This window comes from Lissotriton helveticus, chromosome 3_1, assembly GCF_964261635.1.
Source record: "Lissotriton helveticus chromosome 3_1, aLisHel1.1, whole genome shotgun sequence".
NCBI classification, from domain to species: Eukaryota; Metazoa; Chordata; class Amphibia; order Caudata; family Salamandridae; genus Lissotriton; species Lissotriton helveticus.
In genome coordinates this window covers 696,563,574-696,635,662 of record NC_136061.1, presented here as the reverse complement: position 1 = coordinate 696,635,662, position 72,089 = coordinate 696,563,574, and the positions used below count along the sequence as shown (strand labels likewise).

Below are 72,089 nucleotides of genomic sequence, written 5' to 3'. Positions count from 1 at the left end.
TTCCACTAACTACTTCAGCCTCGCATCTACCTAGACACAACATGGCTGCCAACACTTCCTGGTTTCAAATGTTAAAAACCCACTTGGCAGCCAATTAGCATTCAGCGCGCGATCGGGACGGTGCGCTTAGGGTGTGCTCAGAATTCGCAGATCCTGTGAGGCCATAGATATATATATATACTTTTAAATGAACTAAGGACTACCTCTTTGCCAAATTTGGTGTAATTCCGTTCAGCAGTTCAAGCTGTAGCCGCGTTGAAAGGTTCCCATGGAAAATTGCATGGTGAAAACATGTTTTGGGACCCCCTTTTTTCTCAGTCCCCGCTTGATGAATCACTCTGAGTCTTTCAGGATAGGAGCGGACCGGAGTGCCCCACAAGGTTTTTAAATTTCGCGAAGATTTGTCAACCGGCGCCAAAGTTATTACAAATAGAATGTTGCGGTTTTCCTATGGAAAATAGGTCCTAACTATACCTACCTGATGGCGACCGCCAGTAGGTAATATGTATATATATATATATGTATATATATATTACCTACTGGCGGTCGCCAGTAGGTATATATAGTTAGGATTTTTTCTCTATGGGATTTTTGAAAATTCTATGTCTAATAACTTTGGCGTTTGTGGACGGAATTGGCTGAAATTTTCAGGAAAATGGCACATTTTGTTTCTGAGCAGCCCTTGAAAATTTGGGGGGGGTTCGTCAAGGGGGGGCCGAGAAAAAAGGGGGGTCCCAAAACGTGTTTTTAACATTGAGTTTTCCATAGGGCGGTTGGCCTCACTTTTAGCCCGAACGGCTGAATGGATTTGCACGAAACTTGGCAAAATTGTAGGGACTGGTAGCCCGATGTGCCTTTTGTAGGACTCAATATATGTGCTCCAGTGGATTTTGAGAAATTAACGTTTAAAAAAAGATATATATCTGTAACAGCGGACCAGGCAGCGTCCCAGGACGCGTACTTTTCGCGCAACGGAGCTTTGTGAAGCGAAGCTGATTGGTTCTCCGGCGTCTGTCAACATTCCAAACAGTCCGTAGCGGCCGCCATCTTGTCTCTCGGTAGGATCGAGAGACAAGAGGAGGCCAAAGCGAAGGGGCAAATGACCATAAGGGGGAATAGTAGATCCTCGCTGACCCCCTAGGTTTGATGTGGAGGTTTTAAAAGGGCCCCGCGGGGCAAAAAAAAAAAATAATAATAATAATCGAACGGCTGAATGGATTTGCACGAAACTTGGCAAAATTGTAGGGACTGGTAGCCCGATGTGCCTTTGCTAGGTCTCAATATATGTGCTTCAGTGGATTTTGAGAAATTAACGTTCAAAAAAAGATATATATCTGTAACAGCGCACCGCTTCGCGTACTTTTCGCGTTACGGAGCTTTGCGAAGCGAAGCTGATTGGCTCTCCGGTGTCTGTAAACATTCCAAACAGTACGTAGCGGCCGCCATCTTGTCTCTCGGTAGGATCGAGAGACAAGAGGAGGCCAAAGCGAAGGGGCAAATGACCATAAGGGGGCATAGTAGATCCTCGCTGACCCCCTAGGTTTGATGTGGAGGTTTAAAAAGGGCCCCGCGGGGCAAAAAAAAAAATAATAATAATAATCGAACGGCTGAATGGATTTGCACGAAACTTGGTAAAATATTAGGGACTGGTAGCCCGATGTGCCTTTGCTAGGTCTCAATATATGTGCTTCAGTGCATTTTGAGAAATTAACGTTCAAAAACAAGATATATATCTGTAACAGCGCTCCGCTTCGCGGAGATAACATTATATCTGTATTACCTAGCTGTTGCTAACACCAGTTAGCGACGGCTAGTAGGAGATAGCGACCATCTTGGGCCCCACTTTGCATGTGAGTGATATTTATCACTAATGACATGCAAAGTGGGCATGCCAAGATGTTAGCGACTGGAAACAGTCGCTAACATCGCTATCTCCTATTATCAACTTTTGGAAATATTCGAGATAAGCGCGAATATCTCCAAAAAGTAACAGCTGCCCTGAGCAGTTCTTAGCCATGTTATGCAATGGGAGGTGGATAACATGGCTAAGAGTATTAGCTCGGTAATGCATGAATATCGCTGAGTTTTCAGCGATATTAATGCATTGCGGTCGTTTTTTATCGTATTTGCGATAAACCTTGATAATAGCAAGGTTTATCTGCGATAATTTCTGACGGTAAAAAAATCTTTGCAATGCATCGTTAGGGATAAATATCGCTTAACTTTGGTAATATGCCCCAACGTCTGTTAACGTTCGATTCGAAGGAAATCAGGAAGTGTTGAAAAACATTGTCTGCGCCATCTTGTCTTTTTTCAAATGCCACACTTTTGTCGTGCACGGCAGCCATTTTAGATGCCTTGACCAGACCCACTCTGTGCACGCTGTCGATCCTTAGCATGGCTCCCCACCCTCGCAAGCATCTCACCCAGGCAGTGGTCACCCCCGCTCTCTGTATTATGCATGGGTAATAAACCTCCCCCCATCTGCGCTGCTCTTCCCTGAGAATCACACCCTGTGCCCGCCCGACACCTCCCTTTCGCCCTATTCACTACCGCACCCTCTGACACTCCTTTTCCTCTGTGTCCGATTGTCCAGGCCGGTCCTAGGCTATCAGCTAGCCCTGCAGATGTAGTTTATGGCCACAGCTGTAAAGAATCACCCCTCTTCAAAGGAGTTATAGTAGATCAAGGCCCACACTCGATGAGATCCGTCACAGCAGAAGCGTTGGTATTATCTGAAAACCATCCTGTATTGTGATTGGGGAGGGGACCGAGCGTGAAGCGGAAGATTCCAGGGATGACTCTTTGTACATCAAAGTTTTTACAATTATGTGTCACATTAAAAATATATAGCACTCCGACAAAGTAGTAAGATTATAAAACTTTAATAATTTATAAATATATACAAGAAAACAAAAATAGTAATAACATATAAACATTTTTAGGGAAAAACAACGAAGTAGCGGTCGGCTGTGCGAATAGTCCCAATGCAGCACAACGTCCAGATTTCCGGCGTGCGGCGTCGCGGGGGGTGGGTCATCAGTAGCAAACTGTTGTGCGAATAGTTCCAAGGCAGCAGAACGCGCCGAAATCTAGATGACACGAAAGTGATGTCTAGTAAGTTGCCACCCAGCAAATAACGGCGTGGGGCGTCGCGGGGGGTGGGTCATCAGTAGCAAACTGTTGTGCGAATAGTTCCAAGGCAGCAGAACGATGGCACCAAGGTGATGTCCAGTAAGTTGCCGCACTGGTTTTGGTATCCTACAATGCTGCTCCGAATAACGGCGTGGGGTGCCCCGGGGGAGGCGGCGTGAACGGGCCTCTCCAGGTGGAGTGTCATCTGTTGTAGTGGGGCGCCCCTTTACCGTTTCAGTTGCCAATCCGTCCGTTTTTGGTCCACTGTGTCAAAAGCCGCAATTCAGCTGAGTTGCGCCCACTCTTGCGGTGCAGCGATAGGCGGCTGTCACAGGACTCTCAAAATGGCGGCAGGCTCTTTCCTTTTTGGGCCTGGTCCACTGAAATGGCCCTGGGACACCTTGGAAATCGGACGCTTGTCTGCTAGGTCTTGGACCCCATTCTCGAAAGCGTCCCCTCCGCCTTGAGAATTCATCAAAAGTTTTGGGGGCCCCGACTCCTGCAGGCTTCTGGTGGGGAGCGGCTGCCATGATTGCTCGCGGAATGACCACGACGGAGCTACGAGATGGTGGTGCTCTCATGCTGACGCCAGTTTAGTCTGAAACATCCAGAAACAAGGTGGGGCTTTCATCGTTTGGGAAAAAAAAAAAGTTTTCATCCAATGAAAAGTGTTGTTTTTAGGTCATATGATCAAGCCTTCCATCATTAGGAAACCAAAAGTAAAATGAACCAATGAAAAGTTTTATAAACAAGTCACATGACCTGTTATGCGGCATAGGGTATAAAATGCGGAGAAAATACGTTGGCACGTGAGGCGGCGTCAGTAGCGGACCGATGTGCGAATAGGCCGAAGGCAATACAACGCGCCAAGATCCGGATGGCACCGAGGTGGTGTCCAGCAAGTTGCAGCACTGGTGTGGCCATCCTACAATGCTGAAAGTCGGCGTGGGGCGCCCCGTTGGCCTGTGAGTTTGCGTCAGTAGCGGACCGATGTGCGAATAGGCCGAAGGCAGCACAACGCGCCAAGATCCGGATGGCACCGAGGTGGTGTCTAGTAAGTTGTCGCACTTCTGTGGCCATCCTACAATGTTGAAAGTCGGCGTGGGGCGCCCCGTTGGCCTGTGAGATGGCGTCAGTAGCGGACCGATGTGCGAATGGGGCCAAAGGCAGCGCAACAATATTTTCTGACTGACACCACAAGGCGCTGAGATGCCAAGATCCGGATGGCACCGAGGTGATGTCTAAGTTGCGGACTGATGTGCGAATGGGGCCAAAGGCAGCGTAACAATATTTTTTGTATGGAAGATACCACTAGGCGTTGAGATGCCAAGATTCGGATGGCACCGAGGTGATGTCTAGCAAGTTGCTGTACTGGTGTGGTCATCCTACAATGCTGAAACTCGGCGTGGGTCGCCCCATTAGCCTGTGAGATGGCGTCAGTAGCGGACCGATGTGCGAATAGGCCGAAGGCAGCACAACGCGCCAAGATCCGGATGTCACCGTGGTGGTTTCATAGTTGAGAGGCACTTCATCTGCAGTGGGGCGCCGAGATCCGGATGGCACCGAGGTGATGTCTAGCAAGTTGCTGTACTGGTGTGGTCATTCTACAATGCTGAAAGTCGGCGTGGGGCGCCCCATTAGCCTGTGAGATGGCGTCAGTAGCGGACTGATGTGCGAATGGGGCCACAGGCAGCGCAACAATATTTTCTGAAGAGAAGACACCAAAAGGTGCTGAGATTCCAAGATCCGGATGGCACCGAGGTGGTGTCTAGCAAGCTATGCAGTTGAGTTGTGTGCGCACTTGCGGCGAATAGGTCGAAGGCAGCATAACAATGTTTTTTGAATAGAAGACACCACAAGGCGTTGAGATTCGGTTACCACCGAGGTGATGTCTAGCAAGTTGCCGCACTGGTGTGGCCATCCTACAATACTGCTCCGAATAACGGCGTGGGGTGCCCGAAGGGGGGGGGAGCCGGCGTGAATGGGCCTTCCTAGGTGGAGGCTCGTCTGCTGTAGTAGGGGGCCCCTTTACCGTTTCAGTTGCCATTCAGCTGAGTTTTGGCTGCTCTTGATGCTACAGCGACAGGCGGCTGCAAGAGGACTCTCAAAATGGCGGCCTGTTCTTTGGATTTGGGCCTGGTCCACTAAAATGGCCCTGGGACACCTTAGAACTCGGACGCTCGATTTTTTTTACCTTTCCTGTACATGCAAAAAAAGGTAAATGCCCGGTACGTTACACGCTTCATCTGCCACGATGAACTCTCCAGAGGAACCGAAAAAAAATATAGTTGTGGTAACTATACCATGCATCGTCATATGGAGAGGTGGCACCAATTAATTATAGTGCTGCATAAAAGAGAGATTTGGAGGAGAACCCCTGACCTGCTAGTACATTCATCAAAGAAGTGGCACTGAGAGCTTCAGAGGCAAGGGAAACGGTCCCAAATATTTAGAAGAACTTTGGAAAGATTAAAATGACATGTTTAGATTGTGGCAAATTAATTTCATGTGGACAGATGAGTGTTACTCTAATAAATACAGCATATAAACATCATCATAGTCGATGGTTGGTAGAGACATTTTGACTATATCCTGGACCTGCCCGTCCTCGCCCAAAATGGCGCCGGAATAAATGGGACTCGTAACTCCTTGTTGTGTACTGGTTGCAGAACCTTGAAATCACGAGATACGTATGCAGTTTTGAAGCACATGGCGGGCGGGGACGAGAATTGATTGACTATTTCGACATCCCTATTGATATTAAGTTCTGATGTGTTATTGATTACTGTACTGTTGAAAGTTCGAATTAACGTCACCCATGGTACTTGCCCGCAAATGTATATCTAGATAATTTTATTGTAACTGGCCCTGTCGTATTTTAATTATAAAATGTACGTCCACCGATTCCGTAACTGTTAGACACCTTAGTTCTTGCAACCTAATGGCCCGCCCGTTACGTTCCTCTACAGTGTAAATGTCTATTCATCATATACGATTACAGTTTGCTCTGTGGCAGGCCCACGTGGTTATAGGCTCGTATTTGTATAATGACATTTTCACAATAAAGGTTTTTAAAAGAAAACATGGTAGTAGTATATACATTGGTAAAGTTTTTAATAATAGTGACTGTTTTAGAATCATTAAAAGGCAAGTGAAATAAAGCAGACCAATTACATGAAGGGTAAAAGGTATAATACGAAGGAACGCAGTAAAGATAAATGGTCAAGGGCTGTTGTGTTTTCTATTCCTGCAACATAAAGTGATCGATAAGAATCTCATATTCAGGCGTATCGGCGACTAAGACAGCAGGTCGACCCTCTTTTGCTCAACGGCTCCGTCATGGGACGAAGAAACGCTCTTTTTCTCGAAAAAATAATATATTTTACTTGCAGGACAGTTGTAAAATTTCCGGGAAAGTACATTAGCCTGGAACATTATAACATATATTTAAGAAAAAATAATGTTCGGAAGTAATGAAAAGCGTAATTTTTAGGTCATATGACCAAGCCTTTCATCATTACAATAAGAAAAGTAAAATGAACCAATGAAAAGTTTTATTAACAAGTCACATGACTTGTTATGCTTACGTTACGCGCTGCGCGCCCCGGATGACTTCCGGATGCGCTAACGCGGCGCGTCATATGACGCATTACGCGACAACGCAGGTCCAGAATATAGTCAAAATGTCTCCACCAACCAGCGGTCGGAACACAACCCCTTTCAGCAGGCTAAATAGTTCTGTTAAATGACAACAGAAGGGACAGGCAACAAGAACCATCAGTCAAAGAGGGGAGGGCTAGTTCTTCTCTACCGGGTTACATTGGGGCGCTACCGGAACTGATCGAATTGGTAGTCTACAGTGTTTCTGGATGTTTCAGACTGAAGCTGGGGTTAGCATGAGAGCAGCACCATTTCGTAGCTCCGTCGTGGTCATTCCGCAACCAATCATGGCAGCCGTTCTTTATCGTTATTTTGGGCGGGGTGGGTGGCGGAGCCGAGCTGTTTTGCAGCCATCATTGTGTGGAGTTCAGTTCATCTCACTAGTTTTGTATTTGTCATGAGGGGTTGTTCCTAATGTTTCTATTTTAGCGAGGTCAAAAAGAGATCCCATTAGTGGCCTACTGATTTTGCTCGATTCCTTTTCTTTTTTTTTACACGATTTTTCGTTATCTGCAAAGACTAAACAGAGTATTGCGACTCTGTGTTTGTTTGTAAATAGAGAATGAACCAAAGAGAACTAATTCTAAAACAGTAAATACTTGGATAACAATCAATCAAATGGAGAGAGAAGCAGGCACGACGGATTACAACGGGGGCAAAGGCCTGCGTTAACTACCTTTCACTATCTGCAAAGAGAGAGTACTCCTAATAGAAATGAGGGGGGGGGCACCATTCAAAGCAGATCAGTGTGCATAAACACGAAAATGTTTTCACTTACCACGTACTTGACATTCGACAGCTTATGATATTTGCTATTAAAAAACCATTGAAATTCACTGAAAAAACCATAGGTTATAGACCATATATAGTTAGGAATTAGCATTTACAAAACCTTGAAAATTCACTGAAAAAACCATAGGTTATAGACCATATATAGTTAGGAATTAGCATTTACAAAACCTTGAAAATTCACTGAAAAAACCATAGGTTATAGACCATATATAGTTAGGAATTAGCATTTAAAAAACCTTATTTTACTCACACAAAACCATTGAAATTCCATATATAGTTAGTTGCACTAACTATATATTGCGCACCCGCAATCCACTGCTGATCATGTCACATATTACATCATTCATGACATGGTCAGTGACATCACTGATGACATCACTGATGGCATCTCAAATGACATCACTGATGACATCACTGATGACATCTCATTTGACATCATTCTTGTGCTAATACGATAAACCTCTTCAGACTCTAATATAACCTTAGATACACTCAGTGTATACAGACACTCACACACTGCCACTCATCCATGGAGTTACTCACACACCCAGTCAGTCATGCAAAGAAACAATCTCACCTCCATTTCTTCAACTATACAGTTAAACACACCTTACTTATTGAAACATATACTAACACATATTTACTCTCTTATACAATCCCTGATACAAGTTCACAATGATCGATACAACCACTCACTCATTCAGTGGCTCTCATGCACAGTTATTTATATATGCCAACTCTCACATGTACTGTGTTTTACATATGTACTTACTATGACATGTAGCATTGAGATATCCATTCACTCATCAATACACTCATGCACACAGTCAACTGCCCATGTAGCTGTTTCCACATGCACTCTTGAACTCATACACCTAGTGAATAAACTGCTCACACATCTATGCATAGAGTCACACACCTTCCAGCCACCCCCACACAAACTCAATCTCCCATAGAAATACTTGGGCAACCAATTAATAACACATATAGCCTCTCGTATAGCTAATGATCAACACATGCAGCAGTTTACAGAACAACAGACATAATGATGCACAAATTAAGACAGTTTAGTCACTAACCCATGCATTCAGTGAGACACATTTAATCACTCACTCATACAGTCAGTCACGCACCTACTAAATCCTTCATCCAGACACTTATACATCCACTCATTCTTCAATATGTAAGACATATTTTAACTTTACAGAAACATACAGTCACTGGATGTTGTCATCAGTGATGTCATCAGTGATGTCATTTGAGATGTCAGTGTGTGAGTGTCTGTATACACTGAGTGTATCTAAGGTTATATTAGAGTCTGAAGAGGTTTATCGTATTAGCACAAGAATGATGTCAAATGAGATGTCATCAGTGATGTCATCAGTGATGTCATTTGAGATGTCATCAGTGATGTCATCAGTGATGTCACTGACCATGTCATGAATGATGTAATATGTGACATCATCAGCAGTGGATTGCGGGTGCGCAATATATATTTAGTGCAACTAACTATATATGGAATTTCAATGGTTTTGTGTGAGTAAAATAAGGTTTTTTAAATGCTAATTCCTAACTATATATGGTCTATAACCTATGGTTTTTTCAGTGAATATATATATATATTCACTGAAAAAACCATAGGTTATAGACCATATATAGTTAGGAATTAGCATTTAAAAAACCTTATTTTACTCACACAAAACCACTGTATGTTTCTGTAAAGTTAAAATATGTCTTACATATTGAAGAATGAGTAGATGTATAAGTGTCTGGACGAAGGATTTAGTAGGTGCATGACTGAATGTATGAGTGAGTGATTAAATGTGTCTCACTGAGTGCATGGGTTAGTGACTAAACTGTCTTAATTTGTGCATCATTATGTCTTTTGTTCTGTAAACTGCTGCATGTGTTGATCAGTAGCTATATGAGTAACTATATGGGTTATTGATTGATTGCCCAAGTCTTTGTATGGGAGACTGAGTGTGTGTGTGGCTGGCTGGGAGGTGTGTGACTCTGTGCAGATCAATGTGTACTTGTATCAATGATTGTATAAGAGAGTAAGTATGTGTTAGTATATGTTTGAAAATGTAAGGTGCTCTATGTTTAACTGTATAGATTAGAAAATGGAAGTGTGATTGATTCTTTACAGGACTGACTAGGTGTGTGAGTAACTCCATGGATGAGTGGCAGAGTGTGAGTGTCTGTATAGGTGTATGAGTGCATATGATACTGTTGTAAAGATGAGTGATTGTATGTATGAATGATTGTATGGGTGAATGAGTGAGTGTTTGTGTAAACATAGGAATCAGTGAGTGCGTATGTAGTAACTAGTATTGGTGTGTCAATGGTTTAAAAAATTATACTCTGTATTTAACACTGGGTGTAACAGAGGTTATATGAAAGTGTGAGGAGATGCATTGTATTGTCACATGAATGATATCATCAGTGATGTGACCAATGATGTCAAATGAGATGTCATCAGTGATGTCATCAGTGATGTCATTTGAGATGTCATCAGTGATGTCATTTGAGATGTTATCAGTGATGTCATTTGAGATGTCATCAGTGATGTAACCAGTGATGTCATTTGAGATGTCATCAGTGATGTCATCAGTGATGTCATTTGAGATGTCATCAGTGATGTCATCAGTGATGTCACTGACCATGTCATGAATGATGTAATATGTGACATCATCAGCAGTGAATTGCGGGTGCGCGATATATAGTTAGTGCAACTAACTATATATGAAATTTCAATGGTTTTGTGTGAGTAAAATAAGGTTTTTTAAATGCTAATTCCTAACTATATATGGTCTATAACCTATGGTTTTTTCAGTGAATTTTCAAGGTTTTTTAAATGCTAATTCCTAACTATATATGGTATCTAACCTATGGTTTTTTCAGTGAATTTCAATGGTTTTTTAATACTTTTTGCCTTTTGGTGACTCTTCCATTCTTGACCTTGTCCCACAATCCGTTTCACCTAAAGACACGCTGTAGTGGGGCGCCCCTTTACCGTTTCAGTTGACATTCCGCCCGCTTTTGCTACACTGTGCCTCTTCCGCTATTCAGCTGTTTACCGCCCGCTCTTTCGACTACAGCGTCTCGCTCACCATGTAGTTGAGTTGCTCCCGCTATTGCGGTGCAGCGATAGGCGGCTGCCACAGGACTCTCAAAATGGCGGCCGGCTCTTCAGATTTGGGCATGGTCCACTAAAATGGCCCTGCGACACCTTGGAACTCGGACGCTTGTCTGCTAGGGCTTGGGCTCCATTCTCGAAAGCGTCCCCTCAGCCTTGAAGATTCTACAAAAGTCTTGGGGGCCCCCGACTCCCGCAGGCTTCTGGTGGGGAGCGGCTGCCATGATTGCTCGTGGAATGGCCACGACGGAGCTACGAGATGGTGGTGCTCTCATGCTGACGCCAGCTTCAGTCTGAAACATCCAGAAACACTGTAGACTACCAATTCGATCAGTTCCGGTAGCGCCCCAACGTGACCCGGTAGAGAAGAACTTGCCCTCCCCTCTTTGACGGATGGTTCTTGTTGCCTGTCCCTTCTGTTGTCATTTAACAGAACTATTTAGCCTGCTGAAAGGGGTTGTGTTCCGACCGCTGGTTGGTGGAGACATTTTGACTATATTCTGGACCTGCGTTGTCGCGTAATGCGTCATATGACGCGCCGCGTTAGCGCATCCGGAAGTGCTCCGGTGCGCGAAGCGCAGCTTCCCGGAAGCGATCCGGGGCGCGGCGCGCAGCGCGTAACGTAAGCATAACAGGTCATGTGACTTGTTAATAAAACTTTTCACTGGTTCATTTACTTTTCTTATTCTAATGATGAAAGGCTTGGTCATATGACCTAAAAATTACGCTTTTTATTACTTTCGAACATTATTTTTTCTTAAACATATGTTATAATGTTCCAGGCTAATGTACTTTCCAGCAAAATTTACAACTGTTCTGCAAGTAAAATATATTCCTTTTTCGAGAAAAAGGGCGTTTCTTCGTCCCATGACGGAGCCGTTGAGCAAAAGAGGCTCGGCCTGCTGTCTTAGTCGCCGATACGCCTGAATATCAGATTCTTATCGATCACTTTATGTTGCAGGAGTAGAAAACACAACAGCCCTTGACCATTTATCTTTACTGCGTTCCTGCGTATTATACCTTTTACCCTTCATGTAATTGGACTGCTTTATTTCACTTGCCTTTTACTGATTCTAAAACAGTGACTATTATTAAAAACGTTACCAATGTAAATACTACTACCATGTTTTCTTTTAAAAACCTTTATTGTGAAAATGTCAGTATACAAATACGGGCCTATAACCACGTGGGCCGGCCACGGAGCAAACTGTAATCGTATATGATGAGTAGACATTTATACTGTAGAGGAACGTAACGGGCGGGCCATTAGGTTGCAAGAACTAAGGTGTCTAACAGTTGCGGAATCGGTGGACGTACATTTTATAATTAAAATACTACAGGGCCAGTTACAATAAAATTATCTAGATATACATTTGCGGGCAAGTAATTCGAACTTTCAATAGTACAGTAATCAATAACACATCAGAACTTAATATCAATAGGGATGTCGAAATATTCAATCAATTCTCGTCCCCGCCCGCCATGTGCTTCAAAACTGCATACGTATCTCGTGATATCAAGGTTGTGCAACCTGTACACAACAAGGAGTTACGAGTCCCATTTATTCCGGCGCCATTTTGGGCGAGGACGGGCAGGTCCAGGATATAGTCAAAATGTCTCCACCAACCATCGACTATGATGAGGTTCATATGCTGTATTTATTAGAGTAACACTCATCTGTCCACATGAAATTAATTTGCCACAATCTAAACATGTCATTTTAATCTTTCCAAAGTTCTTCTAAATATTTGGGACCGTTTCCCTTGCCTCTGATGCTGTCAGTGCCACTTCTTTGGTGAATGTACTGGCAGATCGGGGGTTCTCCTCCAAATCTCTCTTTTGTGCAGCACTATAATTAATCGGTGCCACCTCTCCATATGACGATGCATGGTATAATTACCATAACTATATTTTTTTTCGGTTCCTCTGGAGAGTACATCGTGGCAGATGAGGCAGGTAACGTACCGGGCATTTACCTTTTTTGCATGTAGAGGAAAGGAAAAAAAATTCGAGCGTCCGAGTTCTAAGGTGTCCCAGGGCCATTTTAGTGGACCAGGCCCAAATCCAAAGAACAGGCCGCCATTTTGAGAGTCCTGTTGCAGCCGCCTGTCGCTGTAGCATCAAGAGCGGCCGAAACTCAGCTGAATGGCAACTGAAACGGTAAAGGGGCGCCCCACTACAGCAGACGAGCCTCCACCTGGGGAGGCCCGTTCACGCCGCCTCCCCACCCCCTTCGGGCACCCCACGCCGTTATTCGGAGCAGCATTGTAGGATGGCCATACCAGTGCGGCAACTTGCTAGACACCACCTCGGTGCCAACCGAATCTCAGCGCCTTGTGGTGTCTTCCATTCCGAAAATATTCTTGTGCTGCCTTCGGCCTATTCGCCGCAAGTGCGCACGCAACTCAGCTGCATAGCGAGTGAAACACCAAGGGGCGCCCCACTGCAGCCGAGGAACCTTCATCTTGGGGGCGACGCACAGCATCACATTGCTTTCCAATGCAGTCAGATCCTCAAACAGCCCCCACTGACTGACGCCGCCTCACAGGCCAACGGGGCGCCCCACGCCGACTTTTGGCGCAGCATTGTAGGATGGCCACACCAGTGCGGCAACTTGCTGGACCCCACCTCGGTGCCATCCGGATCTTGGCGCGTTGCGCTGCCTTTGGCCCTATTCGCACATCGGTCCGCTACTGACGCCACCTCACAGGCCAACGGGGCGCCCCACGCCGACTTTCGGCGCAGCATTGTAGGATGGCCACACCAGTGCGGCAACTTGCTGGACACCACCTCGGTGCCATCCGGATCTTGGCGCGTTGTGCTGCCTTCGGCCTATTCGCACATCGGTCCGCTACTGACGCCGCCTCACAGGCCAACGGGGCACCCCACGCCGACTTTCGGCACAGCATTGTAGGATGGCCACACCAGTGCGGCAACTTGCTGGACCCCACCTCGGTGCCATCCGGATCTTGGCGCGTTGTGCTGCCTTCGGCCTATTCGCACATCGGTCCACTACTGACGCCATCTCACATGCCAACGGGGCACCCCACGCCGACTTTCGGCGCAGCATTGTAGGATGGCCAAACCAGTGCGGCAACTTGGTGGACACCACCTCGGTGCCATCCGGATCTTGGCGCGTTGTGCTGCCTTCGGCCTATTCGCACATCGGTCCGCTACTGACGCCGCCTCACGTGCCAACGGATTTTCTACGCTTTTTATACCCTATGTCGCATAACAGGTCATGTGACTTGTTTATAAAACTTTTCATTGGTTCATTTTACTTTTGGTTTCCTAATGATGGAAGGCTTGATCATATGACCTAAAAATAACACTTTTCATTGGATGAAAACTTTTTTTTTCCCAAACGATGAAAGCCCCACCTTGTTTCTGGATGTTTCAGACTGAAGCTGGCATCAGCATGAAAGCACCACCATCTCGTGGCTCCGTCGTGGTCATTCCGCGAGCAATCATGGCAGCCGCTCCCCACCGGAAGCCTGCAGGAGTCGGGGGCCCCCAAGACTTTTGTAGAATCTTCAAGGCTGAGGGGACGCTTTCGAGAATGGGGTCCAAGACCTAGCAGACAAGCGTCCGATTTCCAAGGTGTCCCAGGGCCATTTCAGTGGACCAGGCCCAAAAAGGAAAGAGCCTGCCGCCATTTTGAGAGTCCTGTGGCAGCCGCCTATCGCTGCACCGCAAGAGTGGGCGCAACTCATCTGAATGGCGGATTTTGGCACAGTGTACCAAAAGCGGGCGGAATGGCAACTGAAACGGTAAAGGGGCGCCCCACTACAGCAGACGAGCCTCCACCTGGGAGGCCCGTTCATGCCGCCTCACCCCCCCCCCCCGGGCGCCCCACGCCGTTATTCGGAGCAGCATTGTAGGATACCAAAACCAGTGCGGCAACTTACTTGACATCACCTGGGTGCCATCCACATCTCAGCGCGTTCTGCTGCCTTGGGACTATTCGCACAACAGACCGCTACTGACGAGCCACCCCCCGGGACGCCCCACGCCGTTATTCGGAGCAGCATTGTAGGATACCAAAACCAGTGCGGCAACTTACTGGATATCACCTGGGTGCCATCCACATCTCAGCGCGTTCTGCTGCCTTGGGACTATTCGCACAACAGACCGCTACTGACGAGGCCACCCCCCGGGACGCCCCACGCCGTTTTTCGGAGCTGCATTGTAGGATACCCAAAACCAGTGCGGCACCCAGGCAACATCACCTGGGTGCCGTCCAGAACTCAGCACGTTGTGCTGCCTTGGGACTATTCGCACAAAACACAGCTACTGACCATTGTTGCTTCTTTTTTCCTAAAAATGTTTAAATGTTTTTACTGTTTTTGTTGCGTTGTATATATTTATAAGTTATTAAAGTTTTATAATCCTACTACTTTGTTGGAGTGCTATATATTTTTAATGTGACACATAATTGTAAAAACTTTGATGTACAAAGAGGCATCCCTCGAATCTTCCGCTTCAGGCTCGGTCCCCTCCCCAATCACAATACAGGATGGTTTTCAGATAGTAGGAACGCGTGTGGTGTGACGGATCTCATCGGGTGGGGGCCTTGATCTACTGTAACTCCTTTGAAGAGGGGTGATTCTTTACAGCTGGGGCCATAAACTACATCTGCAGGGCTAGGTGATAGCCTGGGACCGGCCTGTACAATCGGACACAGAGGAAGAGGAGTTTCAGAGGGTGCGGTAGTGAATAGGGCGAAAGGGAGGTGTCGGGCGGGCACAGGGTGTGATTCTCAGGGAAGAGCAGCGCAGATGGGGGGAGGTTTATTGCCCATGCATAAGACAGAGAGCGGGGGTGACCAGTGCCTGGGGGAGATGCTTGCGAGGGTGGGGAGCCATGCTAAGGATCGACAGCGTGCAGAGAGTGGGTCTGGTCAAGGCATCTAAAATGGCTGCCGTGCACGACAAAAGTGTGGCATTTGAAAAAAGGCAAGATGGCGCAGACAATGTTTATCAACACTTCCTGATTTCCTTCGAATCGAACGTTAACAGACGTTATCTCTCCCACACTACCGGTCCCCCTCGGCTTAAACGCCGAGATGGTAGGCACTGCATCCCGTGGAGATAGGCCGAGACGTCACTCAGCAGAAAAAAAAGAAAAAAAAAGTCTATAAACATACAATAAGTTAAAAGTCAATCATTCTTGTTTCCTTGTAGTACGCTCCCCAGTCCGCTTCCCGTTACGCGAACCGGGCGCACCCCAACGAAAAAAAAAGATTTTTATTTTTTTTGCCCCTCGGAGCCCTTTTAAAGCCTCCACATCAAACCTAGGGGGTCAGGGAGGATCTACTATGCCCCCTTATGATCATTTGCCCCTTCGCTTTGGCCTCCTCTTGTCTCTCGATCCTACCGAGAGACAAGATGGCGGCCGCTCCGTACTGTTTGGAATGTTTACAGACACCGGAGAGCCAATCAGCTTCGCTTCGCAAAGCTCCGTAACGCGAAAAGTACGCGAAACGGAGCGCTACCCGGGACGCTGTCACAGATATATATCTTATTTTAAACGTTAATTTCTCAAAATCCACAGGAGCACATATATTGAGACCCAGCAAAGGCACATTGGGCTACCGGGCCCTACAATTTTGCCAAGTTTCATGCAAATCCATTCAGCCGTTCGATTTTTTTTTTTTTTTGCCCCGCGGGGCCCTTTTAAAGCCTCCACATCAAACCTAGGGGGTCAGGGAGGATCTACTATGCCCCCTTATGGTCATTTGCCCCTTCGCTTTGGCCTCCTCTTGTCTCTCGATCCTACCGAGAGACAAGATGGCGGCCGCTACGGACTGTTTGGAATGTTTACAGACACCGGAGAGCCAATCAGCTTCGCTTCGCAAAGCTCCGTAACGCGAAAAGTACGCGAAACGGAGTGCTACCCGGGACGCTGTCACAGATATATATATTTTTTTGAACGTTAATTTCTCAAAATCCACTGGAGCACATATATTGAGACCTATCAAAGGCACATCGGGCTACCAGTCCCTACAATTTTGCAAAGTTTCGTGCAAATCCATTCAGCCGTTCGGGCTAAAAGTGAGGCCAACCGCCCTATGGAAATTAACATGGGAAAAACGCGTTTTGGGACCCCCCTTTTTTCTCGGCCCCCCCTTGACGAACCCCCCCCCAAATTTTCAGGGGCTGCTCAGACACAAAATGTTCCATTTTCCTGAAAATTTCAGCCAATTCCGTCCACAAACGCCAAAGTTATTAGACATAGAATTTTCAAAAATCCCATAGAGAAAAAATCATAACTATATATACCTACTGGCGACCGCCAGTAGGTAATATATATATATATGTATATATATACATACACACATCATGTATATTTAATTTTTTTATACATCTATAGATATATATTTATAGATGACGCGTGAGAGGCCCCGTTCTGCAAAGAGGCCGGAGCTTCACTGGCATCCTCTGCGTGCAGCCTGTCGTTTGTTCAAGGGATTGAATAGACTCCGGCCCACCCCGAAGCACACGCCTGTACCCTGGACGGCTGCTGGATGCAGCATATCACTGATATGGAGACGCGGATTCACTGTAACTCCGCTTTCACATTACAGCTGGCACACGTGCAACGCAGTTAGAACGTCAAGGGGGACCAGAAGAGAGTCGGCGATTGAATCTGTGCCAAGACTCAAGAATTTAAACCCTGCACTTTACCAGTATACTTAGTCACGGCCATGCAAAACTCAGCCAAGCCTAAAGCACTATGGAATTGTAGTTGTGGGAGAACTACAATTAAGTTGAATTCAATTGACCATTGGTCAGCGGACTTCCGCCAATGGCAGTGACCCTGGTGATTCAAAGGCGGGGGAGGAGTGAACCTTGGTTACACAGCAGCATCAGAGCAAGGCCGTCAAGGCTGAAATGCATTATGCGAACGCTGTTTTAATTAAAGATTCTTCAAAATGTATCCCCCGAGTGACCTCTACCTGTTTCCTATTGAAGTAGGTGTTGTGGATATATATATATATATATATATATATATATATATATATATATATATATATATATATATATATATATATATATATTACCTACTGGAGGTCGCCAGCAGGTACATATAGTTAGGACCTATTATCCATAGGAAATCCGCAACGTTCTATTGGCAATAAATTTGGCGTTGATTGATGAATCTTCTTGAAATTGTCTAAACCTTTGGCCAGCTTAGTTTTGCTCCTTCCCTGAAAGTTTGGGGGTGATTGGTAAAGCGGGGGCCGAGAAAAAAGGGGGGTCCCAAAACATGTTTTCCCCGTGCAATTTCCCATAGGACCTTTAGCCACGGGTACAGCTCGAACGGCTGAATGGGATTACACCAAATTTGGCAGAAAGGTAGTCCTCAGTTCCGACTTGTGCTTTTCGCATATCTGATGTCAATCTGTTCAGTAGTTTCTTTGAAAATTATGGTTAAAGTCATTTATATATCTATGGGCGCGGAGGATCTTCGGATTGTGCGAAGATTGGCCTCATAGGATAAGCGCACCGTCCTGATCACGCGGTCAGTTCTAATTTGCTGTCAAGCGGTTGTAAACATTCGAAATCAGGAACTGTTGGCAGCCATTTTGTGCCTCAGTAGAAGCGAGGCTGAGGAAGTCATAAAAATATGTGTGGAACGTGTGAAAAGGGGGCAGGGTAGACACACCCTGACCCCCTAGTCCTGCTCAGGGGGTCACATAAGGATCCGTAGGGCCAATAAAGTAAGATAGTATTTATTTATTTTTAAAGTCACGGAATGCGTGTAGAATCCGCGCACTTCGCCGCCGGAAAAAAAGAAGCGTGTATTTTTAAAATATAGATCAAGCTTATGTGTATAGATGTTGGGTGGCTCAAAAAAGAGCCCTTGTGTTTATTGAGAGATTTTAGTACTTGCAAGTAAGTACCGATGCAGAGTCTAAAGTTCATGAGAAAGACTCTGTTCCCTTCATCTGTAAAATGTACAGCAACTCTCCTATAGATGCCAGATTGTTGTGGTGTATGGACTCCATTCTATAGTCTCGGAGAAAAGTAGAAACAGATTTATTCACATTTTTTCCTAGCTTTCTCAATCTGTGGACAAAATAGAGTGGAGTAGTTCATTTCTGCCTTTGGCATATGTTAGAATAGACAAAGGGAGTTTGGGGGAAAAGTGAAATTAAAACAGAAAAGAAATGATTGATTGTTTGACAACATTCTACACAGAAAACTAGGGTGTATGTTTCTGTTTTTTAAAAGCATGATTCCTATTGATTAACAGAACGTGATTGAAAATAACATTATGTAGGATAAAGGTAGTATATTGAGAAGTCGAGCACACATGCTGTGTTTTTTAGCAACATTGTGTGATGAACTTTTGCGTTCCTCGGGAACCAGTTTTGCTTTTTTGCATGGGCAGATGCTAATTTGTATATGGAAATGCAATCTACTTTGGATTTTGAAAGTGAGAATAGATTTCACTGCTCTGTCTTTCAAAATGCAAACTATGTTTGCTATGGGAGGGCGCGAGCTTTGAGAGTCCCACTCTTTCAAAGCAAACAACAGTATACCGGGAGTAGGCACCCCGGGACACTGCAGGAGCCGGTCGTAGTAGTTTCCAGGGCCCTCAGGCCACCAGGCAGAAGGCCACGCAGTCTGCCTCCCGTAATATACAAATTCCCGGGGGTGGTGATTCCAGGAGCTCGAGGGGGGTCGTTGAGGCCCACATACTTGCAATTTTGTAGGGGGGGTTGGATGCGAAACTGGTGCAAGGGGGTTGTAAATCTGGTACACAGTGTTTGTTTTACTTTGCTTTCCTTTCTGTAATGTAGAGGATCCAGGGTAAATATAACGGTTTCTGTACAGCCAGTTACTTTAACCCTACCCCCAAACGGTTTTCTGCCTGTTACTATAGTAACAGTTCATGGAACACTTACGTGAGCACAGAGGTTAGAAGTTCACCACACTATGTTGCTAATGGCGTTGTACTTTTTATTCTTTTGAATTGGAACCGTAAGTTGTAGCTATACACTCGGGTAAAGATCTGTTGAAGAGCTGGCCTCAGAATTATACTTCAAATTATAAATATCATTTCTATTGTGGACTGCTACCCCCACAAAAAAAAGACGTATGTATTTTTTTATTAACTTTTATTAAAAGAATAAATACCTAGAACCATAACTTTAACAAAACAATATAACACACGACATATAATATGGAGTCCAATAGAAGTACTGTATTTAATCTGCAAAACAAAAAAGAAAATTAGTGTTTAAAATTAGATCGAAGTGACTAAATGAGGTCACACATTACAAGTCAAAGTAACACAACAACATTTTTTATTTTTTTTAATGTGTGCAGTGTACCTGATAGATTTCACGTATCTTATAGGCTTGCATTCAAACGGTGTCTGTATATAAGTGCCTACTGCATCATATTTATATTACAGATGAACAGGTCTTTAAAATGATTCACAGATGAGACAGAATTAGGTGAGAGATGAAGTCATTATGCAGGACAATATTTTTTTAGGGCTTATTTACAAAACCCTTGTGCCACTTTTGTGTTACTTTTCTCATGTTGAAACTGACATAAAAGTGGCGCAAGGGGTTTGTAAATAAGCTCTTTTATTTCTAATGCATTTAATTGGAGGTATTTTATAACTAGGCCGCTCTGCTTACCTTGTGTAAACACTGAGGCCAACAGAGTTTACAACTTGAACTTCGCTTTGGTTAGTTACTTGCCGGATATGCAAGACTTCTTACAAGAGGAGACCCCAATAAAGAGTACTGGTGTGGAACTGCAAATATGCGGAAGGACTTGTAGACTAAGAATCCGGTCAACTTTGGAAGGGAAGAGTTAAGGATATTGAGAGAGGCTCCTTCTGTTTCATGAAAAGGCCTAAGTACCAGTGGAGCAACACCGTCAACCTCTACTGCACAGCCTAATATTCGTCCCCAATTTGGAACCCTTTGAGAGAAAAAGTAAGAAGGTTGGGAGCTTTGTATATCATCCTAATACCTAAACATCCATTAGTTATACAGAGATCCACCTTGTATCAGGCTCATCTGTACAAGTGTGAATTGGACATTATATGATACCAAAAACCCCTGAAGTACTTATATCTGTTACTTTTTAACTTCGTCGACTACTCATATTGAGAGTATTTACCTTAACGTTATCCGTTAAAAACTTGTGCATCTGTATGGCTTCAGACAACTAGTTCATGCCATATTTGAGACATCGATGTAATCAGCTGGAACAGGAGGATATACTTTTCTTCAACCTCTGCAATTTACTGCTGATTTATGTAACATTCTGCAAACTGAAAAAAGAGTTAAAAATGTATATGTTGTACATATGTCCAAGATTAATTTAAATGTACATAAAAACATTTGTTCTCAATAAGATTGAGATTGAAAAGCAATCATCGGAGGTTATATTTGGCAAGCAAAATAGGAAATAGCATTGCATTATAGAAATGTTAGGTCGAGATTGGTCACTCACTTCATTTACAAACTCCTGGCCTTGATCTGATAGAACCCTTTTTGGTCTTCCTTGATCTAGAAATTGAGAAATAAACATCAAGAAAAATTGAAAGACACGTCTTCAAATAAAAAAATTCAAAACAACATTTTCACTTTGTATCTCAAGTGCAGGCTGAAAACGTGTAACGAGCATTTAAATGAGAAACATATGGGTTTCAGAAACAAAAGTCTATAAGACTATCACAATGGAGATTTGTATTTTATAAAAAATATTTATAGAAGCAAGAAAAATTATAACACATATTGTTCAATTTCAAATCACATATTTGGCCAATAAAATCGCGAGGACATATTGTTTTCATGATACCAGACTGCCCACTAATTCTACCAAAACATGAGAACAGCACAGTTATCTGTCTGTAAACAAATGAAATACACAAATGCTTATCTCAGAATATTTTTCAATCATGAAATGTTAAAGTCAAACTGATAACTCCATTTGGTCCATTGCAATTTTTGGCTGATAGCATATGGAGAGCAGTCAGTGGATCTGGTATGTCGAGTGGTTGACCACCATCTGGTATAGTGCATGGACAGGAATAAACAGCTTGTGGGGCGACCAGTACATCTCATGGTTGAGATATCTGTATAATGATATAGAAAAGGGGACAAATCAAGTTTAAGGTTATTAAAAAACTTGGAGAGCGTGCTAAAATACAACATTGGCCTATCGATTACATGTGCAGTGCATGAGGAGGAAGTAGCATGTGGCGCACTACTTTCAAAAATTAAAGGCGGCAGGATTAAATGATTTGTCCAGAAACATCGCCTACCACGGCAATATATTGGAGGTAAAAGATCTGGAAACCGTGCTAAAATACAGCATTGCCGAAAACAATACTTTTGCAATGCATGGGGCATGTGACGCACTACTTAGCACACACCTGCGGGAACGGCCACGTGGCACTTGGCAAATTAAAGAAACGTGGCAGGATTAACTGATTTGCACAGATCAAAGGATAGCAAATTAAGTTTAAAGTTATTAAAAAACATGGAGAGCGTGCTAAAATACAACATTGACCAATCTATTACATGTGCAGTGCATGGGGAGGAAGTAGTACATTGAGCACTACTTACAAAATTGAAGGCGGCAGGATTAAGTGATTTGCCTAGAAACATCGCCTACCAAGGTAAGATATTTGAGGTATAAGAGCTGGAAACCGTGCTAAAATATACTATTGCCGAAAACATTACTTTTGCAATGCATGGGGCACGTGACTCACTACTTACATCAAGAAAAACTACATCGCATTAAGTTGATCAGCGCGTAGCACACTGTTGCAGAAACGGCCATGTGGCACTTGGCAAATTAAAGAAACGTGTCAGGATTACGTGATTTGCACAGAACTAAGGATGGCAAATCAAGTTTAACGTTATTAAAAAACATGAAGAGCATGCTAAAATTCAACATTGGTCAACTGATTACATGTGCATTGCATAAGGAGGAAGCAGCACGAGGCTCACTACTTACAAAATGAAAGGCGGCAGGATTAAGTGATTTGCCTAGAAACATCGCCTACATAGGTAAAATGGAAACCGTGCTAAAATACACTATTGCTGAAAACATTACTTTTGCAATGCATGGGGCACGTAGCGCACTACTTACACGAGAAAAACTACATTGCATTAACTTGAACAGTACGTAGCACACTGATGCCGGAAGGGCCACGTGGCACTTGGCAAATTAAAGAAACATGGCAGGATTAACTGATTTGCACAGAACAAAGGATAAGAAATCAAGTTTCAGTGGGGAGTGATGTCATCAATGTTGTCACTTGAGATGCCATCATTGATGTCATCAGTGATGTCACTGACCATGTCATGAATGATGTAATATGTGACATCATCAGCAGTAGATTGCGGGTGCGCAAGTTATGGTTAGTACAGCTAACTATAACGGGGGAATTTCAATGGTTTTATACGAGTGAAATATCTAGCTAACTATAATACTATAAAACTATAATACTATAAACTATAAACCTATGGTTTTTTCAGTGAATTTCAAAGATTTTTTAAATGCTAATTCCTAGCTATAACTTGTCTGAAACCGATGGTTTTTTCAGTGAATTTCAAAGGTTTTTTAAATGCTAATTCCTAACTATAACATGTCTGAAACCTATGGTTTTTTCAGTGAATTTCAAAGGATTTGTAAATGAAAATTTTTAAATGTATTAATTATTATTTTTATTTTTTTTATACTAATTTTCTAAAAAAATTTAAACAATTTATTTTTAAATAATTTTTTTTTTAAATTCATTATAATTACATTATACATTACATTACAAAATATACTTTCTCAGAATAAATTATTTTAGTTTAAATACTTTGCAAATAGGCAATAGTCTTCTAAGTACAGTAGTTACAGTTGTGGTAATGCGCAACACAATTTCAGTCACAATGCAACATTGAGGTCAATGTGAATTTCTAGTTAAATGCAATTAGATACTTTTTGATTACTTTTCGAACCACAGGCCTGGATCCTAGATTCAGTCCTGGGACAACTCCTGTAAACAGTTGAGTTAAAGCGTTTTGGTTACAGTAGTGATTTTTAAGGAATAATATTGTATTTTAAAAGTTGACACAGAAACTTTTTCACATAGATTCACCAATGTTATCCTAGGGGAGGAAATTCACTTAGCAGGTAAGAAGTGTTAACGTTACTTTTTCTTACTCAGTGGTGGCTCCAGGATCCAGCACAGGTGCATCTCCGGTACACAGTTGAAAGAATGCGTTTAAGTCATACAGGCAATTTTTAAGGAATATTTTAGTTTGTGAAAATAGAAACTTTTCTGCTGAAAACCAGACAATGGATTCCTATAGAAGGAAATACAAGTTACTGGTAAGTACGGTTAAAATTACTTTTCAGGGTCAGTACTGGGCTCAAAGAAGCAGCACTGAGGTCACTCCTGATAACAGGTGAGTAAATAGGAATTCGTAGTTTTGCAGATTTTATAGGAGTTTTATAAAGTTCAAAAACTCCACACTTAGAAGAATTTCCAAGTGAAACCAGTCAATGATAGCCTATGGAAGAACATTCAAGTTACTGGTAAGTATGGTTAGAATGACTTTTCAGGATCAGTACTGGGCTCAAAGATGCAGCACTGAGGTCTCTCCTGATAACAGGTGAGTAAATCGGAATTCATTGTTCGGCTGATTTTAGGTGAATATTTTAAAGTTCCAAAACTCCACACACGGAAGAATTTCGAAGTGAAACCACTCAATGTTACCCTATGGAAGAAAATTCACTTAGCAGGTAAGTAGTGTTATCGTTACCTTTTCTCACTCAGTGGTGTATCCTGGATCCAGCACTGGTGCAATCCCTGTAATCAGTTGAAAGAATGCGTTTAAGTCATGCAGACAATTTTTTAGGAATATTTGTAGTTTGTGAAAATAGACACTTAGAAATGTTTTTGGTGAAACACAATGGATTCCTATGGAAGGAAATACAAATTACTGTAAGTACGCTTAGAATTACTTTTCAGGATCAGTGCTGGGCTAAAAGATGCCGCACTGGGTTCTCTCCTAATAATAGGTGAGTAAATTGGAATTTGTAGTTCAGCTGATTTTAAAGGAATATTTGTACAATAGTGAAGGAAGGGGGCGGGGACTGAGGTGAAGTGTGTACAAATATGCCCTGTGGTGCGTTTTAAGTTGCCTGGTTAAGTGCCCTTGAATCCTGAGGTTCCCTGGGGGCCAACTAACACACCAGGTACCTCTAGTATGCGCCAGGAGGCTGCGTTTCAAAGAGGTGTTCAGAGGCCTTACCCCTTTGTACAACACTCTGCAACGCAGCTCCGTGGTTCTTACTGGAGGAAGCTGGTGGGCTAGTTGGCCCCCAGGGACCCTCAGTATTGACAAGGCATTAATTCCCTAACTTAAACCGCGCCACAGGGCGTGTTGCACACATGTAAACTCAGGCCCGCCCCCTCCCTTCACCGCTGTGCAAACGCGCCCCATGGCACGTTTTAAGTTGGGGGATTAACTCCACTTGAATACTGAGGGTCCCTGGGGTACAACTAGCCCACCAGCTATCTCCAGTAGGCGCCACAGAGCTGCGTTGTAGAGAGGTGTAAAAGGGGGTGTGGCCTCAGAACACCTCTCTGCAACGCAACTCCCAGGCGCATACTGAAGGTACCTGGTGGGCTAGTTGGCCCCTAGGAATCCCCAGTACTCAAGGGGAATTTGCTCCCCCTCTGCAAACGCGCCAGGGGGCGCATTTACAGAGTGGTGCAATAAGGGGGTGCTGCCTCCGGCCCAAAAATGTTTTTTTTGCCCATTAAAAAAAATATATATATTGTGAAGGGGGGCTGTGTAGCCCCCTTCGTTTTTCTTTTTTGGGGCCCTGGGGACCCAATCCCCCAGGGCCTCACCCCCAAATTAACATTTTAACATAATATTTACGGACCAATTCTGGGACCCCATCACCTGGGGCATGGCCACATTTTTTTTATATGTTTATGGAGGGGGGCTGTATAGCCCCCCTCCTCAGGCCACTTAAGGCCCTGGGGACCCATCCCCCTGGGCTGGACATTCCTTTATTTTATTTTTTAATGTTTTTTATGGGGTGGGGGGCCGCGTGACCCCCCTTCCGGGCCACTTGTAGCCCCGAGGACCCCATCCCCGGGTCTGGCCCTCTATGTTGGGGACCGTGATGGGGTCCCCAATCGCCCCATGGTCCCGCCAGCTCCCCGCCTCCTGCGGGAGCCGGCATTGCTTTTCCATATGAGGAGCAGCTAACATGCTGCTCCCCATATGGAAAAGCAATCTGCTTTGCTTCATTGAAGCGAGAGCAGGTTTCCCTGCTCTCGCGTCAATGAAGCAAAGCAGATTGCTTTTCCATATGGAAAAGCAATCTGTTTGCAATGACAGCTCCCACCCTGCCATTGCAAACAGCAGTGTACCGGGGGTGGGCATCCCCAACACTGCAGGAGCCGGTCCTGGGGGGTGGCGGTCCCCAAGGCCTGTAAAAGGCTCTTGAAGGGGGGTCAAAATCAGCATCAATTTGTGGGTGTAGACTGCTTGCTGAAAATGCTGCTGCAGCAGTTGATGTGCTTGGTGCAGCAGCAGGTGGGTTGTCCTGCAGCCTCCGTGTTGCAGCTCGAGCAAAGTTGTTGGGGTGCAAGTTCTTCACGTGTCTCACCATATTTGCATTGCCAAAGGAGTATTTTTTAGATGGATCACCCCTTGAAAGAATTGTTTGGCAAATTTTACAGGTTACTTTTGGAGCATTAACCTTTTTTTGCCCTTCAGGAAAAGTAAAAAAACTTCCAAATTAGAGCGTCTTTCTTCTTCTTTGGAAGTTCTTCAGGAATGAAATCTCCCTCTGAAGAATAGCTGGAAGATGAGTCCATTGCTGTTTTTATGGTGATCTTCCTTCTATTTGACAGGATTCTCAGAAGGGATGCTTCTTCTTAGAATGTCAAAGTAGAATGATTAAAATGGGATGGAACTTTCAACAGTTGGAATAGGAAGTGTTATGAATCAATCAAATCTCTTCTTTTTAAAGTCACATGGCTTTGGGTATGCTTACGGTGGGCTTACGGTACTCTTACGATGCGAGTACGCATGACGTTCCACTGCGATTTGTGTAATTGTTTTAAAAGAAATATACAATTGTTAAAAGTTAAAAAAAACTATTTTCATAATTATCCCAGATAATGTCTACCCTTAGTATGTACATTAAATACATAAATATATGTTTTTAAACAATTAAAAACATTGGCGCCTTTCGCGTACAGGCCCCGTACATGACGTCACATGGAAACTTTGATGTGACGCGTAACGTCAAAGCGTATCCGTAGCGTATGCGCGGGTACATGCTGAGTATGATTAGCAGTACAAAGTATGGTGCGATCACCCTCTCAGAGTCAAATCAGAGCACAAGGCGCGCTATGAGAATGATTACAAGTGGTCACTCATTGGAGATCGGATTCTGGTCCTGCCTCTGCGCACATGATAACCCCGCCGCATCTCTCTAAGTTGTTAATTGTTGGTGCACACACTCACACTTGCACATGCGCAGTGCATGCTCGCCCACACTCCCCAGAAGTCACCATCTAGCTTTCTTGCTATTATTAAGCCTGGAAGCCAATACATTAGCCAATGGGAGGTCCCCCAGGGCCTACATTACTGTCCTGTGACTTTTAATATTTTTTACTGCCTCACGTGGCCTTCCCAAGCCTCTATTCTTATTGATCATATATGGTTGACCATAAAGCTTGTTTCCGAAACAACGACAAGTTATCTATCAAAGGAGAGAAAATGTAGTATGCAGCAGGCACGCTATACCCATTAGGGTAACGGGGCTTCAGCCCCCCACCCATCGTCTGTGTCTCTTCCACTTTTTAATGTCCTTTCATCTCTCTCTTTCTTACTGTCAGAAACAGTGGACTTATCCGACTTGTTAGGGGTAAAAATCACCCTGAATAACTCTTGTCTGGTAGTCTTGTCGGTCTATCGTCCACCAAATTCGACACCACTATTCAATGATCTATTTGCCCCCATTATGTCTGATCTTTGCACGCGATTCAAAAAAATCGTGGTTGCTGGAGATTTTAATTTACATTGGGAAAATTCCCATATGGATCTGGCTACACGTCAACTGAATACTACAATGTCCTCTCTAAGCTTTAAACAACTAGTGGAAGTACCCACACACATCAAGGGTCACACCCTCGATCTTGTATGGACCTCAGATCCAAACGTAACACTCAGAGGTGTTTTACCATGTATTTGGGCTGATCACTATCTAGTGAATTGTGAGGTCCGTATTGATGGCCACCTAAGTGATCTGCCTCAGGGAGTCAGGAAAATCCGCAAATGGGACGAGGTTGATTTAAAAACCCTGACCGAGACATTTCCGAAAGTGGCCCGACCTTTTGCTGGAATCAATTTGGACCTGGAATATACGGACTTAACGCAGAGCCTGCGTCAAGCTATCGATCAGATAGCACTTGAAAGGACACAGCTCATCAGAGGTCCAGGCAAAGGAGCTCCATGGTTCACCCCACTCCTGAGGGAGCATAAACGAAAGCTCCGGGCTTCGGAGAGATCCTGGAGGAAAACTAAACATGATATAGCCAGGGATCAGTACAAAGCTTCCCTTCATAGGTATAAAAATCTTATATTGCAAGCAAAGGCGGAGCACTATGAGTCTCGTCTAAACAAGGCTGGGAATATTCAGAAAGAGACCTTCAAAATCTTATCTGAGCTGAGTAAGAAACCTGAAAGCTCAGAAACTATCATAGATTGTAACACCTTTCAGGGATACTTTCTAGAAAAAGTGGAGAACATCATCTCGGAAATAAAAAGTAACACGGTGAATGGACTTGTCCTACACCCTGATTCCCATAACTCCATGGATTGTACTATCATGGAGTTTCCGGAGATAGATGTGTTGAGTCTGGAGCAATTGATGGGTAGAACTAAATCTGGTTCCCCAGCTGACCCGTGCCCCCCTAGTGTATTCCGCGTGGCACGTCCCATTTTGGAGGAGCGTATTATCTCCCTCCTTAATAGATCTTTAGAAACGGGGTATTTACCTGTTGAATTTAAGGAAGCGCGAGTTAGGCCCCTGTTGAAGAAACCCGGCGCCGATCCTGCGGTCTTGAAGAACTATAGACCAATCTCCCAGCTGCCTTTTCTTTCCAAGATTTGAGAACAGCACGTCCTGAAGTTTCAATCCCTTCACGTGGAGTCTCATGATCTACTCCACGAGCGACAGGCAGGGTTTCGAGCACATCACAGCACCGAGTTGGTGATGCTCTGGGTGCTGGATGAACTAAGAGGCATGGCTGACATCAAGAAATCGAGCGCCCTGATTCTTTTAGATCTGTCAGCGGCGTTCGATACTGTCAGCCATGCCATGCTCCTGGAAAGACTTGACAACTTCGGGGTTAAAGGTGTGGCTTTTATGTGGCTGAAATCCTTTCTTTCGGGAAGGACGCAGAGGATACAACTGGGGGATTTGACATCAGATGTGGGGACCTTAGAGTGTGGGGTGCCCCAGGGCTCCACATTGTCCCCACTGCTGTTTAACTTATATCTTCAGCCTCTGAGTGTGTCTCTGGCCAGCATGGGCTGCAGAGTTTTTAATTATGCTGACGATACTCAGCTTGTTCTGAGCATCGATAACACTGAGGCCGTGCAGTCCCAAGTACAGAATATCCTGAGGTACACGGTCGGGTGGATGACGGGAAATCTGCTGAAGATCAATCCAGATAAGACTGAGGGATTGGTAATTCCATCTACCACCTCACCTTGGAGCGATCTTTACTGGCCACAGGAGTTAGGTCCAACTCCGAAGCCGAGTGCAATTGTAAAGAGTTTGGGGATTAAGCTGGACTGTGATTTGTCAATGGGCAGCCAAATCTCCTCTGTTGTTGGGAGTTGCACGAATATCATCAGGCAGCTATGTAAGCTACCCCCGTTCTTTCTCAGGCCATGTTGCGAACAATCGTAGCGGCAACCATTATCTTAAGACTAGACTATGGGAATGCCCTTTATTTAGGCCTCCCAAAAACTCTGACAAATAGACTGCAGGTTACGATGAATGACGCGGCGCGACTGATTTTTAGACTCCCTAAAAGGACTAAAGCTTCTCCCCTATTGCAGAGCCTACATTGGCTCCCCATAAAAGAGAGGGTAGAGTTCAAGAGTCTATGCACGGCCCATAAGGCAATTTATGGCCATGCACCTGCCTATATCAAATACTGTTTGGATGTGTACAGCCCAAAAAGAACACTTAGATCCTCTGATTCTCAGCTGCTGATCTGTCCTCGGTACAGATTGGTGACTAAGGGAGGGAGAGCCTTCTCTGTGTTGGTCCCTCAGCTATGGAATAAGCTGCCGGAGGGACTACGCAGAGAGGTGAATCTCCTGCGGTTCAGAAAGTCTTTAAAGACATGGCTGTTTGGGAGGGCTCTGGGTGCATTGTAGGCTGCTGCACTACCCCTCTGTGTTGTATGTAGTTATTGTATGAATTCCATCGATTTCCGAGCGCCTAGAGACCTGTAGGTGATTGGCGCGATATACATCCAACATAACAATAACAATAACAATAACATTCTTGAAGACCGCGAAAACGCTACCAATGACGACCCTGGGCTTGGTTTGGTCAGCCCCCGCAGTTCCCATATAATGCGGGCACTGACCTGAGCACGCTCTCTTTTGCCTGCCTGTGCTGCGGTGACAGACAGACTGTCGTCGTCGATTGTACTATGAACTGTTTGCTCGAGCAGAGGAGGACTCGTGACACTCGACGTGGTGTCACTGCTGCTGCCGCCCAGCCAGGCCACCATAGGCGCAGTGGCAGCGGCGCCTGCACCCAGCCCACCCCAGGCTCAGCCAAAGCCCCAGACTTTAAAGACAAGACAAGAGACGACAGAAGCAAAGGTAAGAGAAGTCGTCACAACATCAGCCTCCGCTGTAAATTGTACCTGCATGATAGTATTTTTTTTACTGCGTCATGTAGCCCTCTCAGCTCTGTTTTGCTTTATTTTTGTGCGCTACATGCTTTGTGCTTCATCGTATTTGCTCCCTCCTATCCTCCCGTGACTTTTAATATTTATTACTGCCTTACGTGGCCTTCCCAGGCCTCTATTCTTATTGATCGTATATTGGTGATCGGAATATTTCCAACTGCGTCACAGGGCCCTCCTAGGCCTTTTTTTTAAAAAGTGTGCGTGCATGAATTTCTGTGTTGTATTTTTGAACTGTGTCACGTGAATTAGCCTGTATTATTATAAATTGTGTGTTCATAATAGTATTATTTTTTTACTGCGTCACATGCCCCTCTCAGCTCTGTTTTACTTTATTTTTGTGCGCAACATGCTTTGTGCTTCTTCGTATTTGCTCCCTCCTAATCCTCCCGTGACTTTTAATATTTATTACTGCCTCATGTGGCCTTCCCAAGCCTCTATTCTAATTGATCGTATATGGTTGACCGTAAAGCTTGTTTCCAAAACAACGACAAGTTATCTGTCAAAGGAGAGAATATGTAGTATGCAGCAGGCGCGCTATACCCATTAGGGTAACGGGGCTTCAGCACCCCACCCATCGTCTGTGTCTCTTCCACTTTTTAATGTCCTTCCATCTCTCTCTTTCTTACGGTCTCTCACATCGTTTTTTTTCTTTTTTACAGTTATGGACGCTGCTGTCTCCACTGTGCCATGTAAAACCTTACCCGAGTTTAAGTGGTGAACTCTCTTGGCTACATTGAAGCCTGCCTCAACCCTCTTTTAATCATGTCTATGGCACTATGTGAGCAAAGAAACTTGTTTCCGAAACAACAACAAATTATCTGTGAAAGGAGAGAGCCGATAGTGTGCAGCAGCTTGACTGTGTAGAAATGTATAATTACCACAGAGCAGTGACAATAGATAGGTTACAACAGTCTGAGGAACAGATCTACAAGCTTATTGTGCCACTTTTGTGTCGCTTTTAACATGGGAAAAGTGGCTCAAGGAGCTTATAAATCTGCGTCTAACATTTAAAAAAAACCTCTCAACTCCAGACTCTGCGAGTCAATGGAATGCAACAGTCTAGGTATGCAATATTAACAACTCACATTAAAATTCACTTTTGACAGGAGTTTCGCAACTCAGTTTACGGTGATTAATCAAATGTCCTTTTCTTTGCTTCACCAAACATCCTTCAGGAACAATCACGGCATATCGAGCAACAGCAATGGAATTGTCCGCAACGTATTGAATATACTTTGACGTATACAAACAAAGTTCAATTCAAGTTGTGAACTCTGATGGCCGCAATGTTTATACAAGGTAAGCACAGCAGCTTAGATATACAATGCCTCCAATTAAATGCATTAGAAATAAATCGGCGTATTAACAACCCCGTTGTACTACTTTTGTGTCAGTAACGCAGTAGGCACTTCCATATAGACACCACTTGAACGCGGGACTATAACAGAAGTGAAATGTACCAGGCACACTTCACACATAAAATCGTAGTGTTACCTTGACTTGTAATGTTTCACCTCATTCACTCACATCTACCTAATTTTAAACTCTAATTTTCTTTTTTGTGTTGCAGATTACCTATTGTACGTCCTTTGGAGTCCACATCACAATTTGTTTATAATGTTTTATTAAAGTTATTTTTGTACTTGTTTATTATATTGTTATCATTAAGTTACGTTTACAGTTATTGTTGTTTTAATAAAAGTTAATTAAAAAAATGACATACTTCTTTTTTGGGGGGGAGGCAGAGGTGGGGTCCACAATAAAAATAATATTTATAATTTGAAGTACTATAGTAAGCTGTTCAAGAGTAGGGTTGAAAAGTACCAACTGTACAATAAGTCATATTTTCTCTGGATGGACTACAATATAGAAAATAAATCAAAGTAAAACAAAACAATGTGTACCACATTTACAAACCTCTTGCGACATTTTCCCATTCAAATCTACCCCCCTACAAAATTAAGTGTGTGGACCTCAAAAACGCACTTCAAACCCTAGAAACAATCACCCCCCAAAGATTTCTATATTGTATGAAAGGGGCTGCGTGGCCCTCCGCCTTGTGCCCTGGAGTCCACGATGCCCAGAACCGGTTGCTGCAGTGTCCATTGGGGGGAAACAGCCATTACAACGCGGTCATAAGCACGCGTGATCGTCACCACGAAGCCATTAGCATGCATATGGCTTTACCACGCATGCTTTTACAACTAGTATACATTTACCACCCATGATAAAGGCATAAGCATGATAATGGCTCTCTGGTGACGGACACGCGTTGTAATGGCTGTGGCTTACTGTGCTTCAAATTAGTTTTTAAGTATGCGTGTGACCAAGTCTGATAACATCCGAGGCCAAGGACAAACACCGTGGCGTCTGTGGCAGGAAATCTCATCGATCACAAAGAAGATATGTGGAGGGTAAATTGAAAGTAACGGAGGAAACTATTAAATGGCAGTGGACGGAGTATGTAATCAACGTTTGGCGCCTCGGCAATACGTTTCAAATAAATATAGATAGAATATGATTATTAATACATTACAAAAGTATTGCAGCAGATGACACACACGGCCCGGGAAAAGCCAGAGGCAAATTTAATACCTGAAATGAGGACAGCTTAGCTTGGCGAACTTGAAGAAAAAGAGAGAAACATGGGCTTGGAAACGAGGCTGCGCATGCATAGAGAGTACAACTGGTGCACAAAAAAACGGAGAGTTTTACATATTATCATATAAATATAGCTCTTTTTTTCACCAGTAAAGTTAGTTCTCAAATGAATTGGTTTTTTAGCCCCAATCCCCCCACGATCCCAGATGGCTCCCCGTGTCCTTCGAGAGCTGGCATTGCTTTGTCAGAGAGAGCAGCTTATATGCTGCTCTCTCTGATGAAAAGCAATCTGCTTTCCTACTTGAAAGAAAGAGCAGATTAACATGCTCTCTCTTTCAAATAGGAAAGCGGTTTGCTGTGGTAAAGTGGGAACCGCGACGCTCCCGCCCTACCATAGCAAACAGCAGTGTCCCGGGGTAGGCACCCCGAGACACTGCAGGAGTCGGCCCTGGGAGGCGGTGGTCACCAGGGCCATCAAGGGCTCCATGAGGGGGGCTGGGCGACCCCCTCCCAACATTAAAAAGCCCCGGGGGTGCAGGTCCCCGGTTCTGGAGGTCATTTTACATATTACTGGCCCAGGAAGGTGGCGGTCCCCAGGGCATGTACGGGGGAGAGGGAGGGGGTGCTGAAAACATACTTTAAAAAAAAGAAAATTAAAAAACCCCGAGAGGGTGGCGGTCCCCTGGGCTGCGGTGGACCGTACAAACCCCCCATTATGGAAAAAAAATGCCCCCAGGATTTGGCCTCCCCTGGGGCTAATTAAGAATAAAACGGACTTCTAGGTTTTTTTTCCTTTTCCACCGCGTATGCGTTCGATACGTGTAACCCGCGATTTCTTATTTAGAAAAAAAATATACAATTTTGGGCCTAAATATCCATGTGGGACCCCCTGAGCAGGCCTAGAGGGTCAGGATGTTTCTACCCTGACCCCTTTCCTTAGTTTTCAACTTTGTTTTACTGTTTTCTTGTGACTCGGTTCTATCGAGGTACAAGATGGCTGCCAACACTTCCTGGTTTGCAGTGTTGACAGACAGTTGACATCCAATCAACATGCAGCTCGTGCTCGTAATTGTACGGATATCCGTATGCGTACAGTACGGATTTATACCATTTCACAAAAAGCACAGTCTGCAAACCGAACTCCATCGCTTTGCCAAATTTGCTGTAATTCCATTCCGCCGTTCGGGCTGTAGCCCTGGCTAAAGGTCCCTATGGAAAATTGCATGGAGAAAACGCGTTTTGGGACCCCCCTTTTTTCTTGACCCCCACTTGACGAATCACCCTCAACTTTCAGGGAAGGAGCGGAGCAGGCTATTTTCTTGGAGAATTTCACAAAGATTTGTCCACCGGCGCCAAAGTTATTCCAAATAGAATGTTGTGAATTTCCTATGGAAAGTAGGTCCTAACTATAACTACCTACTGGCGACCGCCAGTAGATAATATAGACATAAATATATATATATACATATATATCTTTATATGAGGCAAAAGTACGTCTTCATGTATAGTAGGAAAAAGACAAGGCAAACCCAATAACTGGTGTGATTTTCTTTATTTCTTGCCCTACACCAAAACTGCCATGACGCTTTCAGCCTGGAAAGGGCCTTGATCACATGACACAGTTGAAAAGGCGGAGTGCTTATTTAAAGTGAAACATACCATGACGTATAAAAATGCATCAGCTGTGGAGTTGAAACTACCAGACATAGAAAGCATACTACCACATTTCCTTGCATTAGGTGTCGTCAAGTGTATCAGAGTAAATATAATAAATGTATAATACATTATTACAGAGATAGTGATAATATCACCTAACTAGCAGCATATTCAATAAATGTAAAAACTTATAAATAGATAAATATATATATTAAAAAATAAATATCCAATAATATGCTGAAAAGCTCTTTAAAATCTGATCACTTTAACCAATAATACAGTACTCATATTAATAAACATAGGGATAGTCAGGAACAGTAAAAACAATGTAAAACTCAGTTTCCCATGGGCTGTCCACATTATTTAAAATTCATATGAGTAATGTTGGATGGTACACCTCATGCAAAACTTGTCCTGTTTTGTTTGTTAAATGAAACAAGTAGAGTACAGCCCAAGTGGGCAAATGCCAAAACAACACATTCTTATAAATATGTAGTGCAAATTCCACAAATAAATACAGACATGAGATAAAGTGCAAACCAATGTGCTGAAAAAGTGATAAAATAAAAAATGTTCAAAATACATAAAAAAGAGACCTAAATGGTCTAAAAAAAGGGGCAGCAGCAGATGTGTACAGTTTCTTTAGTAAAAAACGAATTTACAGATAAGTAAAACAATCCTCACTAGCGTTTAATCCATTTGGTGCTTTGCAATCTAGGAGTATAATATGTCTTGTCTCTAGTTTGCGCAGTGGTGCCTCTCGGTCACCACCTCTCCTCAGTGGAGGAACTGTATCTATCACAAAGTATCTTAAATCTGCAGATTTCTTATTGTGGATTTCCTCAAAGTGTCTCGCGACTGGGTACGCGGTGTCGCCGTTGGTAATGGCTCGTGGGTGTTGGAGTATCCTCTTGTGCACCTGCAGCTTAGTACTACCCATATTGCACAGGCCAGAAGGACACTCCATCACATACACTGTGCACTCAGTATTGCATGTCAGTTTACTTTGGATAAGAACAGGTTTATCACTGAAGGGTGTCTTATATTCTGTTTTGCTTACCCCATTTTAGCAGGCTTTGCAAACCGAGCATTTGATGTACCCTTTGCTGCTGTTAAGCCCGGGGCTGGTCGACCTGACTTGTGGGCTGCTAGATACCAAACAGCTACTCATCGATATATATATATATATATGTATATGTAAGATGTTTGTTACCTGCTCAATTTATCCTTCAAGGAGGCTCACTCCTCGAAGGATAAATTGAGCAGGAATGATGTGAGCACCAATATAACTAAAGGCAGTGATATTCAAGGCTTCTATACCTGCATGAAATGCAAGGCGTGCAGGCATAGTAACAACATCAAGAAAGTTTTCTTCGCGATAGAAGCTGTATAGAAAACCATTAACAAACATCTTACATGCTTAATTGAATATTGTGTATATGTGTTGATGTGCCCGTGTTCCAGGAAATACGTGGGGAGCACTATGTTCCCAGCCAAAAAACGTGTCCTGGAACACATGAGATCGATTGATAACAGAGACCAAACTTCACCGATTGCTCGTCACTTCGAAGAGTTACACAAGAGTAATAGAAACTTGTTGAAGTTCTTCGTAATTGACAAGCTTCCTGCTATGAAGAGAGGAGGTGACAAAATCTGTAAACTAAGGCAAATGGAGAACAGATACATTCTTGAATTAGACACTCGGATGCCCAGAGGCCTTAACTCTGAGGAAGAAATGAAATGGCATTTGGGGGATTAAGAGCTTAATATAGAGAACCTTACGGAATGTTGTCTGAGTTATCGTTTTGTTGATTATGTCTCTTAAAGATCTTGTCAGGATCGAACTGTACTAGATATATTCTAGTGAATTGTTGGTGAGGCCCAAAGCCAACCGAGTGTCTTCTGCTGATTTCAAAAGATTTTAAATTTTTTTTAAATGTTTAAGTTTGTTGTTTCACCTTTTCACTAAATTTAAGACTCATAACCCAGTTAGGGCTTATGGAGTGGTATATGGAATACAGGTATTCTGACTGGCCCATTCTCTTGTGTTTTGATTATAGGTAATGGAATTATTATGGTGTACGGAAAGAAATCCCACTTGGGTGATGACTAATGGATATCGTGTGGACTAAACACTATATTATCTCACTTGGGACTTTACAACAGACACATTTTTGCGACAATTTCTCGAGTATTGACAATATAACATCGCTCACTGGAGCATTTCTGATATTTTCGAATGAATTATTTGTATTCCTGTTGTGGCAATTATGTTTTTACAAAATGCTATTAGCTAGCTGCCCCACGTTATCGGTAACAAGAAGATGTAAATTGTACTGCACACCGATTCACTTTATATTGGATAATATGTGACATGAATTTAATTTACAAATGTTATCAATCAATTTGTATGATATTTCCCATGCCTTTAATCAAATGACAGGAATGTTTACATATATTTTGTGGAATATGCTGAATTGGGCTTGATGCATCTACGACAGTATATTCCACTCCAAGATGGCCACGGTAATGGGGTCTTGAGTCCTTTGTTTATTTTGAGCACCTATCACGTGAAACTTTATTTAATGTTTGAGCAACGGTAATGAAAACACCCGTGACCAAGGCGAGTGTTTCGCCGAAACGCGTTGGGGTTTATTCCGTGTTTACTATCACGATGCTGCATTTGATAAAATAAATACTATTGGAATGCGCAAAAAGGATTGGGAGTGATCTTTGCCTATCGAGGAGAGTGCATTCGCGTAGCTGTGGCTACACGCTGTGAACCAGAATATATATATATATATATATTCACTAAAAAAACATAAGTTTCAGGAACATTATAGTTAGTTGGACATTTCACTCGTACAAAACGATAGAATTCCGGCGTTATAGTTAATTCAGCTAACTATAACTCGCTCCCCCGCAATGCACTGCTGATGACGTCACATATTACATCATTCATGACATGGTCAGTGACATCACTGACGAGATCGCTGATGACAACTCAAAGTGCAGAAAGAAGCAACAGAGGATGAGAGGATCATATTTCGTCCCACTATCCTCAAAATTGAGGTGATTTTTTCTACAAAAATCCCACTATTGAAAAGAATGTTGACATCAAACGGGGCAGAATGAGAGGTGTGTGAGCTAGGGAGACACAAAACAGATAAAAATCTGTTTCCTCCAGTACATACGTGATTTTCATGAAAATCGCATACATACCCCCACCAATGTGTATCCATAAAAAAGAATCATTTTGTCAAAAAAATGCATCATTTTTGTATCCATGCAATTTTTACAAAAAACAAAAATATAGAAGAAAGGCTGTAGGTGATAAAACAACTTATCAGAATGCACAGGCAGGTGCTGGACATTTAAGTGAAGATAAGTTTCAGTGAGGTAAGCCACCTGTTTTGGGATGGACACAGGATATGGCCAAAGGCCATGTTCTCCTGCATACCCTCTTCTGCTTACCTTTAACTGTGTTCTTCTTGATGTGTGTGTGTGTGCGTGTGTTTGCAGAAAGAAAGAGAGAGAGAGAGAAAAAGTAAATGTGATAGTGATATAGATAGCTAAACAGTTAGGTTCATTTTTTAATTTTTTCATTCAGAACATAAAGATGTCAATACACCTTAACACATTTACAGTATAAGATATGTCATTTTTTTATGGTATGCATATACAGATGTATGATTGTAAGGAAATGCTTTGTTTCAAAGTTATGTCACTTTATATCAAAATGGCTTGTTTCGTTGTGAGTGCAGTTTTTTGCACTTGTACTGTCTGAGAGTGGTTTCTGTATCTCTTTCAATTTCATGTTTCACTTTTGTATTGTGGTCTTACATAAAGAGTATATTTGTAGATACAGTTATATATTTGTTTTTTTAAATTGTTCTCTCTTTGTTTCCTTCATAATCTTAATTATTGTCGCTTTTATGTTTGTGCTTAGTGCGGTTTTATGCGGCGAGTAGTTAGATTTAGAAAACAGCGCTTATCTTTATCCATCATATTAGCTTTTTAAATTCCCCTACGTTTCTAGACAGCGCGCTATCTGTGTGTGTATTTCTTTTCACGGAATAATACCAGACAACCTCAGACGTGGAAAAGGCACACATTGTATCGTGGAGTGGAAAGGAAAGTACACACAGAGTAACTAAATATGTCCTACACCTTTTCAGCAAAAGTAAACACGCCAATGAACATTATCATATGGACACTAGCACACAAAGGACCAGCCCTTCATTGGCTGTGAGCAGCAGTTGCGCAGCCTTGCCGGCGAATTCTCCTCAGCATTCAGTCCCCCCGTCCTCTTTTCATTCGCATCAGGTCTGCCATTATGTTTTTTTTTCTTTTCTCTTCCAAACGCACAATAACAAGCTGTTCAAGATGCAAGACCTGTAAAAACAAGTGTTCTTCTAATCTGCCCTTTGTTTTGTAAAGTTTCACCATGAAGCATTGTGGTTTGATGTCATGGCATATCACTCGAAAACGGTTTTTAATCAGGCAGTCACTGCTCAGCCTATAGTGTGCGCACAACATGACACTCTCTCTCCCCACTTAGCTCCACTTTCCTTCATCCTTCACCACACAGGCCCATCATGCCCAAATACAATACTAAGCCCAAGGAATCACCAGACCAGTTATTAGTGTCCAACGCGTAGAATTTATTCAAATAATACATGAAAATTCTCCACCATGTACTAGGAGAGTACCATTATCCTATTGGATATATATATATATATAGAGGTAGATGATTACACATAGCCTCACACTCCGTATCATATTTTTATATAGGTATATATATGATTATACATGGCATCCCAGTCTCAAGTCAATATCATGATAAGGCAGTAAGTAATTAAGAATCACTTTACAGATAATCACTGTATCAAGTTGACCAAACACTTGAACGCTCCACTGCGCACATTGCGCCGTCAGGCCCCAATGCGCTACAGCAAACAATTACAAATTGTTGAACATTACATTTTGAAATCAAGGGCACCGCATAGCGCACCGGCCCGCCGGGGATACCTGAACACAGGCAGCCTCCCAAAGGTTGACCTCAGTCCATAAGTGGCAGGTTAGGGCAGTAGAGTTGAGGACCACCGTCAGGCCAGTCCCTCCTCCCCACCAACCTAAAGCACACTGCAATTTTTTACCCCCTCCTGGGGGTCCCTCAAGGCACTGAACCACCATTGTTGTGTCTGCCCCTTTGATGCTAACTGTCAGCGCTCCGCCACCAGACTTGTTATCCTGCCGGGTGGGTGGGTGGTTGTTGACGCTCCTGACGCTACCTCGAGAGGGTCCCAGGAGACAAAGAGGAGGTGGTCCTGGACGTACCCTCTTAAATAGCCCCCATAGGATTCGGTTTCCTTTTCGTCACAGGGACCATCCCTGCCCATACGTCACCTGCAGACCCCCACCTCTCTAGCCCATAGGGAGCTCGGCTTGGTCCTGTGGCGCAACTAAGGGCGCCCCTCCTCTAGTCGTGGGGGGCGCCGGATCATAGTGTGCGCACAACATGACACTCTCTCTCCCCACTTAGCTCCACTTTCCTTCATCCTTCACCACACAGGCCCATCATGCCCAAATACAATACTAAGCCCAAGGAATCACCAGACCAGTTATTAGTGTCCAAGGCGTAGAATTTATTCAAATAATGCATGAAAATTCTCCACCATGTACTAGGAGAGTACCATTATCCTATTGGATATATATATATATAGAGGTAGATGATTACACATAGCCTCACACTCCGTATCATATTTTTATATAGGTATATATATGATTATACATGGCATCACAGTCTCAAGTCAATATCATGTTAAGGCAGTAAGTAATTAAGAATCACTTTACAGATAATCACTGTATCAAGTTGACCAAACACTTGAACGCTCCACTGCGCACATTGCGCCGTCAGGCCCCAATGCGCTACAGCAAACAATTACAAATTGTTGAACATTACATTTTGAAATCAAGGGCACCGCATAGCGCACCGGCCAATCCAATGGTGCACATACCCAGCTGCCCTTTGCGCTGCCTCAAAATTTGACCCACGAAATTGCTGCTCCGCTCTGCAAATCAAGGAATGCCCACACCAACAAATATACACTGGTTCACAGGAATCAACTGAAACAGAGAAATAATTTATGTTAAGGTCACGGACTTATGGGAACCCTGGGCATTATTCCGCCCACTACACCAAACTTGGACGAACATAACGTTCAAAACATGATGATTGCCAACGACCCACCCGCTTGATAGCCTCTGCTGTTAAGCCCATAGCCGCAGCTGTCGTGGCTGCCCCTATGCGAAAAGAATGGGAACTAAACTGTAGAGCATCCTCACCCAGGTAGCTCAGCGCTCTTCTACACACCTGAGTGAATTGGTACCCAGTCATTGGTCTCCCGTCCATGTGGACTAGCAACCTAGAAGAGGCCCCTTCAGGGCGGCCCTTAAGGTACTCTCTGGCTAACAAAACTGGACAACATGCAGCATCGTACGCTGCATGCAAGGTCACCCATGTGCCCTTCCCGAGCGAGTCAGTTTTTGACCGCCGTATCCTAATATGGATAGCCTCCCCTTCCAGAATGACATCCGCCATGCCTAATCCCCCTTGAACCTTTTTCGATGCCGCCACCAATTCAGAGATACAAAGAGCCCCAAAGAAAGCCAGTACATATGCTAAGCTAAAGAGTTTCACTTCATATTGAGACCGGCATACATGATGAAGGGCTTGTAAGAGTCTACACAGCCTCTCCACATTAATCGGTCGCCTACTGTCCTGTACTCCCGGTACCATGCGCTCCCACCCTTTGATGGCCTTACGTACCTTAAAGTCTTTAGTGGGATCACTGACTCCATTTAAGCCAGCAAAGAAAGCAATGGCCGATAAGTGCCTTCGCACCAACGATAGTGACTTGCCCTGATCTTTCTGATCCACCAGAAACCCCAGCACCCCTTGAGGAGTGAATCTATCATGCTCCGAGCCTGAACTGAACGTCGCACTGTACATCCCCCAGGCCCTCTCGTACATACGTTTAGTCTGGGGTGCCAGTGCTGCTGCAATTAGGTCTGCTGCAATGGGGCACCAAGCTTCCACAGTTCCTCCGGAAACTCGGTCATCGAGACGTCCGCTTGCGGCCACCGTGCCCTGAACTCTGTCAACTTAGATCGAGACAAAGCATCAGCCACTGAATTTTCCACACCAGGTACATGGTTGGCAGAAAAATGCACATTATGCAAGAGACACAGTCGAATTAGCGACTTTAGTAGCCGCAGCACCAAAACACATTTTGCACTCTGATTATTAATGGCCATGACTGCTGACATACTGTCCGACCAAAAAACAACTCTGGTGTTAGCTAATGAAGCCCCCCAGATATGTAGGGCGACAATAATGGGAAACAATTCCAGAAAAGTAACATTGCGTGTGAGCCCAGACACCACCCAATCTGTTGGCCATTGCTTCATGCACCACCTGGGGCCCAACACAGCCCCAAAACCAATGCTGCCCGCTGCATCGGTGTAAAGGGCGACCTCTCTGTTGCTACGCTCTGGTTGCTGCCATAATAGCGTCCCATTGAAATGATCTAGGAACCCCCTCCAAGTTTCCAGGTCCTCCCTGACTTCCGCCGACAACCGTATGTGGTGGTGCTTAGCCCGTAAGCCTGACATTGCTCTTGCTATGTTCCTTGAAAAAACTCGGCCCATCGGGATCACCCTTAAGGCGAAGTTCAATTGGCCAACCAAAACCTGCAGCTGGTGGAGAGTCACTTTCCTGGCAGATATGCAGGAGCTAACTGAATCCCTGAATGCTCTCACCTTCTCCTGCGGTAACCGACACTGCCCTGCCACTGAATCAATCTCAATCCCCAGGAAACACAAACATGTAGTTGGGCCCTCTGTTTTTTCTTCGGCTAATGGGATCCCCAATGACCGAGCTAGCTGACGGAAACCCTGCAGTGTCCTCCCGCAAGTCCGATCGCCTGGTGGGCCCATAAACAGGAAGTCATCAAGGTAATGCACCACATCGTCTGACAAGACCAAATCTTTCACTGCCCACTCCAGGAATCTGCTGAATGTCTCAAAAGCTGCGCAGGCTAAGGAACATCCCATGGGCATACACAAGTCGAGATAGTATTGACCCTCAAATGTGAAACCCAGCAAGCGTGTGTCCTCAGAGTGAACTGGAAGCAGGCGGAAGGCAGACTGTATGTCGGACTTAGCCATGAGAGCCCCTTTTCCTAGTTGCTGCAACTTTGCAATAGCTTCATCAAAGGTGGTGTAACGCACTGTGCACAGAGCCTGCTCTAACCCATCATTCACAGATGACCCAGTGGGGTAAGATAGGTTGTGTATTAGACGGAATTTGCCCGGTTCTTTTTTGGGAACCAACCCCAGGGGCGAACACACCAAGAAATCACACGGTGGGGCCTTGAAGGGACCTGCTACTTTTCCCGCTTCCACCTCCTTCTGAATTTTATCTCTGACCAACTCCCTTTGTAACAAAACTGACCTTTGATTCTTAGGAGGGACCAGTGAAGGGGGCGCACTGGAAGGGATGCGGAAACCGTCTCTGAAGCCATGATACAGCATGTAGGCGTCTTTGTGATTAGTGTATTAACTGAGCAGGTGTGTGAGGACATGAATGCGAATCGGGGACGGGCTCTTATCACTGTTGCTTTGGCAGTATGCTCTTAAAGGGGGGATACTCCCTCTGCTTGCCTTGTTTTTTGAAACACTTGAACTCGGGATGTCCTTGCCCTCCGCAAAAAGAGCAGATGTGTTTAAAGTGACATGCTCCCCCTTTGCTACATTCCTTCTTGTTGTACTGCCAACAGGCCAGTTTCTTGTCTCCCACGCTTTTGCTGAATCGAAAGGATTGAACTGACTTCCCAGGTGCGTTAGGCATATTGAACTCGGCATGCCAAATATTGATTTCCCTCTGGTCCCAAGCTATCTCTGGCCTGACCGCTTTCATCTGCCTAAATTTGGTATCATACTGCATCCACGCAGACCCTGGGAATTCGGACGCCGCCCCATGAATGAGAGACATATAACCAAACAATTGTGGGGCTAATGATGGTGTTTTCTCAGACAGGATGGCCACATAGATGGAAAACCCTGTCACCCAATTCTTCAAGGACCACTCCACCCACACCGTTTTGGTCTATTCAACGCTCTCTTTAGCCGTTCTTGGCCTACTTGGTACCACACCTGCATTAATTAACTCAAAGACATTCACAAATTCCCCCTTGAGAATTTTTTCCCTCATGTCGGATGGCACGTGCCATGAAATGGATGATGATGGGGCTAGAACGAGAGAAGTAGAGCCAAATATCAAAGGAGTCACCACTGGAGGCGAAAGGACTGGGGCCGCTTCCACAGATGAACGTGAGGCGGAAGGCTGCGCAACTCCCAGCCCGACCGACCCTGGTGTCCCCCCAGTCTGTGCCAATACTTGTGCCGCCGCTGCCCCCTGCGGCCCTGCTCCTATGACTGATCCTGATGGTGCTGGCACTGGCAACCCACCCAAAACTGCTGAGGCCTGTAGGCCAGCAAGAGGCACGCTGGACTGCGACCCCCCTTGACCTCCCAGTGGCATGCCCTGCCCTTGTGTTGACTGTCCTGTTGTCGGAGGCACAACGCTAACCCCGCTTGTGACACTACCGGTGCACCCACCTCCAGCGGAGTCCCCGCGGATGCCGTTGTTGAGGAGATCGCCATAATGCTCTGCCCCGCAGTGCCCACCGCCATAGTAAGTACAGGCCCGTGCGCCACCTGATCAGAGCTGCGAGCGACCACGCCCTGTGCAATAGACTCACCCCCCACGGTGGCTACTGCCTCGGGCTGAAGGCGCAATGTGTCCGGTTGCCCCTCCCGGAATCGAACGGGGACCTTCTTTTACCGTTTGGATGCCCTCCCTTCCGGCTGTTGTACCGGCTCACCAGCGAGCTTCTGCAACGCTGCCTCCATGCCATGGCGCTGTGCCGCTTTCCAAAGTTCTTTTAGGGCCTGGAAATCCTCTGTAGTCGCTGACTTTCCCGTCTTGGGGCGTGCTCGCTTAGGTGCCATGTTCCGAACCTGCTAGCAGAAAAAACAAAGGACAAGCAAGTTACACCAACGTACCCCATATTGCCAAGACCAGCATATCACCCCTCCCCCCTTCCCACTTCACCAGCCCGCCAATTGGGAGCCATACCAGCCACCTCCATCCCTGTTGACGATATTGTGGGATTTCAATTCTAAATAATGTGCTGTGGCATTCCTAAAATAAAAACTACCTTCACGATTGCATTGGCACCGCCTGCCAGACCGTATTATCTGCACCAAGATACTGAAGATAATCGCCTACATGACCCCTGGCGTTATAATAAACTAGACTCCCACACTGCCTTAATTTCAAATTGCACACCCTCCATTGATATTGGCACCTACAGTGCAACTGTATTAAGGATTCCTTGAAAGTATAAATGCTATGCCGCGCTACCTGCCCTATACCAAGGTTGTGCCTGATTCCCAATATGTGCCACCTCATGACACATAACGTTAGTTTTGTAACTTGCTCTTCAGTTAACATCCTTCTAAAAATAAAACGCCGATTTTTTACATTTTTTAAATTTTTTTAACATCACTGTTCCCAATGTGAAGCTCTCTGGCACTTCGATGCTCGCTCCGCGCTAACTGGGAAATGCATAATCAGGATAATAAACAATCAAATGCTATGCCAGGCTGCCCCGGAAGCGGAAAAACACGAAAAACTGGAAGTGGGCGGGCCTATTCACATAATCAAGATATAAACAATCAAAGGCTATGCCAGGCTGCCCCGGAAGCGGAAAATACGTAAAACCGGAAGTGGGTGGGCCTATTCGGGCCGACGTCCATCCATTGAAAAACATCCATGGTTGCCATGGGAGCGATGGGTACGGAGTTGCACCCCCCGCCCCTCCAGAATCGGATCCGCCGCCACGAGGGAATGCAAAACTGCCGCGGCTATTCTCTCGATGAATCTGCCACAATTTACGTCTTGGGACGGTGTTGGAAGCACACCAAAGCCCCCACCCCCCCTTTCGACATGGATGAAGCGTCAGCCACCTTGCGAGGACGACAACCCCATAAAAGACCAGCCGTCGGTTCCAGGTATGTGAACAATAACCTGTAATGCCTGGTTCCCGCTTCAAGCCCCCCACCTCCCGTCAGGATCGCGCAATGCTGCCACCGTGACGGGACGCACTCCTTAATCCCTTTTAAAGGATGATCGATCACAGCGTGACGGGACGCAAACTCCTCAGTCCCTTTAAAGACCGAGCGGTCACCGCGGCTTTACCACAACACGCCGACACCACCCCATGCCCCCCACCGACCCCCCAACAGGGGCCTTCGCTATAAACGCGCATAATATTAACAAAGCATAATATTAACACGAGGAAACCGGAGCTTTTAAACGTACATAGTATTAAAAGCAGGAAACCAGTTATTAATAAGTAAATCGACTAGACCACTACGCCATGGCCACCCAGGACCCACCTCGTTCCAAACTTTTCCCGCGTCAGGCCCAGCCGTCGTTTTGTGGACGCTCCTGACGCTACCTCGAGAGGGTCCCAGGAGACAAAGAGGAGGTGGTCCTGGACGTACCCTCTTAAATAGCCCCCATAGGATTCGGTTTCCTTTTCGTCACAGGGACCATCCCTGCCCATACGTCACCTGCAGACCCCCACCTCTCTAGCCCATAGGGAGCTCGGCTCGGTCCTGTGGCGCAACTAAGGGCGCCCCTCCTCTAGTCGTGGGGGGAGCCGGATCAGTCACATAAAATATTTTTGTAAATTGTTTCGAGTGTACTTGTGCTTCTTTTTGAACTCTACATCTGAAATGAAAACTATTTACAGTAAAATGTTAGCGTCCCTAGATTCCCATTATTTTCAGTCTCTCTAACAGCTGTCAGGGCCACAGATTGACACACATATTAATCTATTCTCAGTAGGGCAATTTTTTCTTTTTTTTTTGTCCTACCCGTCACACCCTCAGTCAGCAGGTCCGGACACTCTGCCACACCTGCTAGCCTCGCCTCTCGTCCCAGCCAACTCCCTCAGCCTACTAGCATGGGGAGTACTAGGCATGGCTTATCTTTTCAGCTGCCCCGGTCTGTTAGCTCTGCCCTCCTTCCAGCAGCTGACCAGCCCAGCTGAAAGCGGGGAATCAATCCGCAGTTCAATCCCCATCTTCTCACACTTCCGTAAAGCGCTTAAAACCTTCTTGTTTGCCCAGGCCTACACGCGTTAATACTTCCTTGGCCCCGTCTGTCTCTGTTGTTTAGAGCTCCCAGCGCCAGGAAGCCGCTTGGCCACAGTGCGCTCAATAAATACTTTATTCATTATTCATTCATTCAGTCAGCCATTAGCTGGTCAGCCTTGCGCTGGTCGGACCCAGGAGTGTTTCACCAACAGGGGGACGACTTAGCCTTCCAGCACATGCTGTTCGGGCCCACCGTTCTGCCGAGGACGTCAGCCTGGCCTTGAGTCATGGCTGACCTGCACAGCAGTCCAACCATTCCTGCTGACCTACGAAAAAAATCACCATCCAGCCGGTCTGCCAGTCAGCCCACTTCACAGTGAGCCACCCAGCAGTCCAGCCATCCGGCTACTAAAAACGTATGACATTGCTGTCATTGCCTCGTCACGTTACCGTCATTCTAATTTTACCGTGCTGAGAGTTTCATTACCACACGAAGTGCAATGAATACATCTCAGCTGACCGTTCTCCCTCTTGAGGCCATCAAGTCAGATACTACACTTGATCTTAGCCAAAAGGCCGAGAAGCAGTAGAGCAAATATGGGACTCAAGGGAACTCACGCCTGATGCGGAGTCCACGTGAGGTCCATTTCGCTGATGTGTATACTCAAGAGTCTTACTAAGTGACATGGGCTGCCGGGAGAGCTCTTGGACACAAGTGGAACCAGCGTGTGGGGAGAAAGAGCACCTCAAAAACAATGTCCAGCTAGAGGAAATGGGAGCGCACGCTCCCTACAGCTGCATTCACTCGGTCACTCTCTGCAGAACTGGCACGGCGTCCCTTGCGGAGATTTGCATCTGAAGTGAAACCCACTCACACTCAAAACCCTACAAATCCTACGGCTGCCGAAGTACATTTAGGGCAGCTTTTGGGACGCTCTACGTTTTCGTACGCATTGTGTGGGGGAAAAAAGTATATGCAATTGTAAGTACCAAACCGTATTATAAAGTATATCAAGGCAAGGCCTGGTATTCACGTAATATCGCCATTATCCGTGTATCACCTGGTGCTGAAGCGTTCTCCAGTCACAATCCCCTCTCTAACATTATAAAATCTATGTCTCGATATTACATGGAAACGAGACCTTGTCTGTACCCCTTTCTGGAGCCATTTTGTTTTACCTTTCCCACTCCAGCACCCTCCCAACTCGGGCCAGCGCACCCTGACCCTGCACACTGTGCATTGCTCTGTATTGACCTGGGAATTGCTAAACCTCGGCCCAAATGTTATTGTCTCAAAGTTCCACAACTACAGGAATAAGTCCTATATTCACATTATTGTGAACACGTCGTCCACAGCACATGTGGACCTATTGGTTCAGTACAGTGAGTAGAACTTTAATGAATAATGTAAAGAAAGTTAGGTACATTATGTTAAATGGAAAAGTAGAACAAGTCGTCATCAATAATTATGGAGGCGCAACAGATTAATGTATACAACATGATTGCGAATCTCCGTGCCCCATAAAATAAAGGGGCATATTATCACGCCACTTTTTGCCGCGTTATTAGCACTTTTCTGCCGATACGAGGCGATAGTTGCATTGCCCTATTATCAAGGCAGCGTTAAGTCAATTAACGTGGCTTAAAGCCACGTTAATTGACTTAACGCTGCCTTGGTAATAGGGGCCCTTTCACGATAAACTCATCGTGAAAGGGGGTGTGCAGTGGGTGTTGCGATGGGTGTTCCACAGCAACACCCATTCACTTTGACGCTGCCACCTATTATTAAGAGAGGCGATAATAGGCTGCAGCGCCAAATTTAAGAACAGGAAAGACCTGTTCTTAAGGTGGCGAAATGAGGAGAAATGCTTCATTTCTTCTTGTTTTTGCTTTTTTCATGTGTGGTGCCTTGTGCGGCACACATGGAAAAAGCAAAATGCCAAGGTTTCTTTATGTACAGGAAGGTGTCCCTTCCTGTACATAAACAAACCTCTTTTTAATAATGCCAATTTGTAACTTACATGTGTGCTGCATGAAGCAGCAGCACACATGTACGTTACAAAATGGCATTTAAGCTTTGGTTATGTGCAGGAAGGAACACCTTCCTGTACAGAAACAAACCTTCCCTGCCTGCTCTGGCGTTAAGTTGTAAAACCTATCGCCATCGCAGGGGGAAACGCTAGGCTGCACCATGTCCTTGGTAATATGGTGCAGCCTAGCGTTTCCGAAGTGGCGAAGAGAGGCTTTAAGCCAAGGCGGCTAACACCTCTTTTCGCCACTTTGTTGATAATATGACCCATAGTTACTGCAATATTTAACCGCACAATCTGCCTCATGCATGGTGAAAGTAGTGCACTCGTCCATCCCTCGCTTTTATGAGGCATTCCAACTGCAGATACATGCACACATAAACGTGGAACTCTCTTTATGTTTAGGTACAGTTCATCTGTGTACTATAGTTTGTTTCTCATGAATGCAACAATCTAACACAGAAACATGTGTACGATTCGTCATAGAAATACACATATAATGTAAAAATGTTTAAAGCAATATATACCTCAATAATTTGGTTTTTGCTGGATTGGTTGAACCTAATACATATACGACTCTGTAGTTACCAATTAACGGGCTACAGCAGCAGAGCAATGAAGTGCCAGTTAAAGAGCCTTTCAGACATTTTTAAAAACGTCGGTAACAATGTAAACAATTTCTTTAATCGCATTACCTCAAATGTTGGCTACTTCGTCTGTCACACACCGCAGCAATTCACAATAATTATGTCACTGCTTTTACTAGCGAGTTATAATTCGGGGGTAAATTATGAAATACAAACCAATGCCATGCCTAAAAAAATAGGAAACAAGTGCATAAAATATACAACATATATTGGGTAACCTGTAATTTGATCAATAATGCATCTCTGGGTTCTGTGGCATCTGCAGATTTGAATTGCATGTTCATTGTCGTGTTACAAGAACTCTTAAACGAAACCATGGAAACAGTATCCAAACAGAGACATCTTTGAAAAATAATATTTTGGAGCAGCCAAGTTTATTATAACGTCTTACTCAATGGTAAAGAAATGGATTGCGATACGGTTGTGCTGCATTGGCACACTGTGAATTGTTATTACCAATGCTAACAGCGTTGTAACTAAAAGTGCAATTAGCGCCTTAAATAGTCTGTCCACACGTAATGCATTGCCACCGACGATGAGTGTCCCTTTTTTGTTTTGAGTTTTTCTTCTTTTTTCCAACAGTGCATGTAATCATCTGGTGGCTCCGTTTTTAAACAGGAAGAACTACAGCATAGCAGATGTATATTAGTTTGTTAAGCATCACACAGTGTGATGAAATGAAGAACCCTGGTTTAAATGACAGGATCCAGGCTTCTAACTAAAAATGTTAAATCGCCAATAGACCTTATCTCCTTGTGTGGCATGTAAGGCGAGAAATGGAGTTTCAGATCTGTGGGGAATGAATCTATAATTTCATTTGGTTACAGGGCACCCGAATATTTTGTATCCAGGGTTGCACAACATAGTGTATTAAAGTACCCCTTCCCTGTGCATAGATGGTATGTCACCGTTCATACCTCTCAGAAGCACTGGACCCTGCTTCCTTGAACTCCTGGGGCTTGTAATACAGGCTTACACGCGGAGCTGGGAGTATTTTATCCCGTGCTGATCTTGTTAGAGTGTTTAAAGTGACTCATACAATGCCCACTTAAAGGAACCAAGGCATGGTTCTGCACACCAGACACATTGCACCAGTAGTAGTATTGATCATGCATATACATTTACAACTCACAGAAATGGGGTCACACTTCACAGTTGGCGGAGTCTTTAAGAAACAGCCCCATGGGCAGAGAGTGCAGGAGAGCCCTTGTTGTAGTGTGGTTTATAAATCTTCTTTGCTGAATGAGTAAATAGACTTCAGGGCCCAAGCACAGTGGCAGAAAATTACGTGTCCGGTTCTGGTCACAGTGCACCTCTTGATGGCAATATTGTGGCTACGCACACTTTAGTATTTTCACTCATTAGTGAAACACGTTCTTCCTTGTTTCGCTTTTACTGTTAATACATCGGTAGATACAGCCTGCGGTTATTTAGGTAAAACATTACACTTGATTAACAATGTGGGAACCATGTTTTGTGGTTTCAAAACTTCCTAAATTTCTGGGGGACACAGAAATAATTTAGTGCGTCGTTTCCAACTCCCACAAACCCGAGTCCAGCCAAGATCCGCTCCTTGAGCACACTTCAGCGCTGGTTGCTGGCACACAAATCTTGCGACCTTGGCATGTTTTGCTGATACTTTTTTGTTTTTTGGGTTTCACAATACCCAGGGCACGAGTCCTAAATAAAGAAGTGGGGGGACGCCCAAAGACAGGAAGTGACGTCACGACAGGAAGTGACGTCACGAAAGGTAAAAACAAAGAAGTGGGGGGACGCTCAAAGACATGGAGTGACGTCACAAACGGAAGTTACGTCACGAAAGGTAAAAATTAGAGCACTCCTTTCTCACACATCTGCATTTTCAAAACACATTTATGTAAATTAGTCCCATAGTGCAGTACATATAAGTTGAAGAAAGAGAGCCTTCATTTGAAAATGTATTTTGAACAAGAATAAAAAACAAAAGATGTTTATGTAATTTCACAGGCTTTTGCAGGGTGTAGAATCAACTCTTGCAATGTTATTTGAGCAGTCCTAAACACATCTCTGTTAACATGGCATTACATACATCACCTACGCCTGTCACATTAGTGAGTCAGTTACAAACGGAAAAAGCCGTACCTGTAGTCTGTTCAAAGAGCCCTTCCGAGGCGGAGGGGGGGGGGGATGTAGCGTTTTTTTGTGAATAGCTTCCCATGTGCCTACTATGCTCGTAGCTACAGCTTCTATCGGGAACAGTCAGAGGAGGGACCCCGGAGCGTTCCCTCTCCATCTTTATATTGGTTATGTTTTTGCATGCAGTTAATGGCAAGAAAACACTTTAATCATCAGCAAGGGCATCTTTGCAGGGGGGACGGCATCCACCCGATAAAATAAATTTAAATAAGTTGGGGGACGCCGTCCACCTGCGTGGTACCCCGACTCGAGCCCTGACAATACCAAAATGCGTTGCTGTAGCTTCAGGCCTGGTAGGGTTGTAGGAGGAGGGGTTGCTACCCACAGTGTAGGCTGTGCTGTAGCTCTGAGTGCCTCCGAGGTAGGGCTTGCCGTCCCGCATCAGCACAGGCACCGCCACCCTCCAGGGCGGGTGTTGGTGGCCCGGGCCCCGCCAGCTCCACGGACTTGACCTGCCGCTTGCAAGCCAGTCACTGCACACCAATGTACTCAAAATGTAATCAAGCTTGTCTGTTTCAGAACTGTAGCGGCGTGCAAGCTTGCTTCACGCTCTGCCAAATCAGCGCTGTGCATATATTCAAGATACACAACCAGTTCATCACTCAATGAATCCAATAAATCAAAATTGATAAGTTTACTCTTTAATCCTCACTGCTTACACTTAACGTTTCTCTTTGTTTTCCATTTAAATGTAATCAATTTATTTTACCCATTTCCATTGTTCTCCGAAGGTCTCCATAAAAGCACAGGAACAAGGTCTATTTCCACATGTCGTGTCTTTATTTAAAAGAACCCAATGCATTTCAGGATACTTCCCTTCATCAGGTGTGTCTACAATGCAAACACATTTAATTAAAATTGAATCAAATATGTACCACCAACATCATAGTTAACATTCCTGATAGCTTATATGAACTGTATGCATCTATCTTACTTAATTTCTTCAAAGCATCATACATATGAACAATGACACTCTGCATGCACCTTGCCCGTAATTAATATGCCCGTTATTCTTCTGTTCGAATTGAAGCCTACTCCCAAGTAAACAACTTCCTGTTTTCCATGTTGCCTAAATACACATCTATTCTCTCGAGTTACTGCAGTTACAAACTTTTTATGCTTATTAATGTACTTTTTGGTACCCATGCTGATCCGTGCCACGTAACCACTTAAGTTTAACACAACATCATAACACCACACTTTCCGCGACATGTGTAGATCTATCCTCTGAACGCCCAAATATACCTCATCATTCATAGAGCGTATTACATGCCACTCGGCTTTGTAAAGTTTCATGCAGTGCCCCTGCACATCTCCCTTCTCTCAGTAAAAAGGAGCACTGATTTGTGGATCCTTCTCATTCTTTTAACGACCCTCCGCTTCAACCAGGTGCTTAATCAAATAACGTTTCTGCAAGTACAAAACTCCGTGCAGGACTACTAGCTTCCTGAGTTAAACTCTCTCCCACTAATTATCAAAAACGTACTCCATGTACCAGCATGCTTTAAAACATGCGCCTCGAGAGAAATTATTGCATTCAAAAAAATTAAAGAGTATTGTGCAACCCTATACTTCCACGAACATGGATGAATGTTTTATACATAATATAAACTTCTGCAACATTTCTAAAATACCGAACAGTTTTCAAACATCAAGGCCATACGGATTATTATTTGGGGTTCTTAGAAACGATTTTAAAACAGTCAACTTGTATGAAATTGATTGCAAAGTCACTTTCCAGACAACATCATTTTGCTGTCGCTGTGTACAATACTGGCACATGTGGAAAAGCATTGTTCCTGTGACTTCGTTTTGTATCAAATCTTAATGAATTTCCTGTTTTTTTCAAAGTTCAACTTCTTTACCTCTCCTCTTTAATCATGGGTGCAATCCTTCCGGGTTAGGACGGAATGAGTCATTCAATGTGAAAAAAGGTGGTAGGATGCACACCAATGTACTCAAAATGTAATCAAGCTTGTCTGTTTCAGAACTGTAGCGGCGTGCAAGCTTGGTTCACGCTCCGACCTATCAGCGCTGTACATATAGAACGAAAAGCGAAGGGACCATCTTTAGATCCCTATTCAAGATGCACAATTTGAGGCTGCTGGCTAGGTGCTCCCTCTTCGTGGCCGACAGGTAGTGCTGCTGCTTAACTGGCGCTCCAGCTCGAAGACCTGCACCAGGGAGAAGAGCACACGGGGCTTCCACCGGCTGCGCTGCTTTGGCCTCTCCAGCCGGCCTCTCCAGCTGGCCTCTCCAGCTCCTCGGGCTCCAACTCCTCGTCTTTCAGGAAGCAAAGCTCTGTGGGAAAAGTAACATAGGGCGGTTATTCCCGACAGGCCACTTTGCCAATTCTTTCTTAAATCTCCATATGCACCCTGAAGAAGGTGAGACCCAGAGAAGGGGTTGTCTCACCAAAACGTGCGGCGGCGCTTGAATAAGTTCCCTCCTTGAATTGTTCCGTTTCTACCATTTTGGATTATTGATCAATACATTTACAAATTATTTCTCTATGTTGCATTTTCTTCATCTTCGACATTATATTGCAAATTAAGCTTTCAGATTCTGTGAGAAACCTGATTAAGACTGGTGTTGGTCAAATCCGTTTCATATCAATGTTATATGGGAACTTTTAGCACGTTTCTGGATTCATTTGCTAGCTCTTATATGTGGTATGAGTGAGGATGATTGAGTATGATTTTTTATGTATGTTGTGAGTGGTGGATGAGAAATGGGATCTGTTTTCTTTGTGTTTTTTCCATTATATATTTATTTGTGACATATCAATTTTTTAAAATGAAAAAATAAAATAAAATAAAATAATGTTTAAATCAACTTGTTAGCGGTGAAGAATTTGGTCATTTGGGTTTAGTCAGAGTGGTGAATTAACAATTGATGCACAGCTTTTCTTAAAGTATCTAGGTAGAGTTTCTGTTTGTATATTTAGTTAGCGATCCACAAGGACCGGCACAAAAAGCGCAAACATCAGCACAAAGCACAGCACATCTTCCACAGCATCGCTTCAGCACACAGGACCTGTCCGCACCTGACTGGGGCCTGACCCCCCCTCTGGGTATGTAGGGAGCACTCACCCAACAACCCAAGGTGACGTCGTACAAAGAGCACCATAGCGGAGCCCTCACACGGCTCCCGGTGGCTAAGGACATAGTAGCAGAGCTCTCACTCATCTGGGGTCATTCAAAGTGAGCCCTTACTGGGTTAGGGACTTTCTTTTTGAGGACTCGCTCATCTACGGTTACTCACGGAGCCAGGAAAGCTCTAGGTGGGCTGTCAACTGTCTATGGGTGCTCTAGCTGAAGTGTTTTTTTCTAACTTTCTGCCGGATTCGCGCGCCCAGCGTGACCCCGGCCAAAAATAAAAAAGCTATTTTTGGCCTGGGGGTCCATGTGGGAACCCCTGAGTAGGCCTAGGGGGTAGGGTGTTTGTACCCTGCCCCCTTTTCTTCATTTTCATATATTTTTGCCTAATTTCTTGTGACTCGGTTCTACTATGACCTTCCGATATTTGCAGATTCAACACACCTTACAGACGGCGTTGCCCCGGGAGGATTTCCTCCCTGAATCTAGTGGTGAATTATCACCACTAGAAAATAGGCTCTTAGAGGAACACATGACCTGCTGGGCAATCACACTAACATATCAGAAACTTATAAACAATTTCCCTGATACTCTCTCATGCCTTCTAGAATTCTGGGAAAGGGATAAAGAAGACTTGCAGGAAGATGAGTGGCGAGAAGCCCCGGCGTCACCCAGAGAAGTGGTAATTATTACACGGTTCTGCTTGGTTCTGCTCAAAATACTCCACAGGGCCTACCTCCCTTGCATTGCAACACAATGGTAAAAATGGGCAGGAGGGCGGATTCACTCTGTTGCAGACACTGTGGTCAGGAGGGAACTTTTTGACATATTCTCTGGGTTTGCCTGAAAATTCATTTATACTGGGGCTCGTTGGTGCCGTGCATGACAGGGATCTGTGGAGAGAGTGTATCAGTTGCGGCTAAATGGTGTCTACTCAATGTGTGGGAGCTATGTATCTAGGAAGGGCGGACCAGATTTAGGTAACATTGGGATAGATGATTGCCAAATGCATCATAGCTCGTCTTTTGGGGGGGCCGATGCTTCTCCAACTATCCCGGACTGGAAAAGAGACATGGATCGGTGGATGGGAGCAGAGAAAACAGTCTATGAGAGTAGAGGCTGCCCCTGGAAGTGGAAAAGGTATGGCCCAAATAGAATGTTCAAAGGTTCCCCCGCTGTTGTCTCATTGCAGTTCTTGGTTTAATAGGATGCAGAGCAGATAGGACCCAGGGTGTGATGAGAGTAGAATAGCCCATTACCGTAATTGATTATGACGGAAATAAATGCTATTTGACCATGTACTGTTTTATTGCTGTAATTTGAATGTAAATGGTGTTATATAATGTCATAACCTGCTTCGTACTGATAAAAAAACGATTTACTTAAAAAAAGAGTTGCAGCGACATGGAAGAAATGACTGAAGGAAGCCCTAATGGCCATGATAGGGTCTCCTTGAGCATCAAGGATGAGAGTAGCCCATTGTCAAAAGACGAAATACAACAACCAAGCTCCAGCCAAGACACCACAACAAGGGTGGAACCGGCAACCAATGATCCCTCAAGAACTCTACCAAGAGTTGAACCTTTGAGAGTTGAAACTGCCCCCACTCCCTCCAGCAAGGATGCTGGAGGGGGTGGGGTGTTTTGCCCTTATAAGACAAAATGGGCAAAAGATAGGGCAGGAAGCAACTCCGATGGTTGCACTCCAACTTAAGGTTCAATTGGAAGCTCATTTTGTTTAGGGGCCAGCAGGGCTAACTGTCCAGATGCTTCATCCTCTAACACCCAAGAGCCAACCACAAGTCATACGACCCATACATAAGGGACAACGACTTGCCTGTCAAAAAACCCATATAAATCCAAGGGCACCTGTGATATTGCAAAGACGGGTAGCATCCTAAGGCAACTGGCCCTGATCACCAACCTGCAAACCTTAAGGTCAATGGATTTAATTTCAAATTAATTCATCTCACAAGGGAACCCCTTAGAAATAGAAGAAACAAAAGCCACTTGGATTTCCGGTGACACAGCTCAGAAAATACTAAAGGAGTGGCAGTGATTTAGGAAATGCGGCATAAGGCAGGTGCCTCATCACACAATTGAGTATCCACACCCATTAGGAGCTCCAGGTTTACCCAATGTAAAGGTATGCTCTCCTGTAGCTACATTCTCAGTCCTTAAAGGAACCCTGACCGAATCACCACCAACAAAAACCTCATCTACAAATCAGACAGGAAAACATAAGTACATGTCCTCAAAATCAGAAACAGATTGGAGATGGCTTTCGTGATCAATAAACTGTGCACCATGCAACCCATGACAACATCCAGAAAGCTGTGCAATAAATAAAGGGAACCATGGACTGCTACAACTGTGCTCATGGAACGCAGTGGCCTAGCAAGCAAATTAACTGACCCAGAACTCCTAGCCTTCCCGTAAACTTTCAACACCGTCCTCTTGAACAAGACATAGCTTAAAGACCCACTCCATAAACAGGGGTTCGTGAACCACTCTGCACCGACTGGTAATTTAAAAAATGTGTGTGAAAATTATTTTTAAATTAAAAATTTGAAGGAAATACATTTCTAAATTTTAAATGTTAAATTTGAAAGTCACATTTTTTTATTATATTTAAAAATTTTAAATATTATAAAATGTTTAAATATTTTAGGAGTGGGTTATTGGGTTTATAGGGGATAAGGTTGGGTAGTAATTAAAAAAATGTGTGAGATATTTTTACAAAAATTAAAAACTTGAAGGAAATACATTTCTAATTTCCAAAAATTTAATTTGAAAATAGAATTTTTTAATTATATTTTAACATTTTATATATTATAAAATGTGTAAATATAGGAGCGGGTTGTTGGGTTTAAAAAACTTTTGTGAATATTTTACAATAATTAAAAATTAGTAGGAAATCCATTTTAGAATTCAAAATTTAAAATTGCAAAAATAGAAAATATTTAATTTTCATACTTTTTTATATATTTTTAAATTTGTAAATAGTTTTTGTTTGGTTAGTTGTGTTTATACTTTGTAATTGTAGGTAGCAATTTACAAATGTTGTTTAGAAAAATGTAGAAAAAAAAATTTGGAGTAAAAAATTTAAACATTTGAAATTTTTAAAATTGGAAAATTAAAATTTTATTTTAATGAAAATATGGTATATATGATTGAATATTGTATATATATATTTAGGCAGTGGATTATTGTATTTATAGGGGATAAGGGTGGGTAATAATTTAAAAAGTTCAGAATAATTTTATATACATTTTGAAAACTATAATTTATTTAATTTATATTTCGAAATTTCAAATGTGAATTTGGAAATTTTAAATTTCTAATTTTGGATATTTTTACTGTCCAGCATTTTCTCTGAATTATGTTGGACTTGGAGTTAGAATAGTAAATTATTATGATTTACTGTCCCGCACTTTCACTGAGTTATGTTAGATTTGGAGTTAGAACAGTAAAATATTATGGTTTACTGTCCAGCACTTTCACTTAGTTTTGTTGGATTGGAGTTAGAATAGTACATTTTTATGGTTAACTGTCCAGCTGTTTCCCTAAGTTATGTTGGACTTGGAGTTAGAATAGTAAATTATTTAGGTTAACTGTCCAGCATTTTCCATTATTTTTGTTGGGTTTGGAGTGAGAATAGTAAATTATTATGGTTTACTGTCCAGCACTTTCCCTGAGTTATGTTGGACTTGGAGTTAGCATAGTACATTATTATGGTTTACTGTCCAGCATTTTCCATGGGTTATGATGGACTTGGAGTTAGTATAGTAAATTATTATGGTTTACTGTCCAGCAGTTTCTCTGAGTTATGTTGGACTTGGAGTTAGAGTAGTAAATTATTATGGTTTACTGTCCAGCACTTTCCCTGAGTTATGTTAGATTTGGAGTTAGAATAGTAAATTATTATGGTTTACTGTCCAGCACTTTCCCTGAGTTATGTTGGACTTGGAGTTAGAATAATAAATTATTATGGTTTACTGTCCAGCATTTTCCCTGAGTAATGTTGGACTTGGAGTTCGAATAGTAAATTATTATGGTTTATGGCCAGCACTTTCCCTGAGTTATGTTGGACTTAGAGTTAGAATAGTAAATTATTATGGTTTACTGTCCAGCACTTTCCCAGAGTTATGTTACATTGGAGTTAGAATACTAAATTATTATGGTTTACTGTCCAGCACTTTCCCTGAGTTATGTTAGATTTGGAGTTAGAATAGTACATTATTATGGTGCACTGTCCAGCACTTTCCCTGAGTTACGTTGGACTTGGAGTTAGATTAGTAAATTATTATGGTTTACTGTCCAGCTCTTTCCCAGAGTTATGTTATATTTGGAGTTTGAATAGTGAATTATTATGGTTTACTGTCCAGCACTTTCCCTGAGTAATGTTGGACTTGGAGTTAGAATAGTAAATTATTATGGTTTACTGTCCAGCACTTTCCCCTAGTTATGTTAGATATGGAGTTAGAATAGTAAATTATTATGGTTCACTGTCCAGCACTTTCCCTGAGTTATGTTGGACTTGGAGTTAGAATAGTAAATTATCATGGTTTACTGTCCAGCACTTTCCCTGAGTTATTTTGGACTTGGAGTTAGAATAGTAAATTATTATGGTTTACTGTCCAGTACTTTCCCAGAGTTATGTTACATTTGAAGTTAGAATAGTAAATTATTATGGTTTACTGTCCAGCACTTTTCCTGAGTTATGTTATATTTGGAGTTAGAATAGTAAATTAATATGGTTTACTGTCCAGCACTTTTCCTGAGTTATGTTGGACTTGGAGTTAGAATAGTAAATTATTATGGTTTACTGTCCAGCACTTTTCCTGAGTTATGTTGGACTTGGAGTTAGAATAGTAAATTGTTACGGTTTACTGTCCAGCACTTTACCTGAGTTATGTTGGACTTGGAGTTAGAATAGTAAATTATTATGCTTTACTGTCCAGCACTTTCCCTGAGTTTTGTTGGACTTGGAGTTAGAATAGTAAATTGTTATGTTTTACTGTCCAGCACTTTCCCTGAGTTATGTTGGACTTGGAGTTAGAATAGTAAATTATTATGGTTTACTGTCCAGCACTTTTCCTGAGTTATGTTGGACTTGGAGTTAGAATAGTAAATTGTTATGGTTTACTGTCCAGCACTTTCCCTGAGTTATGTTAGATTTGGAGTTAGAATAGTAAATTATTATGGTTCACTGTCCAGCACTTTCCCTGAGTTATGTTGGACTTGGAGTTAGATTAGTACATTATTATGGTTTACTGTCCAGCTCTTTCCCAGAGTTATGATATATTTGGAGTTTGAGTAGTAAATTATTATGGTTTACTGTCCAGCACTTTCCCTGAGTTATGTTGGACTTGGAGTTAGAATAGTAAATTATTATGGTTTACTGTCCAACACAATTTCCCCTAGTTATGTTAGATTTGGAGTTAGAATGGTAAATTATTATGGTTCACTGTCCAGCACTTTCCCTGAGTTATGCTGGACTTGGAGTTAGAATAGTAAATTATCATGGTTTACTGTCCAGCACTCTCCCTGAGTTATGTTGGACTTGGAGTTAGAATAGTAAATTATTATGGTTTACTGTCCAGCACTTTCCCAGAGTTATGTACCATTTGAAGTTAGAATAGTAAATTATTATGCTTTACTGTCCAGCACTTTGCCTGAGTTATGTTATATTTGGAGTTAGAATAGTAAATTATTATGGTTTACTGTCCAGCACTTTTCCTGAGTTATGTTGGACTTGGAGTCAGAATAGTAAATTGTTATGGTTTACTGTCCAACACTTTCCCTGAGTTATGTTGGACTTGGAGTTAGAATAGTAAATTATTATGGTTTACTGTCCAGCACTTTTCCTGAGTTATGTTGGACTTGGAGTTAGAATAGTAAATTATTATGGTTTACTGTCCAGCACTTTCCCAGAGTTATGTTACATTGGAGTTAGAATACTAAATTATTATGGTTTACTGTCCAGCACTTTCCCTGAGTTATGTTAGATTTGGAGTTAGAATAGTACATTATTATGGTGCACTGTCCAGCACTTTCCCTGAGTTATGTTGGACTTGGAGTTAGATTAGTAAATTATTATGGTTTACTGTCCAGCTCTTTCCCAGAGTTATGTTATATTTGGAGTTTGAATAGTGAATTATTATGGTTTACTGTCCAGCACTTTCCCTGAGTAATGTTGGACTTGGAGTTAGAATAGTAAATTATTATGGTTTACTGTCCAGCACTTTCCCCTAGTTATGTTAGATATGGAGTTAGAATAGTAAATTATTATGGTTCACTGTCCAGCACTTTCCCTGAGTTATGTTGGACTTGGAGTTAGAATAGTAAATTATCATGGTTTACTGTCCAGCACTTTCCCTGAGTTATGTTGGACTTGGAGTTAGAATAGTAAATTATTATGGTTTACTGTCCAGTACTTTCCCAGAGTTATGTTACGTTTGAAGTTAGAATAGTAAATTATTATGGTTTACTGTCCAGCACTTTTCCTGAGTTATGTTATATTTGGAGTTAGAATAGTAAATTAATATGGTTTACTGTCCAGCACTTTTCCTGAGTTATGTTGGACTTGGAGTTAGAATAGTAAATTATTATGGTTTACTGTCCAGCACTTTTCCTGAGTTATGTTGGACTTGGAGTTAGAATAGTAAATTGTTACGGTTTACTGTCCAGCACTTTACCTGAGTTATGTTGGACTTGGAGTTAGAATAGTAAATTATTATGCTTTACTGTCCAGCACTTTCCCTGAGTTTTGTTGGACTTGGAGTTAGAATAGTAAATTGTTATGTTTTACTGTCCAGCACTTTCCCTGAGTTATGTTGGACTTGGAGTTAGAATAGTAAATTATTATGGTTTACTGTCCAGCACTTTTCCTGAGTTATGTTGGACTTGGAGTTAGAATAGTAAATTGTTATGGTTTACTGTCCAGCACTTCCCCTGAGTTATGTTAGATTTGGAGTTAGAATAGTAAATTATTATGGTTCACTGTCCAGCACTTTCCCTGAGTTATGTTGGACTTGGAGTTAGATTAGTACATTATTATGGTTTACTGTCCAACTCTTTCCCAGAGTTATGATATATTTGGAGTTTGAGTAGTAAATTATTATGGTTTACTGTCCAGCACTTTCCCTGAGTTATGTTGGACTTGGAGTTAGAATAGTAAATTATTATGGTTTACTGTCCAACACAATTTCCCCTAGTTATGTTAGATTTGGAGTTAGAATAGTAAATTATTATGGTTCACTGTCCAGCACTTTTCCTGAGTTATGCTGGACTTGGAGTTAGAATAGTAAATTATCATGGTTTACTGTCCAGCACTCTCCCTGAGTTATGTTGGACTTGGAGTTAGAATAGTAAATTATTATGGTTTACTGTCCAGCACTTTCCCAGAGTTATGTACCATTTGAAGTTAGAATAGTAAATTATTATGCTTTACTGTCCAGCACTTTGCCTGAGTTATGTTATATTTGGAGTTAGAATAGTAAATTATTATGGTTTACTGTCCAGCACTTTTCCTGAGTTATGTTGGACTTGGAGTTAGAATAGTAAATTGTTATGGTTTACTGTCCAACACTTTCCCTGAGTTATGTTGGACTTGGAGTTAGAATAGTAAATTATTATGGTTTACTGTCCAGCACTTTTCCTGAGTTATGTTGGACTTGGAGTTAGAATAGTAAATTGTTATGGTTTACTGTCCAGCACTTTCCCTGAGTTATGTTGGACTTGGAGTTAGAATAGTACATTATTATGCTTTACTGTCCAGCACTTTCCCTGAGTTTTGTTGGACTTGGAGTTAGAATAGTAAATTATTATGGTTTACTGTTCACCACTTTCCCTGAGTTATTTAGGACTTGGAGTTAGAATAGTAAATTATTATGATTTACAGTCCAGCAGTTTCCCTGAGTTTTGTTGGATTTGGAGTTAGAATAGTACATTATTATGGTTTACTGTCCAGCGCTTTCCCTGAGTTATGTTAGTTTTGGAGTTAGAATAGTAAATTATTATGGTTTACTGTCCAGCATTCTCAGTAATTTATATAGAGTTTGGAATTAGAATAGTATATTTTTTTGATTTACTATATAGTGTTTTCTTTTACTTTAATAGTATTTGGAATTATAATACAGAATTATGTTTTGTGAATACTTTTTTAATTATAATTCTATAATTAAATACAAATTTTTATTGTTTTAATTCTTTTATTTCAATATTCTGTAATGTATTTTGATGTATTTAATATTATATTTACTAACATACGTATAAAAATGAATTACACATTTTTGTAACATTTTATTATTTATTTCACATGCATGTATCATTATAAAGTAACATAGTAACATTTTTTGTAAAATAAACAGTCTTTATTGTGTTGTTTCTGTTTGTAAATGAAAACATTTATACAAACATTTAAAAAAATTAAATTAACATTTGTATTTAATGGTGTATAACATTGCAGTATTTGTAATATATATACATTGTACATTTTTACATATAATGTTTTATTAATTAACATATTAAATTTTATTTTATTTAAATAAAATGTAATATGTTAAATAATTTACAAATGATTTGCATTTACAAAAGTATATGCATACATTTTTAACATTTGTTTATTATAACTAAAGAAAGAGCTAATGTTATAAACATATTTTTAATATACATTAATTATTTTATTATATATATTTTAACATAAAGTAAGTAATGTATATTTTACAATATTATTATGTTTATTTTAAACATCTAAAAAACTAATACAAAATGTTAAACAAAAATGTAAATAATTTAATTTGTTTCTATTAATTTCTATGGGGATTTAATCTTATTTTTGTTTTAATTATGCCACCATTTTGTTTTCCATAGTTAACTTTTTAGACTATCTACATTGTTTTTTGGGTCATTTGTGAAGACGGAACCCCGCGGTTGGGAGCTGCTTCGTTTTTCTTACTGTAAGTTTGATTTTTATTACTTTTAACTTAGTTTTGAGGTATTTTTTAGTTAGTAGTAGTGTATTTGTGTTGCTATGTGTGTTTAACTGTTTATGTAAAATGTACGTGTTATTTAAGTACGTTAGTGATAGCGTAGTTTGTTTACCATGTAATATTAATGTAATGTTAATGTTTTGGTTTTATCATTACTTTATGTATATTAATACGTTTTATATGTTGTTTATTCGATTTGGGGGGTTATTATTTGTTATGGGTGGGTTTTGTATGTACTTTATTTATAGGTGCCGGTTTTGGTGAACGGACGGAATTGCTCTCGCTTTTTTTTTTTTAAATAAAGGAAATTGTTGTTACTAGTGTTTTCTAGTTTGGATACATTTCCTTGTTTTTCGGGATTTTGGTGCGTTTTTTATAGTGAATTATTTTCGGGTTTTTATGGTTTCGTTATCCAGAGGATTGCTATGCTGGATACTTTTTATACAGTTGTAATATTACATTTTTTGGGGTTTGTCATCACTATGTGGATTGTTTTTTGCTGGTTTTTAAAGCATCTATTTCGACATATTCTACAGCTACAGAACCGTAAGTTATTATTTATTATTTTTTTGGGGTGGGTCATGTTTATTTGTGAATTTGTATTTTTATTAGTTACGTTATGTCTTGTGATATTACATTCTATTTTACATTACATGACATAATTTAACTAATATTAAAAAAATTGATCTGTGTTATATATGTTTTTGTGGTTTGCTATTTGTATTTTATTAAAGGATGGATTTTGCTTTTAGGTCCATGTATTCTGGACCTTGGAAACTTGGGTACATTCTCGTTTTTTGTTGGAGGTATTCATGCATATTTATTGTTTGTTTGCTTAGTTTTGTCCGCTTTTTGATAAAGATTGTTCTATTCTTAGTTCTTGGTAGCTTTGTTCTTTTTGGATGCATTGGATGAGTTTGTGAAGTGTTGGTTGTCCTCTTCCTATTGTGGCTTAGAAGGCATTATACCATCCTCCTACCGCGTTATTTGTTTTGGCTTTTTGTGCTATAGTGCTAGCGTAGACATTCCACCAGGGAATTTGGAATTTAGGTTGTCTGCGGTGACCTGAACGATGTAATCTTCCTACCCAGGTGTCTTCGAAATAGTCTAACAAGGGAGTTAATTTTTTTTCATTAGTGCGGTAGAAAGGACTGTCAATTAATAATAATGTTGTTAATATTTCTATGTAGGTTGTGTTTGTTTTATTTGGCTCCAATGTATAAATTAAGGGGATATTAGTTTCCTGGTATTCACAATGGATGGTATAAAGTTGATAAAAAGATTTTGGACACACTTTAAAAGTTCCGTCCATCATCCATGTTTCACAATTTTTTTTATTTTTGCAAGTTATTATTTGTTGCAAAAAGTAGAATTCTTTTATCATGGCTTTCGTTATCATACATCAAGAATTTGTCTTCTTTATGGGTAATAGTATATTCAGAATATATTTTAATTTCTTGAAACGTTTGGGGTGGAGGTGGAGTTGGATCAGATGATCTTTTAGTTTTAGCTATTAATCGTTTCAAGTTGGGGCTTGAGGGTAACTGTCCTGTTACGTGTTCTGGTACTTTGGTCAATACATTTTTCAAAATTGTAGTGCTTGTTTGTTGGGAGCCTGTACTTGCTTCTCTAAGTGTTTCTAATGCTTCCCTTAATTCTACTACGGTCACATTGGGTAGGTGGTTATGCTCTCGTACATTTACAACATTGTTATCTACAGTTGTAGCTCTACCATAGCATGCAGTTGAATAGTATTTGCTGCATTTCCAATGTGTTTTGTTATCTTTTACTTTTTCTGGGGTGTAGGTATAACCCATGTAGCTGAGCATTATTTTTCCTTTTTGAGATGTTATAAAAGTAACTCCTTCTGTCATTTCTAGGGTATATCTGTGAAGACAGATATATGTGTTTTAATTAAATATGCAATATATTTATTTCAATTTCTAGGTTTAATTAGTAATTTTAAAATTATACTTACAATGTTGTTTTTTCTGTTTCCCTGATGCCTTTATTTCTTTTTATTGGAGTTTCACTGTTGTAATTCCTGTAGTTGTTTTAGGAAATAGTTTTAAATAATAATCTTGTTTGATACTTAGTTATTTCTCTTTTGTTATTATTTATTTAAACTGTGAGTATACTTACTTTATGTGGTAGAAGCTTTTGTTTGTGTAGATGTAGCTTGGTAGATGAAGTTTGTTGAAGCTGAAATAATAAGTATTTGTATTAGTTGTGTATTATATTTGTATTTATTTACAGCTTAGACAATGCAATTTTATTTTAACCTTTAGTTTCCAAAATCTTTATTTCTTTGTTACATTTCTATGTAGGCATTGATAAGGTTGAACATTTTTTTTCTACATTTATTCATTTTTGCTGTTGCTGATAGGAAATTTTGTTTTAAATAAAAAAAAGAGAGCATTTATATATTTTAGGGAGTTTAGCTAAGTTTCTTGAGTCTTTAATAGTACATAAAATGGGAATTTACTTACTTGTGTTGTTGTATAACCAGTTGTAGTACTTGTTCTAGGTTAGTTTTCTTTTCTCTTCAGCAAAGTAACCGTTTTTCTTCGTGTTTGTTCCAAAAATGTTAATTTTAGTTAATTATGTAATTATTTTTATAGTGGTTAGTTAAGTACTTCTGCATTTTGATTGGTTGATGGAGATTTATTTTAAACTTATCGGTTGAGAAGTTTACTTTGAATTTGGTATCCGTTATTTTTTAATGAGTGTGTTTTATTTGTTATTTAGTAGTAGTGTATAATTAAATATGTTTTGTATGTGTTTTATATTTTAATTTATACTTTTGGTTTATAATGTAAAAAATGTTTATATATGTAATGTGTGTTAATAAATATTTTTAGTGAGTATATTTGAATTATTGAGTATGTTTATATTTATTGGTGTATTAATAATTACATACTATATCTATTTATGTTTATTTAGTATTTATTTAAAAGTTATAGTTAATTAAATTGTTATGTTGTTGAGAGGAGTGTGTATTTAATGTTAAATAAAATTGTCGATATTTTTTGTATTTGTTAATAGGCTGTATGTAAGTCGATAATAGTGGTGTCGATATTTTTGTATTGTTTCATATTATTTAAAGAATTGTCGATAATTTTGTAGTCGATTTGTTTGCAGTCTATAAAATTAAAAAAGATATTTTTGTAGTCGATAATTAAATATCGATATTTGTGTAAATCCTTGCTTAAGTATATGGTGACGATATTTTTGTGTATGATATTTTTGCGCCGATGTTTTTGTAGGTCTGTGTTTTTGTTATCGATATTTGATCAGGGATCCTTCCAGCGCATGTCACCTTCCTCTTTTGGTGTGTGTGTTGACTTGGCACACCTCTTTTCTTCTCCCTGGGCGTTGTTATTTCTGGTGGCGACATGCCACTCAATACCCTTCTTTTCTTTCTTCTTCCTTTTGCGACGTGGTTGGTCTGTTGTTATTTCTGGTGGCGACATGCCACTCAATTCCCTTCTTTTCTTTTTTCTTCCTTTTGCGACGTGGTCGGTCCCTTTCCTCTTATTTTCATCATCCAGGCCATCTCCATGTGGCGTGCACTCCACATGTGTCTCCCTGATTGTGTCCTACCCCTAGGACAAAGCTTGCATGTCTTCAGCTGACCGGACCAGGTGTCGCATCCTTCTTCCTGTCGATATCATCAGACTCTTTCTTGGTCCCGTCCATAGACCTCTTCACACGTACCCAGTTGGTCTTCCTCCTTCTTTCCTTTTTCAGCTGCGACGTAACCTGGGGCGATCTCCTTTCATCTTCTCTGGCTGGGCTTCCTCGTGCCTTGTCTTCCCGGTCTTGTCCTAGTCCTAGGACACTGTCTTCTTTTCACCTGAACCGCCAGAGTTCGCATCGCGACCTTCCCTATTTGTTCTGCAAACTTGTGATGTCGAAGTTCGTTGGTCCTTGTTCGTGGACCGCATGTTAGTTGAACTTCTTGGACCTCTTGCCAGTCCACTCTGCCGATCTCTGGCAGGCTACCTTCAGTCCACGTGTCGGACCTCTTGTTGTGTGGATTCTCGCTGACTTCTACTTCGGTCACCTCCTGTCGCAACCTTCTCGTGGGTAGGCTTCTCTGCTCGGGCGACCATCTGGCTGGTCGGTTTCTTTGCTTGGGCGACCATCTGGCTGGTCGGCTTCTTTGCTTGGGCGACCATCTGGCTGATCGGTTTCTTTGCTTGGGTGACCATCTGGCTGGTCGGTTTCTTTGCTTGGGCGACCATCTGGCTGGTCGGTTTCTTTGCTTGCGAATCTTCATGCTTCTGATGGTCCGCGTAACCGCTCCGTCTCTCTCCGCGGTTGCAGTGCTTTGGCACACTTCTGACTGCGCTCTTCTGGTCGCTGCATTGGGTGCATGTACTGCGTACACTGTTCAGTCCTTTATTAGCAGAGCTGTAGCTGCTGCCTCTGTGCTGCTCTGCACGTGCTTGGCGCTTGGTTCCTGAATCGCTCTTGTGAGTTTTGGTGGTGCTCCTGCTTTGTCCCTGCTGCTGCAGCGACCTGTGGCCACCAGGTACCGCTGCACCTCCTGTCCCACTGTGTTCAGGGCTCCCTTCTCGCCGCTGGTGGGTTGTGCGGCTCCAGCGCTGCCTTTCACCTTGGACGCTCTTCAGGGTTCTCTTGACGCCGTGAGCTTGCTCCTCATATGCATACTCATCTTGCACTCAGTCTTGATTTGCCTGTCCTGGTATCCAAAGCATGTGTGCTGCCTCACCTAGTGCATTAGGTGCATTCCTTGCTGCCAACTCGAGTTGCTCTTTTGTTGCACTCCTTGTATACTTGATAGAGCGCTCGAGGCCACCCGACCAACCGTTTTCGCCGTTTCCGGCTTCAGGGCCCATATACTTTTCAAATCACCATATACATCGATCAGGTAACTTCACGAGCTCTATCAGGTTGGTGTGTGTGTGTTCCCTGCTACCAAATTTCGGTGCACCCGACTTACCATCCACCGATGCGGGTGCCTAATGACCACAATGAATCAGGGAGCTAGCTGTAAAAGAAAGGCATCAAAATACAAACCCAACCAATAACATTCAAATACTGTTTAAATGACCACGGACAACTGGAAGTTTTAAAATGTTTATCTAAAGTTCAATATTTTCTTGCATGAGATACAGTAAAATAAGGCAATCAATAACCAGGATAACGTAAATCACATAAGCATGAAGAAATAATGACAGAGTAATCATCAAGGTACTAAATAAATGTAACGAGAAAAGATACTATGCAAGTCAGTATTATCTAAACAGGGATAGACTAAGTGTGGGTGACTATAGGAGAGTTTATAATGAATAACACGCTTCACTTAAGGTGAAGGGGCCTTTGAACAACCTAGGCAACGAAGTTCTAGACCATATCAGGAAATGACACACTGCTATGCAAAATATAATTTCTAACAAATGAGAAGACATAGGAATAAACTTTATGGAGAAATATAAATGACTTTCAATAGTTGCGGAAAGGCATGGAAAATATAACATATGCAATGTTGAACTTTATTAAAGCAAAAGTTAGAAATTCAGAAGGTGCAAGAATTTCAAGAGGTTCAGAGCAATATTTACCTAGAAAAGTGTGGAAAACCAAACCCTGGCCACGGGTCAGTTAAGGACAGGAAACCCTCAAGGAAGGATACCCCTCAAAGGACAGCAGGTGCAGAATGGACACCCTGGACAGGACAGGATACCCTCGGAATAGGAATCAGGACAGGACCCTCAGGACAGGACAGCAAACCCTCAGGACAGGACCCTCTCCAGGACAGGACCCTCTTCAGGACAGGACCGGAACCCACAGTTCGGAAGCAACGCCTGCGCTCCACCCGCTCTGCAGCTATCGATCAAGACCCCGATTGGGTCAGCGAACTCCCAGCTAAGTGCTTTGCCAGCACTTTAAGGTTCAGTAGAACCTTAGTCTATGGTCAAATTCGGACAGAGTGCTCCGCAGCGCTCTGTATCTTCAGTCACCTATTGAGTGCGTTGGGTCAGTGACAGGTCAGCTAAACCAGACAAGTCGGACGGTTCACTAGGTGAACCCAGGGTAGATATACAGTTTGGGGACAGTGTACCACCCCCCAATGTTGCAAAGTGTCAGAATCCCTCAATTTCGATTGGTCCTAAGGTAGGGTTTGGGTAACACACCAATCACAATACGCGAATTGAAGCCTTCATTAACATATTTGGGTACCGCCTAGCAGGTTTGGGGTTCCCATGAGCTAACAGTAGCGCAATATTACAATGTATCACATAAGGAGCCACATTCGCTGTTCTCGCAGGGCAGAGGTGACTTTCTCAGGAGCATCTCGCCCATCACTGCCAGCTGGCTATGTTCCATCAGCCAAGGTCCCTCGTGCTGCCGAATGTCGCACAGGCGCAGAAGGGACCTCCAATATGGCTCTCCTCTCACTCAGACCCCCATTTCCCGCGGTACATGAAAAGTAAGCGAAAACAAATTAATACATAATAATGTCATTAGGAAAACACATCACAGGGTTTGTACTTTTAACTCATCATCAAGAAATAAACTTATGCATTTAAATGTTAGCTACATTGAGACGGACACAAGAGCAGTGGCACGAGCAGTACCACATGATAAGCACAGCTATGAATTACGCATGCGCATAACTTTCCCTCCACTTCTGCAGACGCGTCAGGACACGTGAGTGTGGCTGACGCATGCGCAGTAACTAAAATACAAGCAACGGCCATTTTTAAAAGGACACGGATTAATTTCATTAGAAATACACATAGGCAAGCTTCGGGAACTTTGTTTTAAACAGAATAAGTGTTAGTAAAACATACTTTGTTACCTTATTACACATAAATGAGGTTCTTGATTTCGGCAAGCCGCAAAATATGCGAAGCTTTGCTTCATCAATCCCCTCTTTGATGATATCTACTATCATCACAAATTATAATGGAACCAGATGCCAACTTTCTTTCACACTTTATAAAGTTCTATTTCTTCCAGTAACCGTTCTAACTTTTCTCTCTCAGTTTTAGCAGGGTGAGAAGTCTTCACCTTTTTGTATATCTGATCATTCACTTCCTCTAATTCAATCTCATCCACACTTCGTTTCACTCCTCTTGCATTTACCTCGTGCTTTTTGGTGCGCTTGCGGTATTTACAGCATAAGAAAATGGAAAGTATAATAAGACCTATAATACCAATTGGCATCAGAATTTTGAATAATAAGCTTTTACCTATGCTAGCAAGCCAATGACCTACATTTGAGAGACCATCTACCAGTCTCTTCCAGGCACTATCAACCTCGAGTGGTTTGAGTTCCTTTGCCAAATTAGTAATGTTTTTCACATATCTTTTGATCTGTACACTTTTGTCCGGAATATAAGTGCAACAATGTTGCGCCTTCAACATCCGGCAGACTCCGCCCTCTTTCGCTAATAAGGTGTCAAGAGCAAGTCGATTTTGTAAAACCATTGATCTGATCGCAACCATTTCGGTATTGACCAGCAGAAATCCATGAGCTGTTTCAGTAGACAGTACATCCACTATAGTAGACAATTTGCAAATTCTGTGAGTATTCAGAACCACTCCCACTCCAGGTATCAGTGCACTGAAAATACTACCCATAATTTCACCTATACTTTCTCTTTTACTACGCACTAAGCCATTAGTATCTTCATTGCTTCCAGCTTTTCCATTCACATGGTATATTTTCGGGAAAACAATGCCAAAGTAGCAGCTCCCATACCAGTGATCCGGCAATTTGAAATAAGCCTTGTCCCCACAAATGTAATAAATTCCAGGAAACACAGGCTCTGACCCATTTTTGAAACCCCAACCTCCAATTACCTTGTAATTATGTTCGCATTCACTGGAACCAATGAAAACATTATTATAATAGCTAGTCTTCTCGCGGTGAAGACATAGCTTGCC

The 72,089-nt window shown here is 42.5% G+C and overlaps 1 pseudogene; it reads right to left on the bottom strand.

Annotated features, from left to right (window-relative positions):
* Positions 1–47,697: 47,697 nt before the first annotated feature.
* Positions 47,698–47,812, bottom strand: LOC144825726 (U2 spliceosomal RNA; annotated as a pseudogene).
* Positions 47,813–72,089: the final 24,277 nt, after the last annotated feature.